This window comes from Cupressus sempervirens, chromosome 1, assembly GCF_028749045.1.
Source record: "Cupressus sempervirens isolate cs-2001-9-10 chromosome 1, ASM2874904v1, whole genome shotgun sequence".
Taxonomy (NCBI): domain Eukaryota; kingdom Viridiplantae; phylum Streptophyta; class Pinopsida; order Cupressales; family Cupressaceae; genus Cupressus; species Cupressus sempervirens.
The window spans coordinates 454,617,636-454,689,724 of record NC_143118.1 but is presented as its reverse complement, the minus strand read 5'-3'; the positions used below and the strand labels follow the sequence as shown (position 1 = coordinate 454,689,724).

At 33.6% G+C, this 72,089-nt stretch overlaps 1 protein-coding gene across 1 annotated transcript; it reads left to right on the top strand.

Moving 5' to 3' along the window:
• Window positions 1-32,180: 32,180 nt before the first annotated feature.
• LOC149578267 (inositol-3-phosphate synthase-like) lies at window positions 32,181-38,443 on the top strand. The gene is made up of 10 exons (XM_089828008.1): window positions 32,181-32,594; window positions 33,414-33,482; window positions 33,584-33,719; window positions 35,781-36,028; window positions 36,365-36,591; window positions 36,965-37,080; window positions 37,171-37,347; window positions 37,433-37,621; window positions 37,716-37,778; window positions 37,984-38,443. The coding sequence occupies exons 1-10, from the start codon at window positions 32,407-32,409 to the stop codon at window positions 38,101-38,103; spliced, it is 1,533 nt and encodes a 510-aa protein (XP_089684134.1). The 5' UTR covers window positions 32,181-32,406; the 3' UTR covers window positions 38,104-38,443.
• Window positions 38,444-72,089: the final 33,646 nt, after the last annotated feature.

Below are 72,089 nucleotides of genomic sequence, written 5' to 3'. Positions count from 1 at the left end.
TAAAACATGATAAAAAATACATAAATGACAAAGAACATGAACACATACCTTTTTTGCAAGGCGCCATGGAGGGGGAAAAAAACTACTTCCTTTATAAACCAAATCGAGTTTTGTCCTACTACTATAGCCAAAATGCCAGTCATTGTCATTTTAAGGTATAAAAATGCTCTCAAATGTGGACAACAATAACTATTTATATTTCTTAAAACCCAATTAGGTTTTATAAAACCCCATTGGGTTATTTTTATATTTATATGGCTGGCTTGGATACTAAGCCTGATCAATATTTGAATATTTGAATAACTCAATCGAGTTATTAGAAACTGATTGGGTTATTAAGGGGTAAAAGCACAGATCTGTGTCACCTTTTAAGACCTCTAAACCTATTTTGGTCAAATCTCGGTTCTTTATCAAAATTCAACTTTTTTCAAATACTAAAAATACCCTTTTATAGATCTTGAAGTCAATATCATCATTACATTAATTTCATAGTGTTTTGATTAGTCATAATATGCTACAACTTCAAAATATTATAAGTAGATATTTTAACATTTAAGAAGATGCTCCTTCAAAAAAAGAAAAAACAATAGTAAATCATATCAAAAAAAAATTAAAATTTATATTTATCCCCAGAGAGAGTCCTCTTCAAAAATATCTTTTTTTAAAGGTGTAGATTTGATAGGGAAGTTTTGACGAGAGGCAAAAAACTATTGGTTTCTAATAAGGTCAACCTTGAGTACTTAACCCCCAAGTTTTCTAGTTTAGGACCAACTATATATCCCTTTACTTCCCAAGCAGAGCATCTAGCACCCTACAATAATCTGAAGAGGGGACAATGGGGGAGTGGGTGGGAGACCCCTACTATTCTATGGGAAAAAGAAAATATACATCAAAAATCAATATTCTTTTTTGCACCTTAGCTATACTTTAGTTTATAACATATTTTTAGATTAGAGCAAAAATGATGATTTTCATAAACTTGTTTGACAAAAACTACACCATATATTATTTGTAGTTAAAAAAATGACTTCAATTTTTATTTTTTTAAATGAATAAATTCTTGCTCAAAAAATTTAAAAAAATTATAGGCATTAAATTCATCCAATTTCACACATTTCATCTATTTAAATCATCTTCCAATTCTAAACACAAATACCATTGTTATGTCATTAAAGTTGAATAATTTGTGTTGTAGGATCCTTTTTATTTACAAAAGGTGACATAGGTTTGTGCTTTTACCCTAAGATTTTTTTTTTTTTTGGGGTGTTTAATTTTTTGTATGCCAACTTGGTACATACACCCTCCTAATAGGTTCGTAGATAAATTCCCTTGACTAGGTGGCTCATTATCTTGAGTTATAAATCTTCCTATGAGGTTAATCCTAAAAGGGTAAAGCTCCTAATAAGGCTATAGGAAAATACCTTAATCGAGTGAGTCCTAACAAAGTATGCTCCTAAGAAGACATTATTGTAAGCTTTTAATAGGGCTAGGCCTTTAACATGACACATTTTGGAAGAGTGATAATATTTGTGGGTAGTAATTTCCATTTTGGTTTTTCCCTTTGACCAAAGGTTTCCATGTGAAAAATATTGGTGCTATTGGGTTACTTGTTTGGATTTTTTATGAGCTATTTTACTTACATTTTCACAAGTTGAATTGGATGAATGTGGTGAATAGTTAAAGTGGTTAGATATGATTTTGGTTGATCATTATTGATAAGTTTATAAAAGTTATGAATTTGATTAATTTTATATACAACCTCTCCTCTTAGTAATCTTGGACCTTAAGTATATTAACATAAAATCCCAATTATTATTATTTCTTATGTTACAACACCAAATCATATAATTATGAATATAATCTACAAAGAAAGAATGACCATAGAAACCATAACATAGAGTATTTTAGCCTTTATCTCCATTTCACCCAAATCACAACTAAAGATCTACCATTTTATCAAAATACAGAGGAAGAGTCAAACACAATTGAGTAAAATATTCACCAAAATAGTCACTTAAGAAATACAAAAGTATACTTCACAAGTTAACACCAAACCATAGGGCAAGGACTAAGAAATATTTGAATACCCCATACCATGTTTAGGTTAAGATATTTAAATTATATTTTTCATGTGTGTTAGCTATAAAGATCTAAACATAAGTTAAGATGGTTCATTTGGTTATGTGATAATTCTGGAGACAAGTGAGATATTTTGAGATATGAAACTATTATAAAAAATGCTCTTGAAGGTATAAACTATAAGTAAGAAAATACTACAATTCTTTTACTATAATTTTCAAGTTTAATATTTTTTTTAATAATAAGATCTATATATAATTTCAAAATACATCTTTATATAATTTCTAAATATTTCTTTTTCTTTTTAGTTTGATGTTATGTTGACACAATCAACTATAACACAATTTTTCAAAATGATCTATATTAGGTACAGTTAATATATTCATATAAAATTGTACAATAAACTTTATTTATTTGCACATCTTTTGTAACTTTAGTGCATATAGACTACATATTGTTAAACGTTTACAATACATTATAATTATATACAAATAAATTATAATAAATAAATAAATTCAAACATATTTTTACTAGATGGTTCAATTCGTCATGAAAGACAAAAAAAAAAAATAAGACATGTTATTCACAAAATATATTCAAACCCTATAACATGTATATATAAATATCAAATATTCAATCAAGCACTTTAACATATAAGAGACATAGATTAGACAATTATTCTCACTCAATTTTTTTATAAAATGACATATGTCCTGTTATGATAAATATTTCATGAACATCCTCACCATCAACATAAATGATTGATTGACGAATCTACAATTCTAGCCATCATTCTTCTTGACCCAAAAAACACACTCCAAAACAATAAAATAATTGATAGATTAAAAAGGTACCACTTTTTTAGCACTATTACTAGTCCACAAAACATAAATAATTTTGGAAACAAATGAGGCATGGCCCCTAAAATATGAAATGATAAAGTGTCACTTATCACATAAAGTGTCATGAGGGGAGGTTGAAACTTTCCATAGACACTAAAAATTAGACATGGTAGTGCAAAAAAAACAAGTTTATAAATATGTATAGTTTTAATTTTTAAATGATTGAAAGTGGAAGAGACTAGAAAGAAATAGACACTTCCTACATTACATCACTAAATATCACCGTAATCCTAACTCTATTACTAAGTACAATCATAATCCTAACTCTAATACCTACATCACATTGTTAAATCTAATTATAACTCTAATATTGATAAGTATGATATTGATCTTGACTCTAAATCTTGCATGCCATATCTCATCATATCCCATTTAAAACCTGAATTCTTGCATTAATACTAACTCTACTTCTAACCCCAACCTTAATCAATATTATAAACTATACCAAACCCCTACTCCAACCAAAACTCCAACCCTACACATCAATGTTACACTACCTATTATATCAATGCTAACTCTAGAATCTACTATAGACACTAAAAAATGGACATACTTGTGACTTAACATGTCCCACAACATGGCATAAAGTCTGGATTAGTAATCTTCTACCTAAAATCAACTTCTTCTAGTGGACTATTCAACATGGTAAGATTCTATCGTTGCACAACCTAAAAAAAGGGGTTTCTTTTATCACAAATAGATGTTATCTTTGTAAGGAAAAAGAGGAGAGTATCTCTCACCTCTTCCTAGAATGCCCATATACCCTAAAGATTTGGTCACTGGTGTGGGAGAAATTTGAACTATGTTGGGTGATGAAGGAAAATATGGGTCAATTTGTGGAAAATTGGGATTGTCCCTTTTATCACCCCAGGCTGGTATTCCTATGGAGAATTGTCCCATCATACATTTGTTGGCACATATGGAAGGAAAGAAACAATAGAATCTTCTGGGAAGAGGAAAGGCTTATGGAAGTAGTTATGGGAATTATGGAGAAACTGTTGAAAGAAAATATAAAGATTACCAAATGTAAGGTACCAAAGGAAGAACTGGGAAGGAAAGAATGTCAAATAGTAGTAGCACTTTAATCATTTTGATAACTCTAAGGTAATAAGGAGGTAGCAGAGAAGATGGACACCACCAACAATAACACAGTTTAAATTAAATTTTGATGGTGCTGCAAGAAAGGTTATTAGGGTTGTAGGTGGAATGCTGAGAAATGGAAATCATGAAGTGATGTTAGTCTATTCCGAGAAAGTTGGTGGAGGAAGTAATAACATCTTAGAAGCAATGGCTCTACCTTGGGGCCTATAATTAGTTAGGGATATGCAAATTAAGGAAATTACTATAGAAGGTGATTCTAAATTAATAATTGATATGGCAAAGGGAATCTCTCAGGTAGGCTGGAATATCCAAAATAATATCATGGATATTAGACATATCTTAAATTGGATGGAAAAAGTCTTGTTATAGCACATATATAGGGAAGGTAATATGGAGGTGGATGCTATTGATACCATGGGGTTTTCTTTAAAGGAAATGACATGCTGGAGAAGCATGGATATCCTAAAGGAGGAAATGAAGACTCTAATTTGCAAGGAAAGGGGGGAGGAGAAAAAATTGAGCATGGCTAGACAAATAAAGAGCAATGCCAAATTTGGCAATATCATATCTAGGAAGGCGAAGCTTGCCAATTTTAATAAGAAATGTAAAGGAAAGATGATGAGACACTATAGTATAGGTTGGATAATAAATAGATATGATTTGAGGCAAGAGTTACTTCACAATTATGGTAACATAATGTAAAATTTTAAATATTTTCTTTTTGATAGTACAAAAAATATCATTACAGATATTGTTAGAGATTTCAGGGATGTTGGAGTTATGATGCAAAGTACGAACAAATCCCATAATGAAAAGGGATGGGATTTTGAAGCATGTCAAAAAATAGCTTATAGGATGTTTAAAGGCCCTAGAGATGTTATTTTCAACATTACAGTGTTGCCATTGATTAAAAATATCTATGTTGTTAGCAAGCTTGAGGGTAAGAAGGTTCATATGCAAATTACTAAGGTTGGGGGGTCAGGAGTTAGTGAGGAAGAAATGGGTGGGGATTTGAATTGATTAGAGCCAACAAAGTTAGAATATTTTAAGGATAGAATGGTGACCTAGTTCCTGTTGAAAGAAGGGGGATTTCTTTTGTATATGTAGGCAATGACAAGTTATGATGAAAATTGTGCTCTTTAGTTTATGAATAGATGGAATGACCATAGAGTTACCATTAATGGTATACATTCCAAGTGAATGAGGAGGTTATTGTGATGGCCACTGGGTTGTCCCTAAAAGGGAAAAATTGGAAAAAGGTTACGAAAATGGTAGACAAAGCCAACATGAATAGCTTTTTTGTTGAGGATGAAGAACTTGTGCACTACAAGGGAGGCTTCTAGAGGAATAAGCTACCAGCTCCTTGCGATGATATTTTCCTGGTGATCATGAAATACAATCACACTCGAAGGCAAGTTTGGAGTTTTTTATTATTATCACTTCCCCATCCTGAACCATTTTAGAAATAGAGATTTTATTTCTATCCTATTCTTTTTGTTACAGTCCCTTGAGGACATGATAAGTGATGTTAGGTAGAAAAGAAGTAAGGGTAATAATTTCACTATCATTCACCAGGGTCAAATTTTTATCTACTTTACCAATTTCATCTTGCCCTCTATCCCTTGAGGGTCATTGTTGTTGATAATCAATGTCAACACTAGAATTCCCATTTGAGTACCAGCACAAGAACCAAAATCCACGTGCCACACCCTTCCCCTGGTAGGGATAATAAGAAAAAGAAAAACCTAGACCCAATATTTGAACAAAAGGGTAGTAAAAAAATAAAAATTGAAACACCAATTGAGGTGGACATTAGGGATTCAGAGGGGAAGGAGGGAGGAAATGGTAGGAGAAGGTTGGCCAAAAAAAAAACAAGGTATAAACAAAAGGCTAATAAATTTAAGGTTAAGGAAGCAGAAGAGGAGAATTCTAAAAATAATGAAAGAGAATTGGATGAGGAGAACATTCTAAATCCAAGAGAGAAAAGGAGAATGAGGAGAAAGAAAAAAGTGAAAATTTTGTTGATAACACCCAAGTGTCTACTAGTAATGTCAATACCACTGAGACAACACATGTGTTAGCTAGCTTTACCTTGCAGAATATTACCTTCTGTGAAGATAGCAATAAAGTGGATACCTCCCCCATTACCATCTCATCCCTGGCTAAGGAAAAAACCAATCTTTTTACTAACCTGGGCAAGTTTTGTAGGGTGAAAACTAATCATTGGCAAAGACTAAGGAGGCGCATAAGAATGTTGAAAAAGGAAATAAGAAGAAAGAGGAGGAGTAGAATGAGAAGAATGCATGGATAGAGAGAAGAGTCAAATCTTTAGAGGATGGATTTTACTCATCTAAATTTTCCTTGAAGGTTACCCATGTTGTTGCTACCACCCTTCAATTATTGGCACAGAAGAAGGAAAAGACAGGATTGGACACGGAGGACAACAAGCTCCTGTATAAGTTCCTTGCTAAGGATTGGGTTAGAGTGTTTCTATCTAGGAAGGGAAAAGATAAAAATGAAAAATAATGTGGTGATTTCTAGGGGCTTTTTTAGCCCTAGTATTTTTTTTTTTTTTTTTGCTACCTAGTTTTTTGGTTTATAGCTTATTCATAGACTTGGGTTGGCTTTTTTATGCCAACAGTTTCAAAAACTAAACTTTAATAGTATGTTTGGTACTATAGTCTTTAGATTTAGTATAGATGATATGTTGATAGATGTAAATGATCATATGTTTTTTTTGGACTGGGTTGGTTTTGTTTATGCCAACAATTCATGTTATGAACTATCATAGTATGCTTCCTACTATAGTTTTTGAATTAGTATAGTTGACTTTTTGTTAGCTATGTTTTTTGGTTATTAGTTGTAGTCCTCTATTGTAAGTGACTACCTTTTTCTTTTTGTTGGTAGTGTGCTAGTTGATGGATTTTTGGACGTAAGGGTTGATCCCCTTGTTTTGGTTGCTTTTTAATTCAAAAACATTAAATTCCTATTTATTTCCTCTATTAATAAATGATTCTTTAATTGTTAATTAATCATCTTCATTGCTCTATATTATAATCTTTAGATCATTTAATTGTTCTCATAATATTATTTAAATAATTAATATTGTTTAACTAATTAGTCTTTACAAGTTAATTAGAATCAATTTCTAAAATCCCATTTTTAAAATAATAATTATTAATTATTTAAATCAGCTAATTCATTTCCCTTAATTAAATTAATTTAAGTTGATTCATCTCAATTTCACTTAATTTTAGTTTCAAATTAATTATAACTAATTCCATCTTTCTAATTTTATTGAGTTTTTAATTCAAGTAAATCTTCTAAAATCAAAAATAATTAATGAGGAATTATCAACTTTGAAAATTAAAAATCTTCACAAATTAGAAAATAACTTTTTTCTGAAAATTAGTTTCAATCAATTGAGTATCAAACATCTATTAGTTTTTATACTATTTCTTGTCATTTGAAATCATGTTTGTTGTCACATTTCTCAAAGCTTAGAGTCTAAATGTTACTTGAATCATAGTTGAGTGCACACTTCATACAAACAAAGAGAAGCAATAGAGGTTTGAAGGGTTTATAAATTTGCATGCATTCATTTGTTTATGATAACTATGTTTTTATTTATGTTTTTTATTAGAAAAATAGGTTTTACAGGGATCCTGAAACCCAAAAGTTAAAACATATCAAAAGGTTGATAATAAGCAACAAAAGCCTAGCCATAGTCCATACATATCAAAAGGCTAATACTAAGCACAAAATCCTAGCCATAGTACTATGACCAACCAAAAGGCCAGAACAACGTACAGGCAAAAAGCCAAAAACCAAAAACTATAGAAAGCAAATAGACCAAAAGACAAGAAATGAAAAACCTTTGTTACTCCTCCATCTTTCTTTCTAGCTCCTGCATCATTTTTGCCACTTCATAGGCCTTCTAGATCTCCTCGGCCATATGCTCTTACTTCTTCTGACCTGCTTGATCTAGGTTGCTGAAGGTAATATCTGTAGTCATCTCCTCATCCACCCTATCTCTGTCTCTATTCTTTTCCTCATTATCCTTCAAGAAGCCCTTGGCTTTCAATTTTCCTACAAGAGAAGAGATATTTTCATTCAGAGAAGTTAGTATTGAAATCATCTAGTTTGCCAAATTATGATTGTAATTTTCTAGATTCTGAATTCTTTTTTCCACCAATCTGAGGCCATCCCCCTAATCTGTCAAATTTCTATGTTCTAACTTCTTCCCTTGGTTTTCCAACTAACCCACTCTTTCTTTGACCTCCTCTAGTTCATGGTAGAGCCATTTTATTGACCTAAAATTGTCTATCATACTATTTCTAGCATTATTTATCAAATCCATGCCAATTTCCCTTGCACTATCAGTAATAGCCACCAAGTTCGGATCAATGAGTTCCTCCATCTGGAGCTTTCCTTCTTTACCTTCAATGATTTGAGGGTTCATGGTTTCTCTCACTATTCCTATTTTTGATGTTCTAACATTAAAAAATTTCCAGGCAATGCACCTATCCTTTATTATTGCCTCTCCACTCTCATCCTCTGTCTTCTCCTTGTCATGTTTCTAAGGGGAAATTGGAGAAAGAGGAATGGATGTGACCTCCAGCCTAGGATTCATTTTCCCCACTGGGGGTACATCCTCCTCCTTATACCTCCTCTATGTTTTAGCTACTGGATCCTCCCTCTTAACATCCTCCTTCTCTTTATTCTCTTCATTAGTATCCATCTCATCCCCTTCCTCATTATACTTCTCATCTCCTTGTCCAACAATTTTAAACCCTATCCCCCTGGGACTTTACCTACATAGTGTTTTAGTTGATGAAGGTGATTTCTTCTCAAAAGCCTTAACCTTCTTTCTAGACAAATGGTTTGTATCTTCATCCTCCAAACTTATACTCTGAACATCATCTGTGTTAGATGAGAAGTTTGAACTCCTCATCTCCTCGGATGCTACAATAGCCTAGGTGGGGCTTTTGCTTCGAGATTGAGCCTTGAAATGATCATAAATCAAAAGCAGCAAACCTTCATGAAGGGCCAGATTTGAAGTCAGCTTTTTCTTGTGCATAGAAATATTCTTATGCATAGAAGTATATAAATAGAAAGGAAAAGAGACCTTAATCCCATAATGCAAATGATTGAGAAAAATAAAATGGTGTGTCCTAACTCTATCAAATCTCATATATAAAGATATATACTCAATAATAGCCCTCAAAACACACCTCCATAGTTTCTTTATCGAATCCATCTCGTAATATGTTTTTTTCTTGACCAGTTCCTTCTTTTCTTCTATATTTTTTGCAAAATATTTCACAGCATTCGCAGACACCTTCTTATCTCTGTAAAACTTCTATCCTTCATCCATAATTTTAGTTATATGAGCATTGATGTCCATAGTCACCTGATACGAGACCCCATTGACTTTAACCTTTCCATCTTTTCACAAATTTACCATAAGGTCAGTAATAGTTGGGTTGTAACCATAGAGCTTGGTTATATAATTGGCAATTCCTCCCTTTTCTAACTTCTCCCACACTTTAGTTCTTTACTTCCATTTTATGTCCCTGCCTACTAGTTCTTTCCTACTTCTTTCCCCCACCATCTTTGTAATCTCAACACTAACTATTCTCGTAAATTCCTTACTCTAAAACCCTTTCTCCACCCTCTAAATACTCTGATGGAAACCACTTTGATTTTCACCTTTTTGTCTTTCAATACCACTAAAATGGTATATACAAAAATTGACCCATAAAATGTGTCGGTTTGGCACTGATAACATCATCGGCCTATTCTATTCATATATACCATTATTACACTTCCTTACACCCATATTCACATTAATATCCATAATTATCTTTGGATTTCCCCATACCTCCCTAGATTTTTTCCAATTCAATTAGGCTTTTCACACCTACTAGAATATTCCCACCAGTATTACAAGTCATCACCATGTCATTCTTTACTACCTCATTGGCTAACCAATCAGCCACTGAGTTTTCCTCCCAATATTCATGACTAACGTGGATGCTGTCAAATTTACCAAATGTTAAACAAATTTCTTCAATTATGTTAGCTATTTTCCATGAAGGTTGGATATCTCATTTAATAAATCTAATGATGTTATTTGAGTCTCCCTCCAACCATAGTTTTTTAACTCCCTTATCCAAAGCTAATTTCATTATGTGTAGAGTTGCACTAGCTTTGGCATAATGGTTTTTCTGATGTCCTAGTGGGTAAGATAAAGCAGCAATCCCTTCACCATAGCAGTTTCTATAATACCTCCACATCCTGAGGAACTAGGATTCCCTTTTGTTGCACCATAAAAGTTTTCTTTATGCCATCCCTCAAGTGGAAGCTTCCATTTCACTTCCTGTCTTTTAGAACACCTGTCCTTTTCCTTCTCCTTTTTTTCACCCCCATCTTCAATGTCTACCCCCTTTCTGATTTGGTAATTTTCCTTCATATGTCTATTGATTTTATCTGCTAGGACATAAGCAAGTTCCTCCCTATCTTTAAATATCCTGTTGTTTATTTCCTTCCACACTCCCCAATAGAAGTAAGGCAAAGACCAAGGCTTAAATCCTACAATTTTGAGCCTTTATACATATTATTCCATTGACAGAAGATCCCAAACTTCCCTGGAAAAAGGACAATGGATAAAAATATGATTAACTGACTCCTCTTGTTGTTTACACAAAATACATCTATTTGGGATATAGTGGCCTCTTTTCTTCAAGTTTTCTAGTTTAATAATTTTATCTTGTAAAGTCATCCAAAAAAACATATTAATCTTAGGAGTAAGGCTAGGAACCCAGGCCCTAGCACAAGGAGGTTTCTCCTTCAAGCTCTAGAGAGAATTATATCTCGAAGCAATCGAATAAAAACCATTAGGATTGTCTTCCCATATTAGTTCATCCCTCTTATTATTAAGAATCATTGAGTTCAACATTAACATTATCAGTTTGAGATCATTAAAGATAGAAGACGGGTCCCTACATTCCTAGTCATTTCAGTAGTCCCTAACTTTTAATCCAAATTGCCTAATACAAACATTTTCCCAATTCCCATAAATAGGATTATTAATTAGAGGGCCCTAAATCAACCAATAATCATGTCAGAAGAGAATGTCATCACCATTACCCACTTTACACTTAGTCTTAGCTTTGGCCAAATCTCTTGCCTTAAGGATACCATTCCAAATGACTGAACCATTTGGTATGTCATCATTATTAAGAAATAATTTTAGAGAAGGCATTCTAATATAATTTTCCACTAAAACATTCTCCATTCCCCCTTACTGTTGAAAATGTGCCATAACTATTTGGCTAGGAGAGCCTTATTGAGAGGTTTTTATTTCCTTATACCAAGACCACCGTAGCACTTAGTGAGGCAAACATTATCCCAAGCCACTAGAGGATATATTTTACATTTCTCTAGATTAGTCCATAGAAAATCTCTCTAGATCTTTTCCATTTTGTCAGCAAATTTGGTCGGTATCACAAAGAGGCTCAAGGCATACATCAGGAGATTCTAGAGAGTGGACTTAACCAAAAGACATTTACCTACTTGGCTCAATGTGGCTTCTTTCCACCTAGCCAACTTCTTGATAAACCTATCAAGAATCCCACTCTAGAAAGAATTAGGAGGCTTAGTTCCCATTGGGAGACCAAGATAGCTTGAGGGAAGCTTACCAATTCCACATACCAAGAATCCTAGCAATCTTCATTTGTCGATGAATAGGAGTATTGATAAAGAAGATTGAACTCTTCTTCCAATTAATTAGCTAGCCTAATCCTTTGATATACACATCCAGAAGATCCTTCATCACTTTTACCTCCTTAATAGAAGATCCTCCCCCCCCCCCCCCCCCCCATAATAGTGGCATCCACAATATGTTGATAAGAAAAAGAAACATTCCCAAAGGAGGGCCTAATCCCTCTTAGTCTCCCTTGCTATCTTTTCTTCCTAATCAACCTACCAATACACTTAGCCATAATAATGAATAGAATAGGAGAGAGAGAGTCACCATGTCTTAAACCTCTCAAAGGTTTGAAGAAATTAGAAGGATCCCCATTAACCATAATGGTAAGCAAAGAAGTAGAAATAAGTTGAGAAATAAGCTTGCGAACATGTTGATCAAAGCCAAAAGCCAGGAGGATAGAATCAAGGAAAGTCTAGTCCACCCAATCAAAGGCCTTTGAAAGGTCCAGTTTGAGTAGCAACCCTTCCCTTTTACCTGCTTCAAGGGAGTGAATAACTTCATGAACCATCATGATAGAGTCTAAAATCTACCTACCAAGGACAAAACTAGTCTATTGCTGAGAAATGATCAAAGGAGGAATCTTTAGAATTCTGATAGTTAACACCTTCAAAATGATCTTGCAAAAAGAATTACAAAGACTAACAGGCCTAAATTGTTCCATAGAATCAGCCCCTGGAACTTTGCAAATTAGAACTAGGAAAGTAGAATTAATTTCTTTAAGAAGACTTCTAGCCCCAAAAAATTCTTCGACAGTCTTAACCAGATCTTCCATAACCACCTCCCAATAAACTTAGAGAAAGAAAGTAGGAAAGTCATCCAGCCCAGGGGCTTTATTAGCTAGTAATGAAAACAAAGCTTGTTTCACCTCCTGAGCTTTAGGAATCACCCTCAACATTTGATTGTGATGAGGTTGGATAATCTAAGGGAGACAAGACATAATTTCATTCTGATCCACTACTGATAACAAGGGATCCCAAGAAAGAAGAGAAGAGAAAAATGAAACAGCTTCAACATAATATCATTCTCCCTAGTCAAAGTATCCTGGCCCTTTTTAATTCCTGATATCCTATTATTAGCTTTGTGCTTAAGAGTGGAAAGGTGAAAAAACCTGGTGTTCTGATCACCCTCTTTAAGCTAGTTAATCCTTGATCTCTACCTCCAAAAAAATTCTTCTTTACTTATAATATTATGCAAATCAGTTAAAATAGACATCTCAATATTCCTATATTGTTCATTATATCCATCCTATTGAATTAAATCCTAAATAGAACAAATCATATTTGAGATCTCCTCTTTCTCCTAAAATATATGGCCAAAATCTATCTTATTCTAGATTTTGATCATCCACTTCGCATTACTTAGCTTCTTAGCATCTCTAAACATAGTAGTTCCTTCCACTTCCATACTCCACCAATTGGATATCCTATTCAATAGATCTAGATGAGAGATCCACATCTTTTCAAATCGACAAGGGTAATTCCTCTTGGGCTCAAGAGAAACAACCGAGAGAGATGGAGAAGTGATCTAATCCCACTCTAGGAAGAAGAGATAGCATACAAGAGAAATAATTCAACGAATCCTGAGAAATGAGAGCTCTATCCAATCTAACTTGAATACACCCACTCCCAATTTTTTATTGGACCAAGTGTAAACTCCACCCTCGAGGTCATTATCCAAAAGAGCCAAGCCATTTATGAAATTAGAAAGGTCCAACTTACTTTCTAGCTCTAGAGCCAAACCTCCTAATTTTTCCTCATCAATGAGAGGAGTGTTGAAGTCCCCCATAATAATACCTAGATTAAGATTACTATTATGGACTAAAACCCCAAGCTTAGTCCAATAATGCTTCCTTTCCCTTTTAGTATTTGAGGCATATACATTCAAAAGAAATGAAGTACCATTAGTATTCATATGAAACACTTTACATAAAAGAGTATTACCTTCATTATAAAAGAGAGTAACTTTAAACTGTTTATTATTAAAAAAGAGTAAGCAAACCTCCTGATGCCCCCTCAAAATCTATGGCCTCACCAACCATATTATCACTAAATGAGATCTTACCCAGAGCCTCCTTCTTCATTTTTGTCTCTTGAATCAACATTAGATTAGGTCTTTGATCTCTTATCATATTACTGAGAACGTCCTGTTTATGGACCCTATTTAGTCCCCTAATATTTCAAGATATTATCTTCATTTCTGACTAGTAGAACACTCCAGGATGGTTTGTTGTCTCCCATCCGCCAAATTCTTTCTGGCCTCCTCTTATAGGACTTGGTTTGCACTCTTCTTATCTAGTACCTTTAGTCTGACTCCCATATTCGATTTATCATGGCTCCCAGTCTATGCAGGTGAAATTGAGGAGGGATCTCTACTATTCATCTTTTTATTCTTGACATGGATTCCTTTGTTTCCCTCCATCCATTCATCTATCCTTACCTTCTTACCAGGAGAAGAAAAATTCACCATAGTCCCAAATCTCTCTTCCAAATTACAAGAAATAGACTAGTCCTTTCAAGTAGATGAAGAAATCTCCATGATTCCTTGCTACTTTTGAATACCCTTCCCAGACTCCATTATTTCTTGATTTACCATCTTGACTTCCTTATTCAAAACCTTTTCCCCCTTTCTCTCCATATGAGGTGGTAACTTGTTGAGATCCTACATCTAAAAATCATTCTAGATCTAATCCTTATGGATTGTAGGTACTAAATTCTCCTTATTATGAACTACATCAACCCCTAGTAAGCCACTTTCCTAAGATCCATCCATCTATGAATTAACTATGGTATCCTTCTCAATTTTCTTGGAACCATCCTACTTTACTGGGATATCCTCCTCTCTGGCCTCAAAAAACCCAGGAGTCTTAACTAGGATTTCCACCTCTGTGATCATAGAGCCAAGCAAAACCAGTCCATCCATTTCTAAATTTGTTGGGATATCCTTCTTGATGATCTAGGAGATAGCCTACTTTGCTAGGATGTCCACCTGTTTATCTTCAGAAGATCTAGGACTCCTACTTAAGACTTCTACCTTTGAGATCCTAGTCCTAGACAGAACTGGATCCTCTTTGTCTTCAAAAGATCTAGGAATCCTAACTGGAACTTCCCCCTTTATTATCTTAGGCCCAGATAAAACTGGAACCCCATCCTTATCAACCTTTGATCCATTTTGATTTGGATTATTCCCTCCTTTAATAGGGGCTTCCTTCTGACCATCCTTAAATTCCTTTTTTTCCAAGTCTTTTTCTCCTTTTCAAATCTAGAATATGTAGTTTTGCTTCCCTTTTTAGTAGTTTCCCTAGGACACTAATTCACCTTATGACCTGATTTCAAACAATGAAAACAAGCAAAAGGAACACTTTCATAGACCAACTTCTAAATATGCATTCCAAGCTTAGAATGAAAGCACGCAACCTCCAACATATCATCCCCTTTACGAACTCCAATACAAATCTGAGCATACATTAGTCTTATTTTGGAAGGTGTTATCGGATCTATTGAAAAAAGTTCACCAAAAGAGTTTTTTATTCCCACAAACACATCCTCATTCAAAAACTCTAGAGGTGACTCTAGAAGTCTTACCCAGACTGGTGCTTGCACAAAAAAATCATCATTCAATTCCAACTTTGAAGTCCACTTCTAAAGAACCAGGGTTGAGCGGCCTAAAATCCACTGTCCTTCACACAAAATGCTTGACAAATCCTTGCCACATGAAAAATCAAAAGATAGGAAACCTTTCACCATCGTCGTTACCATGACCTATCCCTTGAGCTTCTATTTTTTTGAGTGTACAATCTAACAATATCAATATACAGCCTTTGTCTAATGAACTTACCCACCAGAGTAGAAGCCATTGCATTAGTGCTATGATCTACCAGTTCATTCAAAATAGCAATCACACAAGAACCCTTCTCCAAACTAGAGAGTACTTTGATCGGTGGAAAAGAAGACTTACTAGTGGGTTTAACTCCAAAAAGAGAAGACCATTTTGCCAGAGGTACCCCAGACCTATCTTCCTTGAGTGGCAAAAAATGCTTGTCTAGATCTTTGCCCTTGTCATGTGGGTCCCCATCTCCATTCTCTGTCTCATCTCCAATCTTTGTAGTCCCCTAACTCCCTACTTCCCTTCCCTATAATCCATGCTTCAGATCCTATCCTCCAAAAGGATTCCTGCCAAAGATAGGTTTTGAATTTTGAATTACTGAACTTCCCCGTCCTCTACCCTAATGTTTTTTGTAGGGTTAAATAGATTTGTTAGTCTAGAGAATTAATAAATTAGTGCTACTAACTAGTTTGTCTGAGTCTCGCAAATTTTTCCTATGACATGAAAGTCTCAACATGACCATTTTATAAAGTTTTCAAATATTTGGTCATAGCTCTCAAACATATATGGATTTCTCTCTAAGTTTTTTTTTACAAGTTTTCACTAAGATAAGGATACAATAGTAATAATCCATTTTAAAAAAAAAAAAAATTAAAATGATTTCTCATTAAAAAAAGTTATGGCTGTAAATAAGAGATATTTTCTAAAAAGCTCTCATTTCTGGAAAGGTTATAAAATTATAGAAGAGGTTTTTCCTATGTGATTTTATTTTTGATGAAAACTAATAGCCAAAATAAATAGATCTTTGAAAACTGGTCTATTATGAAAAATTGGGTCTCTATGACACAAATGAGCATATAATTCAAAAAATCTTATATTTATGGAAAGATAACTGATTTTCAATAAGGTTTTCTTCTTTCCATTTATCTTCTTTTAGGTCATCAATATATCTAAAACTTGGATCTTTATAGCTATGTTGAAATCACAAAAAGAATCAAGCTAAATATGGAGTAAAAATATCAACCTATGCACTTATCATTTTTTAAAGTTCATTGATTCTTATTCCATATTTCTATCCCTCACTTTTCTAGTTTTTTTTTGGACTAACATTTGTGAAACCTATTGTGAATGCTAAGGAGTTGGAACGTTCACCTAGGCACGTGCAAAAAATAAAACAATCTAAAAGATGTGCTTAGGTTTTCCTAGCTTCAAATCAAGTAGGTCGCAAAATTTTTCTATTTTTAATTTTCTTAACTTTTTTAATTTTTTATTTGATGATCTAGTTAATTAGTTTTCCTTCTAAAAATGAACAAACACTAAAACTAAAGTGTTATTTTTTTTTCCAGTAAATAAGTCTTGGAAAAAATAACCATGTTTATCATGTTTGGAAGCTCAAAGTAGTGTGAATAAGCTATCATCCTTTTGGATGATCAAAATCTTGGACCTACTCTTAGTTTCATTTCATTTTTTCAAATTATGTAGCATAAAAACCTCAGAGGCAATACCTCTTGAGGTTTTCCTTAATGAGGTCAGTGAGAGAGAAAGTCCAAAGTGGGATACACCTACTTTAATTGTGATAGTCTGACCCATTATAAAATAAAATGAATTTATCCTTAATGGGGAGAAGGACAAAGAGAATGTAATAGAATTCCTTAGTAGTCCTCATGGATTGCTCAAAACCTCCCTAACATTGGTGGGAATCTCTCGAAAGAGAGGTAAAAGCAAGCTCTTTGAATATAGATCCTTGCTAGAACCCAACTAATTAGCAAGCTACAAGTTTCTCAAGGGAGCATAAAGTCCACTTGTTATCACTAGGAAAAGTTGGGGTAGGACATAATCTAAAATTCTTTGATACAATGATCATAATCATATTATATTAAAGAGGGGTAAATGTTAACATTGAAAAAATGGACATACTAGCGAATACACATTCAATGCACTAATTATTCTTAAAAAGGTTATTAAATCATTAATTAATCATCTTATTTTCTCTAAAGATTGAATCTTTACATCATGCAAGAGCCTACAACACAATGGTAAATTGTGAGCCTCTTGTCTAGGAGGTCTTGGACCCCATTTAATTTTACTTGAGCCTAATAAATAATAATAATTAATCACAACACATAATAATTAATCTTGGATTCGATCTCTTATTGATCGAAAAAAAGATTGAATCTTTGCATCATTTAATCATTTTCTAATATTAATTAAATTATTTATTTATTTTAATTAATTAACCTTTAATTTATTTATCATTATCAATTGACTGAAATCAATTTTAAAATCCCATAATTTAAATATTTATCATTAATTATTTAAGCTAGCTAATTTATTCCTCTTCATTAAAGTCAACTCCAAATTTATTTAATTTTTAATTATCTTCATTTCAATTTCTAATTAATTTCATTCAATTTCAACTAATTCTATCTTTTTAATAAATTAAAATTTTAATTGAATCAAATTTTCTAAAATTAGAAAAAATTAAAAATGATGAGGCAATAATCATTTTCTAAAAACACAAAGCCTCACAACTCAAAAAATAACTTTTTGTAAAAATTAGTATCTTTCACAAAGAAAAATAAAACAAAATTAATTCATAATATTTCATTTTTCATTTTTTAGAAGTTTTATCTTTTGAAAATGAGAAATATCTTCTCATTCTTATCTTTCCTTTTTTCTCTTTGTTTTTTGAGTTAACAGGAAACTTACCAAAATCTTATTTAGTCTTATCTATTCTTATACTTCAAACTTGGTTTTCTTTGATTAATCTCTATTGTCCATTTTAACCACAAATTCTACAAGAAACCATTATTCTTCCCATCTAACCTCTATTTGTTTGCTATCATTTCTCATCATTTAACATCATATCATTTTATGATTTCTTGGAGTTTAGAGTCAAGGTGTTGCATAAATAATAGTTGAGTGCTACATCTCAACAAAGCAAAGATAAGCAACAAAAGCTTGAAGTATTTGTTAGGTTGCATGCATTCATTTGTGTGTTTTATTTATGATAAAATACTTCTTATTTTGCTATTTGTAGGGTTGGATACATTTTTTAGTTTAGCATTTTGAGTTAATTAGTGCTACTAACAAGGTTTTTTAAGTCTTGTAAATCTCCCCTATGACACCTACGTCTCATCAGTATCCACATCCCTAATCTTATTCTAATAGTCAACCAAATATTAACCTTAACTATAATACTATGTTTAATTTAAACCTTACTACAAACCTTACTTCCTAACACTAACCCTAACTCTACACATAACCAATATACTAATAGTACACCTAACTTTAAATTGTCTTCTCCAACCATAACTGTATAATGCATTTATTATAGCTCTAAATATAACCCTAACACTAATTGTAATTGTACTACTAAGTATGATACAAACCCAACCTATAAAATGTACATCCCCTCACCACCTATGTTTATCATCTTGCTATAATACTCACCCTAAGATTAACCCTAATTGTAACTCTAACCCCTAACCCTAATTTTAAGCCTAACTATAACAGTAACTATTATAAAGCTTGACCATATTACTAGCCCTAGCCCTAGCCCTAACCCCCTACCCTACTTATCCCTTAATGTTACACTAAATATGATACACCATAAAACAATAAACATAACATCACATTCCAAATGAAAACCTTAATCTCATCCCAATCCTAACTCTAATCCCTCACCCTAACCCTAATCCTAACTCTAAATCTAATTATTGTCATCAATGTTATACTACTCATAATTTTAACCTAATTTCTACCTTGACATCAACCTTAACTAAAATAATAGAACTAACCTTAACAATGTTTAAAAGTAGTACTAACACTAACAATAACCTTAAAGGTAACCTGAACCCAAACACTAATATTAATGCTAATCATAGCTATAATTATAATCATTCACATAATAATACTTTTAAGGTAAAACCATAAACCTACCATTTACCTTAGGTAAAATGGTAAATATAATTGCTACACTAACCCTAAATATGATACTAACTCTAACTATAAATAAAACATCATATCCCTTCTGATAACTTTAATCTAATCTTGCCCCTAATACTGACCCCTCACCCCAATCGTAATCCTGACCCTAACTCTAATTTGTTGTTGTTAACATTATACTACTTGTAACCTTAAACCATTCATATTTATTGTTACCATGTCCCTGCATTAAATTTGAAGGTTAAATGTGATACTAATGATACTTCTGATTTTAAACCATAACCCTAATCTAATTCATAACCCTCCATTTATCCTAGGTAATTAAATGGTAAACACAACTATTATACTAATCCTAAATGTAACTATAATTGTAACACTGACCTAAAAAAGATTAAAAACATAATATGTCTTCAAGTTACACCATCTCTGTAAAAATAATTAACAATGCCTAAAATATAAAATAACTTAATAATTTAACACCAACCTTAACAAATTTAAAAATCACAAAATGTCTTGGACTTGTGTCATCTATTAAAAAATTATAAACATGTAAAATAAAAATTAATTTAATAATTTAACACTAATATTAAAAATTTAAAAATAATTCTTGAAGTTAATGTAAGATCAACCACACAACTCCCAAGAATCACTTGCATGCAAACACTTGTCACAGAAAGAGAGAAGAAAAAGAAATAGAGGCTAGAATTCCAAGATCCACATAGGAGACATTCTTGATGAGAAAAAAATGAAATTTCTATTAATCAAAAGTGAATGAATCTATACAAAGAGATTGATCCTTATTAATGAGATCAAAACCCTAAAAGATAAAACCTAGGTTGCATGATAATAATTAACAAAAGAATTAATTTTAGATGCCTAAAGTTTAGCTTAAGTAGAATAGAGTTAGTTAGAAAATATCTAATTTCTCTAACACCCTCCCCCTCCCCCATTAAGAGAAACTTAGGGAGTAGCTAAAAACTTAGAATCTACTACTGAAAGTAGATTTGGGTCTCGACAACAAACCCCAATGAGGTACCCAAGCACAACCAAATCTTTGCAAAGAGGAAAAATAGAGAAAACCACATGGAAAAAATCCTACTCAAAAAGGAGATAGAAACAATGTAGAAAGAACTAGTGAAGGATCGAAGAAGCCTTCGAAGATGATCATGAAGAACACCATTAAAGCATGTAGACGCTACAAAGCTCTGTCAAAAAGTAACTACTGATATGTAGAACCTCCACTGAAATAGAACCTGACCAGGTAGAGAATATTATAATCTATATGAGTTCTCTTAGAAGATACTACTTGAATTAGGAGGCACACAAAGACAAATAATTGAACTCGAAGATACAAATGTCATGAAACACCAAAGCCTGAAGAGCTGATCAATCAAACATGGAAGGCTACAACCAAAGTAGGAACAAAAATAAGAGTATCTAAATGGTAATGATCCATCTCATCGAAATGCATAGGTACCCAGCCACTACATCAATCTAATACATAAGAACAAATATTGAATACATATCTCTTTCCATCGAACCAAAGAAGCATAAGAACCAACAAAAGAACCCCCCCAATGCAAACGAGGGTGAGGTAACAAGCAACTATAAAAGTGGGCCAAAAGAACTACATGTCAAGGAACTATGACCAAGGTGCACAAAAAAAAAAGTGTCTACTAAGGTCCACACGGAAGTCAAAGCCCAAGTTGAAATTGAGGGGTTTCAAAAAAAAGTTGATCGCTACCCAAAAGAATGTCGGTGTGCAATCAGAGGATGCATAGAGATAAAGTCCATAGAAATACCCAATTGGGAGGGCAGACAGGGTGGGGCCAACGCCACATGACACTCCATCCAAAAATCTCAAGTTTTCCCTCCAAAAACACGAGGGATCTTTCAAAAATGCAACCCCAAAAAAAATCATTCAACTATTCACATTGAACAACACTCCTAACAAAAATCATGCAAATTTCGATGCACCCAAACAAGGGCAAAAAAGAAGAAGGTATGCTACAGTGTGAGGTTGGATTGTGAGTAGACAAAGACCTCTTCTTGGACAACTAAAAAGTGCTACATGTGGATAGGTGGTGCTTGGTGATTAGAGCTAGGCGATCAAAGGTACTTGCACATGGTTGACAGTACTTGCATGGGTACTCTCTCTATTTTTTTTAAAATGTGCATCATTTTTCTTTAAATCATACACAATACATGCGTCCCCTAATTATTTGATAAATAAAATCTAAAAAATAATAATTTGGATTTAATAATAATTTTTTGAACAAAATAACAAATTGTCATCTCAAATTTTGAGCCCAAGGCCATACGACCTTGGGCTAGAATTTTTAGCCTCAAATTTCAACAACGTCCAAACTAGATGTATTTTAGATAGAAATAGGTATTTTTGGGTGCTCTGAGTTGAATGGTGATGTATGTTTGGGATCAAAGTGCTCTCCAAAATAGACCCCCCTAGATCCAATACAAAACACTTATGAAAACTGAAACTGTTTGAAAGAGAAAACACATATATGAAAATCGAGCCAAACTCTCAAGAACACAATAGGGGCATGAAGATCTGAAACTCTAATACCATGTTGAAGTTGATGTAAGATCAACCCCACAATACACAATAATCACTTGCATGTAAACACCTGTCACAAAAAGAGAGAACCAAAAGCTATGGAGGCTAGACTTTCGAGATCCACGAAGGAGACATTCTTGATGAGAAAAAAAAGAAATTGCTAGTAATCAAAAGTGAATGAATGTATACAAAGAGATAAATCCTTATAAAGGAGATCAAAACCCTAAAAGGTAAAACCTAGGTCACATGATAATAAATAATAAAATAATTAATTATTAGATTCCTAAAGTTTAGCTTAAGTAGAATAGAGTTAATTTTAAAATATTTAATAAATCTAACAAAAATAGAAAAATATATTTGATGTTACAGTTTAACTGCTACTAGCTAAGTTATATATGATTTGATAAGAACAAATCCATAGATCTAGTAAAACAACTACATGCAAGAACCTGTCATAGAGAAGAAAAAGACAAAAGAAGGCAAGGGTTTGGCTCCAAAATATGCAAAAATATATTACCAGACTAAAAGAATCGATAAATGTATACAATGTATCAATCCTTATAGAAGGGGATCTTAAAACCTAAAAGGGAAACCCTAAGAGATAAATGATATTTAATAATTAATATCTAATTATTAAATGTGAATGTGTGTGCATAAAGTAAAGTCTTAAGTAGGGAGTAAAGATAATTTACTAAATGAAATGAAATTAATCCTTTACTCTAACACCCCCTTTAACATGAACAATAATGCAACTACATACAATGCAAGAAAAAGCAAGGAAAGTACAATGCTAAAAGCATAAATGGGTCCCAACAACATGGCCTAATGAGATACCCAACACAACCAAATCTCTAGAAAATGGAGAAATAGGGTAAAACCCTACTCCAAAAAGAGATAGAAGAAAGTTTGAAAAATAGAAGGAAGGAATCATCACTGAGACCCCCTAAGGACAACTTCCTTCACCCCAAGCATAGAATGCAACTAAAGATACCACAAGGATGCAAAAGGTTTAGTGAAGATGGTTACAACCTGCTCAAAAGTGGGAGTATACTCCAAGCTAAGAGAGCCATTCTAAATCAAATTTTTGATGAAGTGCATATGAAGCTCAATGTGCTTGGTTCATTGATGCTCAACTAGGTTACAGGATTTGTGTATAGCAATCTAATTGTCAAACCAAAGAAAGGTGGAACTATCAGGGGGAAATCCAAACTCTATCATCAACTATTGATGTCATAAAACCTCTTAACTAGCTAGTACAACCACCCTATATTCTTCCTCTATAGATGATAATGTGTGGGCATGTTGCTTCTTACAAAACCATGTGCTAGGAACAAAACCAAGACAGAAAAAAAAATCCAAAAGTAGACCTTCAATCATCAATATCACCAACCCAATCTAAGTCTATATAACCAAAAATGTGAGGATCCCCTAATGTATAGTGAATGTCATAACATGTAGTACCCTGGATGTACCTCAAAATATGTTTGGCAGCTTGCCAATGACACTTAATGGCTCATTTGAGAATCAAGAGACAAGGCCAACCACAAAAGAAAGATCAAGATGTGTGTGCATCAGATACAAAAAATACCCACATGTTGTCTATATAAAGTGGAATCCACTGTAGGAGTAGAGAAAGTGGTAGACAAAACAACACCTAATTGAAAAGGTGTGGGAATAGGCTTGCAATCAAGCATGTTGAATCTTTGAAGCATACTTATGTTGGATTATGGTTATCCCATCCAAAGACTAAACAACCTGTAGGCCCAAAAAATAATGTAGAAGTCCAAGGTCTTCATACTTCTCTCAAAGCTCGCTAAATACTCTGAATCATATAGGGTGAGCTACCTGTAATAATGAGATCATCAACATATAGCACAAGTATTAATAGATCAGCCCCATTATCTTGAATAAATATTATAGGATCAAAATGAGAATGTGTGAAGTTTGATGCAAGAAAGAAGGAATCCATCTTCTCATACCAAGTCTAAGGGGCTTGTTTGAGACCATACAAGGACCTCTGAAATATGCACACCATAGATGAGTGCCCTTCACAACAAGATGTGACTTGTACCTATCAATAGAACCATCTACAACATATTTGATATGGTACACCCATCTACACAAAACCAACTTTCTTCCTTTTGGAAGAGAACAAAGATCCCAAGTTTGGTTCTTCATCAAAGAAGATTACTCCTCATCCATATCACCATCCCAATCTGTGTATCTTGTCACTTGTTAAAAACTATATGGATCATCTAAAATGACATGACTCAGTAGTCCAATACTAGATGTTTGAGCACAAGTGAGATGAGAATATGAAGGATCTCCTACCATAGGTCTAGTTGCATCAACAATATCATGAGCCCACTTGGATACTCATGGAACATCAAGGGAGGGGGAGGGGAAGGTAGACAATTATCAAGATCTTACTCAAAGGATAAAAGAATCTTGTAGAGAAGAAGAGGAAGCATTAGGTAGTGAGGGAGAAGTTGGTGATGGAGGCTCCATCATAGGATAACACTTATAAACTAAACATCTCTCTGAAATAAGACCTCTCTAGATTCAAGATCAAGCAACCTGTAAACCTTCACATCCTCATAGTAGCCAACAAATAAGAGTGGTCAGCTCTTCCTCTCAATGGTTTTCTTCTATGCATCTAGAATAAATGTTGAAGCCTCACTACCAAAAATATAGAATGTAGAAACATCAGGCTTGACATGAGTCCAAGCATCCTCAGGAGTCAAATGTCACAATGCCTTGTGAGACATCCGATTCTGAATATAGTTGGTACAATTAATAGCGTTATCCCTAAAGGAAGTACTCATATCTAAAGACTATATCATATAATTGGCCATCTCTCGTAATGTTATGTTCTTTCTCTCAGTAACCCCATTTTGTTGAGAGGTATGGGGAACTATGAACTAATAATGTAAACCATGATCAGTGTAAAATTCTTTGAAAGATTGATTCACATATTCCTTGCTAGTGTTAGTGTTTCCTAATAGAAAGACTAGACTGCTTCTCCACAAATGTCTTAAATATTTGAAATTAATCAAAGACATTAGACTTGTACTTCAAAAAGTACACCCACATGCATCTAGAGAAGTCATCTATGAAGGTAAGAACATATCGGGCACTTGAAAAATATGGAGTGGGAAATGACATAAGATCACTATGCATCAAATCCAATGGTGCCTTAGCAAGTGTGGATCTACATGTTGAAAAAGGATCTCTATGATGTTTTCCAAGTGCACAACCTTAGAAAACATTATCAGTATAAGAGATTTGAGGTAGCCCAGTCACTAGCTCATATGTACTCATCTATTGTAGATATCTATAGTTGACATGGCCAAAATGCTCATGCGAAAGTTTTCTCATCTTGTCTCCATGAGAAGCAAGAGAAACACCTATAGAATCAAAGCTCTTGAAGTCATCATACTAAGATAAGTGGGACTATAAATCAACAATCCTAGTAGCAATAACCAAATCAGGATCATGGAGGTCTCGAATAATGACATCATGCAGTGAGAACTCAACTATCTTACTAAATTTAGAATGACAAATCTAATAGATAGACAAGAGGTTCATAAAAATGTCTAAACCAATAGAACATCATGTAGGGAACCAACCTCCAAAGAGATAGTGCCTAAACCTGAAACTAAAAGATGTGTGAAACCACCAACTGCAATAAATGTAGTAACACTCTGAGGAAGTGAGGTAACTAAATCAAGTGAATGAATAATATGTTTTGGAGCACTTGGATCGATGATCCAAGTAGCAGAAGAAGACAAAAATTATTTAGAAAGAGCATGTCCTTTCCCTGAAATAGGAGGTGGCATGACCTTCTTTAAAGCCTCAAGACATTTCCAACACCTGCAAACTGGATGTCCTTCCTTGTCATAAAAATTGCAAGGCTCACCTATAAACCTCTTAGTCTTGGAGAAAGACTCACCAAACTTAGAAGGTTTACCCTTCAGAGTAGATTTTTGAGTATCCAATCTAGAAGATGTCTTGGAGGATCTCTCACTGCTAGTTGAATCTTCTTTGGGCTTTAGTTTCAAATTTGGCTTCCTTATAGATGTCTAAGCAACCAATGTCTGGTTCTTTGATCTTGGTAGAAAGTCAAACTATGTAAGATTGTCCTTCTCTCTAGTCAATCAATCACATAATACCTCATATGGGAATGATAAATCTAGAACCCAATGCATCCATAGTGGAATGGAAGGTGGAAGAGAAAATCTAAAAGTTTCTTCAAAGCTTTGACATAATCATATAGATGCACTTTGTATCAATCTTGTTCTTTCCATAGCCCTATAATAATGATCTTTGTTATTTAAATCTCATTAGAAAGTCCTTAATGGAGATAAAAGAATCACGTACAAGTGATGTAATATTTTCCTCAATAAGAAGTGCCCTAAACTTGTTGATGGTACCAAACAAGTTCTTAAACTCGGCTCACATCTCTCAAGGAGTATCACACCCATCAAGATGAAACTATAAGTTGTCTAAAACACTTAAATAAATCAAACCCATGACCTCATCCATCTTATTCCTATGCTACAAGGTCCAATGGGTACTCCGAAAAACTAGTTGTGTTACATCTAAACAAGACCATAAGCCCTTTTAACGAAGAATTCATGCCATGGTATTTGTCCATGTGTGATAGTTATTTGGGTATAGAGGAACTAGACAAGAAGGGGTCTCAACCATTTTTTAGAAGGTGTTTGTTTTGATATAATTCTGGTTTACTGATGTAAATTACAAAAACAAGAATAAAAAACACCCCCTACAATGCAAAAAAAAAAACCCGAGATACTAGAAGAAATGTGTATACAAGAGCAAAAAAAAAAAAGCTTCAATTGAGTATCATGTGTACCTTTGAAAATTTTTGATGAAAATAATAGAAAATAAAGAAAGATCTTGAAGAGAGATTTTTGGCTCTTCTTTTGGATAGAAAAATAGAGTGAAATTGAGCAAGTTATGCCTCTTGAAATGCAAAAAAGATCATTAAATTTTAATAGTAAAAATAGGTACTATTCTAGAAAAAATCACCAATAAAACCTACACCAATGCATATGTCTCAGAATTATCTTTCTGACAATATCTCCTTTGCCCAATTTCGATAGTGTATGCTCAAGATATCGCAAAAAAAGACAGGTACCTCCAGAAAGTAAAATAAAAATCATAAACCCCCTTGAGAAAAAAATATTAAGCTCCCTAGTCACAATAGGACCACCTACTGAGTAGGGAGGGGGTTGGTGGTCCATGAGTGGCATGGCACTGGCTATTTTAGGTGGAGGTGGCCACGAAGTGATGCTCTAGTGAAGGTCAAGTGACGGTGATTATTGAGCAGTACTGCCATTAATGGAGGAGTTGCGGTGGTCATTGGGTGGTGAAATGGTGGTTGCTCAACAAAGCGGCAATTACAAAGCAAGCCAAGATTTTTTTTTTTTTTTAAATGCAAAAAGAATTTTTTTTTAGTGTTTTTCAAAAATATTTTTGCCTCGTAGTGTGTGTCAAGGGTCGTACAACCCTCGTATGTAATATTTTTTTGCCACAGAATGCAATGTTGACCAAAATATGAGAATTTTATATGAAAATAAGGATTTTGACGTGCTTTGAATCCAACCATGAGGTGTGTTTGGACTCAAAGTTCTCTAAATTTCAAAGGGCCCCTATTTCCATTAAAGATGCCCAAAAAATACTAGATCTGATCCATCAAACCCTTGTTCCTGCTTTCCTCAATAAACCTAAACAAGTTGCAACAAATCTAACTCTAATACCATGAAGGATTTGATAAGAAAAAATTTATTGATCTAGTAGAACACTTGCATGCAAGAACCTGTCACAGAGAAGAAAAGGACAAGAGAAGGTAAGGGTTTGGCTTTGAAATATGCAAGAATGTATTATCAGACTAAAAGAATCAGTAAAAATATAAAATGGATCAATCCTTATAGAAGGAGATCTTAAAACCTATAAAAGAAACCCTAAGAGATAAATGCCATTAAATAATTAACTTTTAATTATTAAATGGGAATGCATGTGCAAAAGTGAAATTTTAAGTGGGTAGCAAAGGTAATTTAATAAATTAAATTAAATTAATCCTTTACTCTAACTATATATATATTATATATTACATTGAGAGTAATACTTCTCGAGGCTCCTATTTTCATCAACACTAACCCACATATAAAATCTTGCAATTTGATGATAATAGGCGCCTCTAAAAAAAGGATTACTCTTGACATATTATATATACAATGTATATGTACATATATATACATATATATGTATGCACGTGCATATGAAATATGCGTGCGTGCACACACACACACACACACACTTATATATATAATTAGGTAAATTGATACCTAATGAACAATATGGGAAGATAGATTAAAGGTGGCAATATGCATTGAAGATCAAGAGAAAAATAGAGAAGGCACACTTGCCATACTATGCCAAAACTAAGTAAGAAACACATTTTTAAAGCTATGAGTGAGTACAATAATGAATTTGTTCATAAAAAAAGAGCATTCCTGATTTTGAAAGAAAATTTGAAAATGTAGTGGAAGAAAGGAAAGTAATATGGAAGAAAAATTATAGACTAATGCTAGATGATGAGCAGAAATATGAGGATGAGAAAGGTGAATATGAAAAGGTAGAGTTGGATAATATAGAAGACATCTATGATGATCCTACAGACACAATTCACAATATAGTTCAACAAAGTGAAGGACAAACTAACACAATTGTAATTGAAGATGAACTAGAGGTTATCCTAGCTAAGGATGCATCACAAGATGAAAATTTCATTTCTAAACCTGAAAAAAAGAATGATATGGTGACCAAGCCAAAGAAGAAGGAGGAAGCTCCACCATCCAAGTCAACACATGAAATATTGTGTTAAAAAAAATCAAAGACTATTGAAATAGTGATACACATGTGAGGTCACAACAGGTAGATTCAATACCTATCATCCCTACTATGGTAGGAAAATAATTTTGAACATAGAAGAAAATACAAAAAAGTAGAGAACCAAACTTACATATATGTTCTTCGCCTTCATGCTCTCTAGGTTCTTAGCTAATTGCTTCAATTGTAGGTTAGCAAGATCATAGCTATGATCATTCTTCATAATCTTCCATGCCACATCCATGACCACGTAGGAATGGTGTCCAATTGGCTAAACTAATTAAACTTATGTGCAATAACCCTAACATAAAACTCAATATTTGCATCTTTAATGGTTGAAATTGTCATTCCACACTTATTCCATTTTGCTAATGTGTTAGTCTAAATAGCCTCCTTTCCCTGGCATCAAATGGTTTTCACCTCATCCATAATGTGATAGCTAGTAACTCGGTGAATAATTTGGCTCGTGATCTCAATTGGTTCTCCTTCCAACCACAACTTCATATAATGAACTTGGCTCAGTATAATCTTAATCCACTCAATCTTAAAAACTTTATGGAATTTTAGGGCATGTGTGAGCACTTTCTCGATAATATGCTTATGTTCATTTTTCAATTTGCCATTTACACACAGCTTATCCTACGCACTTCTCAACTCAAAATCTCCAACCTCACCAAGCTTGACATATAACATGATCACACATCATGAATCAAAATAACTCTTGGTGGGATTGAGGATAGGATGCCAGAAGAATCTCCCTTTGTCAGATATGCCTTGAATTTTGGTGGTTTAGACACTTCATTCCTGGCCAATTCAACACTACTAACCTTTCTTCCTTTGATTCCATCTTCCTCATTACAACTGATGAATTGTATGCCATAATCTTGCTTAGGGTTTGATCTTATGAAACTCTTCTTCACTTAGTCAATGTTCAACTACTTACAAATCTGCTTCCAATGTCAACGACATATACTAAGATGTTCTTAGAATTGATCAACCATGTAGAGAAATCGCTTGGACTCAATTTTCCCTTTAAAGTTCGGTTGCAAAGTGATCAAAATGAATGATAAGATTCATTATATAGCTGAATCTTTCAACGTAAACCTTCTGAAACATTTTATGGAAATAGAGGGATTATTAGAAACTTAAAGAGAAGAAAGAAAAAATAAAACTTTCTAGTAGGATTGACAATGGTACAAGGAAACTTAAATTTTTAGATTTTTTTTTTTTAACATCATCTTACAATATTTTCGTCCAAAAGATTCCCAAAGCAAAGCTCCCACAATAAGCTTATTGACTTAAAAAATAAGAGTGGGTTCAGATAAAACTTGATCCCATATTTAAGGGTGTTTTTACACAAACTTTTAGTTAGTTATGAAATAATCTTGAATTTTCTCTTTTTCATATTTTTGTCTACATATTTTTAAAATACGTTTTTTTCTTTTCTTTTTTATATGATGGTATGTTAAAGATCTATACAAGGTACGATTAATATTTTCATATTATTTATAGTACACTTTTGTTATTTATTTGTGTATCTTATATAACTTTCATGTATTTAGACTTCACATTGTTTGTAGCACATTTTAATTTAAAAAAATCAAATAAACAAGAACATGGAATATTCTAATATATTTATTAGATGGCACAATCCTTTTAACATACATATAAGATAAAGAATAGACACGTGTTCTCCAACATACACATTCAATTCTTTTAACATGTATATATAAATATAAATTGTAACACTAAGTAAACACCCAATATTCAATCAATCACTTTAACAGATAGAAGACAAAGATTAGACAAAGGATTTTACTCAAATACTAATAAACAATATCGAGCTCAATCCTTTTAACATAGATATAAGATAAAGAATAGGCATGTGTTCTCCAACACACACATTCACTTTATTTAACATGTATGTATAAAAAATAGATTGTAATAGTAAGTAAACACCCAATATTCAATCAATCACTTTAACAGATAGAAGACAAAGATTCTTACTCAAAAGTTTTTTTTTAAATGACATATGTCCTATGTTAAATATTTCTTAAACATCTGTCACCATCAACATCCATAAATTAAAATATCTTACCCCTTAAAATTAATAAAGCCAACCAAAAGTGCACATCTTTTTGACTAAAAAATGACTTATAATCTTGAATTATAATATTTAGTTAGTTATGAATTATAAACTTTTAGTTGGTTATGAATTATAATCTTGATTTATTTTTCTTCATATTTAAAAAAAAAATCTTCTTTTTTATATAATGGTACATTCACACAACCAACCATAATACATTTTTTAATGATATGTACAATATACTATTATTATATTCATATATTTTTAGAGTACATGTTTTGTTATTTATTCACATATCTTATGTAACTTTCATGTATGTAGACTTCATATTGTTTACAACACATTATAATTATATTAAAAACACATTATAATAAACAACAATAAACATCATAGTATTTTCAAACATATTTACTAGAAGATTCAATCCATTGAACAAATACATAAGATTAAAAATAGAAATGTGTTCATCACTACATTCAATCTCTTAAATATGTATAAAAATAGATTGTAAATAGGTTGTAACAATAAACAAACATTGAATATTCAATCAATCACTTTTTCATATAAAAGCAAAAGATTAGACAAATATCCTCACCGAAAAATTAAAAATATATTGACACATGTCTTTCTATGATAATATTTCTCAACAATCTATGACCATCAACATTAATAAACGACCTTTAAAATTAATAAAGCCAACCAAAAGTGCACATCTCTTTGACTTAAAAATGACTTGTAAACAAGAAAATAATTGATTGATGAAACTAGAATGTAGCCACCGTTCTTTTTGACGCCAAAATGACCCCTAATCGATAAAACTACCACTTTTGAGTATGAAAAGATGAATAATTTTGGAAACAAATGGGGCATGGTCCCCCAAAATATGAAAAGATTTAAGTGCCGTATATCACATGAGGGGACTTGCCGCGAAAGTGACATGTTTGAAGCATAAATAATTGAATTTTGGAAAAGGCAGGCATAATTGAATTAGAAAAAAAACAAAAATAAAAAATATATAGAGAGAGAGTTTAGGAAAGAATCAATACAATATTAGAAACATATGGGTGGCCCAGACACTTCTGACATCTTGCCCTGAGATTGTCCTTAACAATCAAATTCAAGAATCTGTGAGAGTTTTGGTAAGTTGGTCGGCGACAGGAGGAGGAGCAGAGGCAGAAGCAGTGAGGAAAATCAGTTGGGGAAGATGTTTATCGACAAGTTTCGAGTGCAGAGCCCTAATGTGAAGTACAGCGAGGAGAGCATTGAGTCTGTGTATGATTATCAGACCACCGAGCTTGTTCATGAGAACAGGGATGGGAATTATGAGTGGGTCGTCAAGCCCAAGAGTGTGAAGTATGAGTTCAAGACTGATACCAGGCTTCCCAAGCTCGGGTGGGTTTATGTTCAATTTGTGTACATTTTTGTTGTGCTTGTAGATTTGAATGGTTTTTAGATCTTCCTGGTTCTCTGTCATCTGTGGAGGCTTGATGGGTGAAGTTCAATTGTTGTATTTGTTCCGTGATTGTAGATTTGGATGTTTTTTGCTTCTTGATTTTTAGTAATCTGGCGAGGAAGGTTATTTTCTCGTTTCTTTAGTCCAATTGCCCAAATATGTTAAATATGAGTTCAAGATTGACACCAGGCTTCCCAAATTCCGGGGACGAAGTTTGATTGATGTCTTTTTGGCTGTGTTCGATGATTTGGAAGGTTTCCTTCTTCTCGGTTTTCTGTAATCTATCAAGAAACGCTAAAGCAGTTTCTCGTTTCTTTTGCCCAATTTGATATGTGGTGGACCGGCTAGAACATCTGCTGTTAATTTTGAAATATTTTTCGGAAATTGCTGGTTTATATGTGAAAACTATGAGACCTGGGTCTAGTTTTATATTTACGGCTTGTACGATTTCACCTACAAAGTTTATTTTAGTGATTCAGAGAATCTTTTCATTTAGATGCTAAATAGCAGTTCTTTTGTTGTCGCCGTTTCTGGATTCGAGTTGTATTTGAAATATTTTATCTGACATTTCGACTTCTATGGATTATGGAAATCTTCGTCCAAATTGGTCATCCGTGGTCATGCTGACGCAGATAATCTTTTGATTTAGATGCTGAGCAGTAGTTTTTTGAATTATTTAACATTTAGAATGTACGGATTGTAGAAATTTTAATATAATTTGTAGTTTTTGTTTAAATTTGTCTTTGTAATTTGTGCAGGGTCATGCTGGTGGGTTGGGGTGGAAACAATGGCTCGACCCTGACAGCGGGTGTTATTGCCAACCGCGAGTAAGGATTTGTGCAGATGTGAATCTTGCTTTTGTTGTGTTCTATTGACGATTGATTTCGACATATTAACTGAAATTTCAGCGGTTGGTGGATTTTTTTAGGGGAATTTCTTGTGTGACGAAGGATAAGGTACATCAGGCAAATTACTTTGGGTCTCTTACCCAAGCCTCCACTGTGAGAATCGGCTCGTATAATGGTGAAGAGATCCATGCTCCCTTCAAGAGCCTCCTTCCCATGGTAATAATTGAATTCTCTTTCTGTTTCTAACCTGCCTTTTTTGTGACTCTGTTTTGCTGATTTTTTCTGGTGCGAGGATTTTTTCTGTCGTCTAAATGGAAGCCCCAAGCACTATCCACTATCATCTTCAGTTGCATGAAAATGATTTTCGTTTTTCAACAAAACTATCTATCTTCGTAGAATTAAAGAATTCTTCAGAAAAGCAGCTTATCAAGGAATAGCTGGAATTACTCGTTGTAGAATCTACAAGGTTATTTTGAAGTGTCTTAGATTGTTTAAAATTTAAATTCTGTTCATATTCAAAATTTGGTTGGAGATTGGAGAAATGAGCCACCTCCAAACATTATGTTCAAAAGGAAGTGTATTCCTAAAGTTCGATCATTGTCTTCTTGGTTTTTTTGGGTCAGTTTTGATTTTGGCTTGGACTGCTGATGATTCAGTTTTGATTTCCTTAGCTACTTTTCATAATCGATCAACCTTAACAGATCCATGAATTGATTGAGTTTGATCCTCGGAATGAATCACCTCCAAACAGTATGCACAAGTTCTCGAAGTTTGATCTTGCTGATCCGTGAAAAGTAGCTCTGTAATCTTCCTAAAGTTTGATCCTGACTGATCCATTTTGTAGCTCCATAGTATAAGGTTAGTAGCTCAGTAGTTGCACAGTAGCTCTGTATTAAAGCTATAGGAGCTCATAATTTGATATTTTTGATCCATGAAGAGAGCATGGTAGATCCACGCAAGGAGCTCAAAAGTAGCTCTCTTAGATCCATGCAAAAAGCTCAGAAGGCGCTCTATAGTAGACCGGTGCCAAGAGCTCAGTGCTCTCTGTATACATAGGAGGGTAGACGAGTATGCACATGGGAGTTTTCCTGAAATCAGGTAAATTGGTCCATGAAAAGCTTTGTCACCCTCCTTGGTAGAGGGTTATTTGCTCAGCAGTAGAGTACCAAAGTATGCAGACAGAGAGTAGAAGGTTAGCACGAGAGTATTTAACTTTGGTCAGGGTTAGTTGCACAGTGCAGATTAGGAGTATGCATATGATAGTTGCTAAGTTTAGTTCAGGATCAAACTGATCAAGGCACATCGTATGATCTAGTGACATTCTAGTTTCTCTGTCTAGAATTAAAAACTGATCTAGTTTAATAGTCCAATATCAGAGAGGGTTACTAGTTCTAGTACTCTTAAAATTAGAGGGTTAGTGGTTCAATATTTGAGGGTGTTCCCTCAAAACTAGAGGGGATTAGTGGTCACTGGTTCAATATTAGAAGATTACTACCACTGTAGTGGTTAGAAGATCAATACCCTTCTAGTGGTTACTGGTTCAATATTAGAGGGTTAATAGTTCTATACTTCCGAAACTAACTAAAGGGAAAGGTTTCTAGTTCAATATTAGAGAGTTCTATACTCTGTCTCACTGGTAGAGGAGTATGCACAAGATCAAAAGGTTAGTAGTTCTATAGTCTCAAAACAAAGGGGTTATTAGTTCACTAACAGAATATGCACAAGATCAGATTGGTCCAGCTTAGTAGTACTTGTTTTTAGCTCACCAGTAAACTATGGTCAAGATCAAACCGATCCAGGTTAGTAAGTACCTTAGTATACACATGGGAGTTCCTAAGCCTAAGTTCAGTGCCTAACTGATCCCACTGATCCACTGATTAAGCGACATAATAGGTTGAGTGCCTAACTGATCCGTTGAAGATGACGCAGCTGACTAAGAGGCTAAGTGCTTTGAGCACCCAAACCCTGATAAAGATCCTACCAGAACCTTGCACTCGAACACGTAGATTCTGAGCCTAACTCGTCCAACACAACAGGTTCAGTGCATAACAGGCTCATTGAAGATAACACAGCTGGTTGCAATAAGCTCAGTGGATATCACTGTTTAGAGTTAGATAAAGTAATTTATAAACTATACAATGTAAATGCATGAATAAAATCTCTGAAGATTTTGAGAAGAAGAATATCATAAAACAAGGTATGGTCATTTTGTTTCTCTCTATAGTTTTCTTCGGAGTATATCAAGCTTCCCATTTTAAACATAATTGGTATGTGCAGGTGGACCCTAACGATATTGTGTTTGGGGGATGGGACATTAGCAACCTGAATTTGGCAGATGCAATGGCCCGAGCTAAGGTACTCGACGTTGACCTCCAGAAGCAGCTGCGACCCTACATGCAAGATATGTTACCCCTTCCTGGCATCTATGATCCTGATTTTATAGCTGCAAACCAAGGTGAAAGAGCAAACAATATCATCAAGGGTACAAAGAAGGAACAGGTGCAGCAAATTGTTCAAGACATTAGGTAAGGCTACTGAATCCAGTTTTGCTTTATCTGTTTTGCAGCAGTGTTGTATCCCTTTTTTTCTTCTACACTTTTTGATAGCTTTCTAGAAGGAAATCATTGTTTTTTCTTTATATAGCTGAGAAATGCATGTTATGTTACTTAAAGAAGAGTAAAGTTCTATCCATCTCTTAACAGGGTCAGACAGGGGTCTATTCCTTAAAAGGTCTGCACAATTAACATATGTGCCTTCGCCTTTAAAGGCATTGATGAAACATCTCCTTTGATGCTCCTAGGTTTTCCTTCGACAAGCAATGCTAATTGTTTTTTGAATGTCTTCAACTCCTGTTTATGCAGGGAATTCAAGGCAAAAACAAAGGTGGACAGAGTAGTTGTTCTCTGGACTGCCAACACAGAACGATACAGTGATGTTATGGTAGGACTGAATGACACAAAGGAGACTTTCCTTGCATCTCTGGAAAGGGACGAGCCTGAAATCGCGCCTTCATCTCTTTATGCTCTGGCCTGTATTCAAGAAAGTGTTCCCTTCATCAATGGCAGTCCTCAGAACACCTTCGTTCCAGGTTTGTAGATCCATTACTACCATTCTTGGGGTTTGGGCTTTTTAACTTTTTTAATATAATACAAAGAGGTAGTATTTGCAATGACTAGGCATCCTATTATCATTGGAGCGCTCAATTCTCTTCCATTAAAATTTCCTCCATAAGAAGGAAGCTCAAATATTATGTTGACATATGTCAACACTTTGGTGCACGGGTTTTCCCATGCCCTTTAGTTCTAATACAGATCCAAGCCACAAACCAATATTTTGTAATCAGGTGTGGTTTATTTGGTAGTTTAATATTTTCTACCAAGAGGGGTAGGTAGTGTTTGTAATGAAGAACAATTATGATTTGTGTAGCATATATAACATGATCAGAGTATGATGTGTTTCAGGTCTGATAGATATGGCGATTGAGAAGAACAGCCTTATTGGAGGAGACGACTTCAAGAGTGGTCAGACAAAGATGAAATCTGTGCTTGTGGATTTCTTTGTTGGTGCCGGTATCAAGGTCTGCAACTGCAAGAGCTATTTATATTTTATACAATGGTATCCATGTTTAATCCAAACTACTCGAACTGATCAATGGTTTCTGTTGCAGCCAACCGCCATCGTAAGCTACAATCACTTAGGAAACAATGACGGGATGAATCTGTCAGCGCCAGAGACTTTCCGCTCTAAGGAAATTTCAAAGAGCAATGTTGTTGATGACATGGTTTCCAGCAATCCCATTTTGTATGGGCCTGGTGAACACCCTGACCATGTGGTCGTCATCAAGGTAGAAATTTAACAATTGCTCTTGATTTCTTCTTAACCACTTTTCTTGATTAGTCCTGAAATATATCAATTGTTACTTCTTGCAGTATGTGCCATATGTTGGAGATAGCAAGAGAGCCATGGACGAATACACTTCTGAGATCTTCATGGGAGGGAAGAGCACCATTGTACTCCACAATACTTGTGAAGACTCTCTCCTTGCAGCTCCCATTATCTTGGATTTGGTCTTACTTGCTGAACTTAGCACCAGGATTGAGCTTAAGAAAGAGGGCGAGGTATTGTACTCTTTAAAGTGATCACCATAAGTTTACATTGTAGTGTTGTACATTCTGGGTTTCAACTAAAATTTGGAAATCACAATTATTTCAGGCCAAATTCCACTCTTTCCACCCCGTGGCAACTATTCTGAGCTACCTCACCAAAGCCCCATTGGTAAGCAATTCATCATAATTCTGGCTGGATTCATTATCTTTTCAAACTTAGCGGCAACTTATAATTGTGTGTCAATATATGATCTGAGTCATTTTCTTTTCAATCGTGGCACCAACCTATAACTGAGTTTCAATATCTGGGTCGAGTCATTTTCTTTGCAAACATAGCAGAATACTTATAATTGAGAATCAATATGTGGATGTAGGTTCCTCCTGGTACTCCTGTGGTGAATGCACTGGCAAAACAGAGGGCAATGCTTGAGAACATAATGAGGGCATGCGTGGGATTGGCACCAGAGAATAACATGATGTTAGAGTACAAGTGAAAAGGCATTTGAACAAATGAAGAACAGCCCGGGCCCCGGGGACATGCATTCAAAGGGTTTTACTTCTCCGGATTTCGGTCACCCTATTTTGTGGCGCTGTGGTTGCTAAGAATTTTTAAAGTAACATTGGTATCAGTGTTTCCATTGCAGTGGGTTTACTTGTCTGGTTTTCAATGCTGCCAATCCTCATTTTATATGGCTCCCCTCTTGTTACTAAGAACTATAGAACTAAATTTGGTATCTGTTGTGTTCCCATTGTAGTTGGTGATTATACACTGCAAAAGATTTGGTGACGATGTATGAGTTATATAAATATATATAAATATTTACATTTTAAAAAGTTGTGCACCTTTCCTGCGACTGCTTTCTCTTATCATATTTTGTTCTTGTATGATTAGTTTGAACTATCTTGCAGCAATATTTTGTACATTGATTTTATTTAGTCTAGGAAGTTATTCAATATTTGATATAGCTTTTAAATATTTGCACAAACTAAACTTTAAACTGTATTTATTTAAATGATTTAATATTTTTATTTTAAATTTTTTTCTGAAGGTCAACTTGTATGGTTGTTTTCAATTCAAAATATTTAATTACCTTATAAAATCATCTTAAAATAGTTATCTTAATAAATGTTTTTCTCAAGTCTATAAATAACTTATCTTTTTTTTGGCTCACCAGTCTATGTACCCAAATTTCATAATAGCAAATGTAAAGAAACATTCCATATTGAAGTGAGATATAGGAGAAGATGATTTGCATAGAATATGCTATATAACTTTCTTAGATAATTTTATTATACAATGTACAAATCTTGAAAGATTTTCAGAATAAGATAAAAAAAGATATAAGCATATCTTAAATATCTACAAGAATTTAATTTCTTCCCCGTTTAAACGACGTCAAGATCTTCATCACTAAAACAATTATTTCCCTCACGAGTTTTCAACAAATATGCCCCTTTAAAAAAAGAAAAATGTGACATAGTGAACTTTCTTTATATAGATACATGCCTTTCTCTATCTCATTGTAGTTGCAATTTACAGACTCAAACCCAATAGAAAATGCTTAACTCACTAAGCATTGTGCACTTTGTCTTACATACCTGCAAATAAAATGCTCAAGAGGCAACATTTGGCAAGATAAAATTGTAAATTTGTAATTAGACGTTTTTCTTTTGAAAATTCGGATATAACTTGTAAATTTCAATAATTTTCAAAAGGGAAATTTCGTTGGACTTAAGTTTTGGAATTATGGTGAAATTTTTTCTCCTATAGCAAAAATTACATCCATTTGATTTTTACTTTCTATTGTAGCAGCTTATGATCTAGAAGTTGAGCAGATAGATGTGAAGACAACTTTCCTTCATAAAGATTTAGAGGGATTTGCACACAAAAGACTTGATTTGATTGCCCAAAAAATCTTGATTTTCATACTAAAAATCTCAAATCTCATGCCAAAAATCTTGATTTATGTGCTAAACTTCAACTAACGCAAGGCATGATACAATTGATTAGATTATATTAGTAGTAGTGAGAACATTATTAGTAAGGGTTAAAGCGCACAAGCTGCCTTGTCTTTAATGCAAATGACACCTGTAAAAACAAAGACGTTTATCCCTTTGTTAGTGTGTGAGCTCTCATCCACCAGGGTATATTGAATTATTTTCTATTCACTATGTAAAGAAGTGAAATTGTATTTATTGAGGTAAGTTATTCATTAACTCAATTATTTCTTATATTTTTTGAGTTAAATAACAAAAATGGAATTTTGTTTCAATCTTGAATGACAACACATTTTATGATTTCGTTAATAGATGCAATAAAATAAATACTTCATTTTAACATTATGTGTAGTTTCAAAAAAAGCGCACATATTTGCTAATTTTTTTAAACCAATTATGTTATAGAAAACTAATTTTATATAAAAAAATTATTAAAAAAATTGCAACTATACTTTAGTTAAAATATGAAAAAAAGCAGAAATATAAAAATATCTTGCACTTGATTTGCTAAGAACTTGATTATTAATAACTACTTAATTGAGGACTATAGTTCTATGCCTATGGTAGGAACTAATAAAATTTATAAGTTTACAATCTTTATGGAGTGAAGAATCTATCAATGTGATTACATGGTGTATATTTATTTATATTATTAAGATTATTAATGTGAAGTCAAGAATTAATGGTCTATATATATCATAGAATTTGTGAATTTATTTTATTATTTTATGAAGTCAAGAATTTATGGTCAATAAACATTCATGTATGGTAACTTCCTAAATTTATGTAATTTTTTATTTAATAAAATAGTTAAATTTATTTTTTAAGAATGTATAATATAACTTCAAATTTATATTATCTTGCTACCGTCAATTATAAAATTTGTACAATAATGTAATTTTCGTTTGATAGAATAGTTCAATATATTCTTATATCAACAATTGTGCATGTGTGATTGAATATCTATAGTCAATAAATGCCCATTTACTATGGAGTCTTAGATATGTGTATGGTTACTTTATTATCTAGAAAACGCTTCAAATATTTTGTAACACAATGGTTTTTCAATAAGAAAAAGATAGGTAGAGCAACTGTACCTAGTATATTATATATTAAATAGAAAATAGTTTTACATATTAGAAGAGAATATTATCAATTTGAAACCCCCCACATAACATATTGCTATGCTACTATCTTCAACATATTTTGTTCCTAACTACCAATGTTACAATCACCAATAATTAGTACTATTATTTAACTTCTATGTAGGATGGGCATAACTTTACTCCTTCTAACCTTTATATTAAAATCATAAAAATGCTACCACGAAGACAAAATAGTGTTGATCCTAAAGGCAATCTTGATATTGTTTATTAGTGCAAAACACTTAGTCATTTAAAAGGCAAAGCTAGTTGGTCAACACTTCGACCGAGCCACAATAAAGGCTGAGCTACAAAGAGAAGATGTGCACAAGTTCCATGTGCTGAGCAGCATTCAAACCTTGAGCATTTGGTGGTTGTCGAGCTATCCAAAAAGTAACACATCGTACAAGCCGAGTACTACATGAGCTGAGAAATTTAGAGAGAGAACAGTTTAAGCTGAGCATAGTATATGTCGAGGATCAACAGGAAGAACCAAGCACGATCGAGTGTCAGAGGTTATATGTGACGAGTTATTTAATTTGTGTATATGAGTTTGGAATGGCACAAAATCTTATGTAAACCATTTTTGCCGAGCATGAAACATGTTTCTTCGATTGAGGTGAAGATTAAGGAGGTAATTACACCTATAATTTTGTATCACTAATCCCTATGCAATATGAAGAACCAGTCAAAAAATTAGAAAGGTTAAGTGACAAAAATGATGAATGAGGATATTTGATTACTATCTAGAAACTTCTTAAGATGACTATTTAAGAAGGTTTTCAAGACATAATAATGTTGTTGTGAATTGAAGGAATGCATGTATGTGAAGTTGAAGGAGAATCAATGAGTATCTATTGTCGAAGGACTAAAGGCAATCGAGTAGTGTAGTGAGGAGTTATTGTAGATTGGTCACAATGAGGTGATAGATATTAGAAAGAGAATATTTTTTATCAACAACTAATGCTGAAGTTGATGAAAGATCAACCCCACAGCTCCCAAGAATCACTTGCATGCAAACACCTATCATAGAAAGAGAGAAGCAAAAATCTATGGAGGCTAGAATTCCCAGATCCACATATGAGACATTGTTGATGAGCAAAAAAGAGTTTTCTATTATCAAAACTGAATTAATAAATTACAAAGAGATCAATCCTTATAAAAGGATATCAAAACTCTAACAAGGTAAAAGCTAGGTTGCATGATAATAATTAATAAAAAAATTAATTATTATATGCCCAAAGTTTAGCCTAAGTAAACTAGAGATAATAAGTGACTTAATAATTAAATAAATATGATTTAATTAATAAGTAAATACTTTAGTACTCTAACAATTCTAGTCAAGGTATTAAGTGAATCTCTTAACAGAGTGATCCTAACAGGCCTATTATAAATCTCTTAACAGAGTACTCAATTAATTGTAAGTTTAAATCCTTTTATAAAGGTAGACTTAACAGTTCTATATGCTTTTAACAGAGTAGACCCCTCATAGGGTAGATCATCAGAAGTGATCAAAATTGTAGCCCTAACATGCACTTTGTTATTGCAGTAGTGAAGATTTTGTGGGTGCCATCCCCACCTCAGTTTTAGCTTCACATTGGAGGGTTTCTGTGTTACCAAATCTTGTGTCCAGTATTGTTTACTTGCTTATGTGTTTTGTTCATGCTACTAGATGTTAGATCTATTATTACATGTTATCACATGATATTGCATGAGTGAGGTATATGGTGAATTACATTTAGTATGTTTTATGTTTGAGGTGGTAAAATTTTTTGGAGATCCTGATTCACCTCCCCTCCCCTCCCCCTCCCCTCAACATCTCACTTTCTCATTAGATTTCCAACAATTGGTATCATAGCCAGTTGTTTAAGCAAGAAGTCTAACCACTTGAGAGTCAAAGGTCTTAGAGATGGAAGCCTACAAACTGGGGAAGGTGATTGAAAATTAGAAGCTTGATTCACAGATTGCATTGGAACAAGTTAAGGCTGCAAAAGAGGAATTGATGAAATCCTTGAAAAGAAGGAAGGAAATGGTAATGATCTTTTCTTTATTAATTGTAATGATCTTTTCTTTATTAATTATTCACCAATATGTTACAAATATTTTTAATTTTTTTGCATATTTTACCTCATTTCATGTCTTATACATGTGAATGCAATAAACCTCCTTAGCTATGTCAATGGAGTAGTCGATGCAAATATTAGAAGAGAATGAAGATTATATGAAAAGACTCATGTGTTTGAGGTAGATAAAAATGATGGTAAAAAAATGGAGTCATAATTATTGCTAGTGCAATTATTGCCACATACAGGTTTCTATTACAAATATGTTAATGTATAACCTCCAAATCTTAGCCTATCATAGAGTCTTTTTAAAAAGGGAACATTGATGGAATTGTTTTTTGTAAGAGAGTTTTGATGTGAACCAGTCCATTAGATAGAAACAATCTTTGATCAACTCCAAGGCGAATTCCACCACTAGTGTGATGCACATACAACACAAGCATACACAACTCAATAGAATCCTACAAAATGACAAAACCATAGAAAAAATCTACCATAAAAAGATAGGGAAAAATAAATGAAAAGGTCTTCCTCTTATATATTCTTCTCTTCTATAAAGGTTTATATCACTAATTGTGCGACTTCTAGGAATTGTTGAATTGGGTTAGAAGGAGAAATGTCAGTTCTAGTATTCTAGTCAAATGCATTACGTTAACCATATTCCAAAGCATCAAAAATTTTCTGGAGTTTCTCTTTAATCTCTTGATGTAGATACCCACCACCAAGTTTTTGAGCACTAACCTCCAATAATCTTCATTTTGACCATGAACATGCCTTCCCAATACTTGTGGAGACAAAGGTAAGCCTCCACAGATGCCAAGGAAGCCATCAACAAGAAGCTCATATCAACTTTGTGGATAAGGGCAGGAGAAAGCATGCAAACTAGAAAGTTGTTTAGTATCTTCTTTAACTATTTATTTTAAATGATAGCATACCTCCACTCTCTCACCAACAAGTATTCCTTCATCCCGTGTTGTAATTATCACCAAACTATTGCCAAGCATATGCATGATCGGTAAAGCATCTAATTGTTGCAAGTGATCAATATCATCTAGAAAAATTAGGAAGCTCCAATAATTGTTTCTTTCTATACAATTACAAATATAGCTTGATCCTTCTTCTGCACTATAAAAATTGATGTCTTTTATATTGAAGAGATCATTTACAAGTTTCTCTTCTGAAGAAGTTAAATTGATGTTGGACCTTCTTTTACACCTAGGATTTTCCTTTTCACTAGGATATTGATTTTCTATTTAATCTCTAGATTAATTATCATAAACCCAAACTACGTTATGCTTATATTTTGAAATAGACTAAAATCAAACTCTTGAAATAAGAAGACAAATCTGGTAACCTTGATTTTTGTCGTTATAGGGTTTGGACATTATGATCCTTATTGCTTTAGTGTGGATGTAAACAAAGAGTGGCCATGCCTCACTTTGAGACCATTTATCCTACAGAGAGTGATAAATGATTACTCATTAGCCAAAATTATAAAATATGTGTATTAAACAAAAAAAAATATCTACAAGACCACGACCATTAATTTTTTAATGATGCAAGAGCATCGAGCTCATGTTTTGTGAGCCTATGGTTTGCATGGTTGGGGATGTATTAAAGGCCCATTTTAATAATTAAAAAATATATTAAATATAAAATAAATAATTTTATAATTGAATTTGAATCACGTTCATAAAATCAAATGGTCTAAAAACAAAGAGAATAGGAATTTCTCTATTTTTCAGATTGCTTTCATATCAACTCCTCAATTTTACATTTTAATTAAAGAACTTGTCATATTGTAGAACTTTTACGTCCTAGATAATTTTATTCAAGTCATCCTTCCAAAAATGATGATGAACAAGGTTTTATGCAGCCCTAGAATGTGTTGATAGTCCTAGACATTAACACCATGAGAGCTAAAACTTTAGCCCTTGGTCAACATTTTAGGTACTTTATTTCATATAGTAATTATGAATGATTATAATTTTCCCACAATAATAAGGTTTTAATGGGGGTTTTGGAACACTAAATTTAATAATTTCACTTCACTTATGCCATATGCCAAACAAAAAACCTCTTATCATATCAGACATGTACATACAAGGCAATGCTTGATTGAAAATCATCTTCTTAGCTTTTTGATCTGTGCCCATGCAAACATTTACTTTTCTTTTCCTCTCATATACAAACAAACCTTGTGTTTTAGAGCATAACTTTGGCTAGTGAGAACAAAGTGAAAGAAAACAACCAGAGGACATGAAAGAGAGGAAGGATGTGGAATCCTACAGATTGGAAAAGCCTTTGCTAAATGGTCATGGAGGAGAAGAAAGAGGGATAAGAGAGAAAAGACCCTAGCCCCCTTATGGAGGAGACTTCGCTAAGAGCATTTTTTTATGTTGGTCTTGACACCATTGTCACTTCTTTCTCCATCATTGCTACCATTTGTGTCCTCCATATGTCTGCCAGTACTATGCATTTTCATATATGTTTTTCATAGGTGACATGATTTTAGATTCAATTTTAACTTGTTTTGGATTTGATATTAGCTTTGGTTTTCGAGTATTTGTTTAGTTTAGAGAGGATTTTGTATAGTTGCCATTATCATTTCTTTGCCCTTCATTGTTGCCATTTCCAAATTCTTACCAAGTCTTTCTTCACTTATTGTATAATATAGTGGAAGTCTTGGTGTTGGGGGTTTCAAATCTGGTCGCAGATGGAATATCCATGGGATTTGGGGATTTGTTTTGTCAAGTATTATAAAGATGGATTTGGCTGCTAGTGAAAGAGAGGTCACAAAGTGGGATGTTCACACAACTCCTTGCCACCTATCAGTCCCTGCTTGGGACGAACCATCAAGATACAACCACTATAGATATTAATTTACAGAGAGTTTATCTAAAGTTTAGAGGGGCATGTCTTCTTTTTGTATTAACTCTTATTCTTCTTGGCCTTGCCAAAGCCAACATCTCAGGGCATAACTATGTCACATTTGTGTTCATGACTTTCTTGAATGGAGGACTTGTTGCAACTGCAACTTGTTTGATTAAATGGACTCTCAAAATTATTCTTGGCATTCAAGACTAGTAATTAACTCCATTCTTATAGAAATGGATTAGGAAAGTGATTGGCAAGGAACAATGACTAGAAAATATGTTGGAGAAGAAAAGGAGTTGAGACTAAATTGATTTCTAACAATATTTTGGAGTTTTGTGATTTCAAAGGAGTCAAGTCTTAACCAACTGATCATTCATCTCTTCTATGTATAACAACTATGATTGTAATGCTTATTTTGTTTGTCATTTGTACAGCGCTTGATCCACAAACTCTTTGTGTTTTCTCATGGGGGAAGACCTAGGTAGAAGCACCCATGCATAATAGCCCCTTACCGCCCATATAAGTTTGGTGTCATATCCCTGTATTAAATGTAGGTGCTGGTTATGAAGAGGTTCATAAAGATCAAGGGCTTGGTGATCAAATTTTGAATCCTATGTATGGATAATTAAGGGCAATCACTTTTAAACTAGCAATCGCACCTTAAGGGTGCAACAAATACATCGAATAAATTTGGTATTAATATTGACTCAATTGAAATTAGGTGTTGGTATCAAGCACATTTGATGGGATGTTAATTATTTTTGCTTTTATATTAAATGTATGTCTATATTGTGTTTATAATAAAGAAATGGTAAAATTTATATTGCGAAACTTTTTAGTTTTTTTGCCCCAGCATAATTTAGTATTGTTTTCTCTCAGTTCCTCCACAGATGTTGAGCATTAATGCCACTCCCCACAGTCCACATCTTATCATTTTCAATTAGGTTAATAATATAAATTTATTTATTAACAACTAATATATCAATGATACATACAAGATTAAATTGTATACTTAGCTATCATAGGTTCTACATAGGTTTGAATTAACAAATCACTACAAAATATGGAGGGTACACTTACCAAAATAGTTCTTTACCTAGATAGAATTGAAGATGCACTTACAATATCTAGATCATCCACCATAGCTAGATATGCAAGATCAACCTAGTGCAAAGTTGATTGATTGCTTTGAGACAAGATATAGACAAATGATAGCCCAAGATAAGAAGAACTTTAATACAACATTAACTTATTCATTATTGTTATTCTTAGGCCCAAATCCCTCGACCTCACATTTAATTTTATAGTTAATAATTGATTATACAATAATTGCTTCCACAAATCTAGATTCAATCTACACACTCACACACTCCCTTACATATACACACAAATCTTCCATAATTCATTTTAATCAAACTAAGACACATATGCTTATTCACTCCTTGAATGAATGGGAAAAATTAACCCAATTTTCAACTCATTTTTCAATATACATAAAATACAATCACTTTTATTTTGTTTTTGAAATCCAGAATGGATTATGTTTGAGAAGCGAGAGGATTTTTTCTGCTCGCTGGCTGAATTGGGAGAAGAATCAAGCAAAAAATGACCATGGATGAAGGCCGTGTTAGGGATGATTAGTACGCTGATTGTTCTGTCCACCTCTGTAGTATTGGTTGGCATTCATCCGGCCAATGTTCAGAGCGCAGAGTTTGTGTTAGAGGCGAGTAGGTGGATGCAGATCATCTCTTCCTCGTCATTTTGCCCTTGCTTGTACATCATTCTATAAATTTTATAATCTTGTATCTATATTGTATTTTGCTGTTGAAGAAATTAGGTTGTGCATTTCATATAATTTTTTTGTAAATTTTACAATTTCATATCAATATTGTATATTTTACATAAGTACAGATGAGACAACGGAGGGGCATGTTAAGAATAAATCTGAAGAAATGCATAGTTCTGCGAAGGATAAGATTTCTGAAGCGTTGAATTCCGTTAGAGATGCAGCAACCAGCACGAAAGAGCATTTCAAGGACAGGTACCATGAAGCCTCGTTGCATCTCCCTAAAGTTGGGCAAGGTCTAATGATTGAGGAAAATACAGAGTTATATGGCCTTTATGGAGATTCTAACCCTGAATCTACCAGGGAGGATGATAATGCAAGAACTCACATCTGGAGGAAAGAACAACAAGGAATTTGATGATGTCGAGAATCATGAAGGAAACCTTTGAATCCAGCGGGCTTTGAGAGATGCTGGAGAAGTCACCATTGAAAAGTTCAGGCAGGCCATGGACGAAGCCGATCTCATCGCATTATTACCCTTGCCAATTCTCTCAACTTTATCACAAACCAGAGCTTTTACAGCTAAATAATAAATGTAATGAAAGAGATTCAATTTAGGGGAACATAGCACCCAAAAACATACATAGGATAAGAGACTGATAAAATATGATCTACAGAGCAGATATAAGGATGCAAAACCAAACTCACTATCGAATGAGCCGAGCATATATAAATATAAGTATATTAAAAACAAATTTCAACTTAACTAAAATCCGAAACCAAAAAAATCAGTCATATTTCAAAGCGCAAACAATTTTCAAAGTACACAACTTCTCAAATACCTTTATAGACTATAGAAGATACAGGTCAAACACGTCCCATACAAATTAATTATTTTGGAAAGGACTTCACTTGTCATGCAGTGAGAAAATAATTTCAAATTGGACTTTTCTATTGGGAAAATATTTGACGATAAATGTAATAAAATATTCCAAAAGATTGCACTTGGTAGGAATTGCATATTTGACATGCTTATTTTCATGTTTTGAAATTAACGATTGAGATTACTTCAATCATCTTACACCCTATATTAATGAATATTGATATTAATTTTAAAATGATGTTTTGAGACCTCAGAAAAGAGACGCCTTCAGCATAAATATAAATTAAATCAAATTAATCTTTACAGTAGACCACATCTCGATTTCAGATGCTCCTCTAAAAAAAGTCTAAATACAAATTTTTTAAAAATGTAAGACCTCCTCTTCTTAATAAAAATACAGAGGAAACAAACCCAAAAAAAAAATTTGAAATCTTGTGTAGCATCTCGCTTGTAACTTTATAAGTGGTGGAACCTCAAACAAATCGTCCCTTGTGGATTCGAAATTTTGATGTAAAAACAAATACATGTTATTTAGAGGAAAAAAATTAAAATAACATTTGACCCATTGTCCCAGCATACTTTTTGTTGACAAAGATCACAATAGAAAATATTTACCTAAGAAAATGGTTTACCTTTTAGGCGTGAGTCAATTTCTTGTTGGAGGCAACTCCAAAAGGAAAGCCTATTAGCTAATAATCTCTATACACATTTCTAAAAAGTTTCATCACATTCACTTGAAAAACAAAAATTCAGATGAATATTTTCCATTCATTATATTCACATAAAACTGTATAGGTACATACATAATTGTGTGCCAAATGCATAAAGCTATAGGAAAGGAAACAATTGTAGGAAAGTTACAGGAAAAGAAAGAATAGTTTAGGAAACAACTGTAGGAAAGCTACAGGAAAAGAAAGAATAGTTTAGGAAAGAAAGCTCTTTCAATATTAGAAACAATCTAATATTGCAACACTCCCCCTCAAGTTGGTGCATAGATATCCCACATGCCCAACTTGCCCAAAAACTTCGAGAACACTTGACTTGAAACCACTTTGGTAAAGAATATCGGCCAGCTAATCTTCTAATTGAATCTTAGGCAACTCCACAATCTTCTCATCCAACTTCTCCTTAATAAAGAATCTATGTACCTCCACATGGTTTGTACGATCATGTTGAACTAGATTATGAGCAATATCACATATTGCTTTATTGTGGCCGCTTAGGTGGACAACCCAAATCTCTCAAGAGAAGTCTTAGCCACAATGCTTCACATACTCAAGTGCCATACCTTGAAATTATGCCTCTACACTTGATCATGCATCAACATTCTGTTTTTTGCTTCTCTATGTAACAAGATTACCTCCTACAAAGGTGAAATAGCCTAAAGTAGAATGCCTATCATCTATTGCTCCAGCCCAGTCAACATCAGTATATGCATCCACACTTTGATAATCCTCATTTTTAGTGAATAAAATTTCTTTTCCAGGAGCAGACTTCAGATACCTCAAAATGTGCATAACTGCATTCATATGTTGCTCTCCAGGATTATGCATAAACTAGCTAACAATACTTAATGCATAGGCAAGGTCTGGCCTTGTGTGTGAGAAGTACATCAATCTTCCTATGAGTCTCTGGTATCTTCCTTTATCAACTAGTACCTGATTAGACTCAATACATAACTTCAATTCTTCTTCCACAGGTGTATCAGTGGGTTGACATGTTGACATACTGGTTTCTTGTAACAAGTCTAAGGCATACTTTCTTTGAGACAAAAAGATCCCTTTATCAAATTGAGACACTTCGATCCCAAGGAAATATTTCAAGAGATCGAGATCTTTCATTTCAAATTCTCTGAACAAATAATCTTTGAGAGCCCTCCTTTGTTCAGGATCATTTCCTATAACTATAATGTCATCCACATACACAATAAGTGCAGTGATCTTACCTTGCTAATTCTTTATGAATAAAGTATGGTTTGAATTGCTCTGATGGTAACCAAAGGCTTTCATTGACTTTGTGAATCTTTCGAACCATGCCCTTGGAGATTGTTTTAACCCATATAGTGACTTCTTTAATTTGCACACCTTCAGACTATGTATTTCTGGTATCATGCAGCCCGGTGGGAGTTCCACATAGACTTCTTCGAACAACTCTCCATGTAGAAAGGTGTTCTTCACATCAAATTGTTGTAATGGCCAACCCAAGTTCGTAGCTAGAGACAACAAGACCCGTATTGTATTAATTTTAGCTACAGGTGCAAATGTCTCTATATAATAGATCCCATAGGTTTGGGTGTACCATTTTGCCACCAGTCTCGCCTTAAAGCGTTCAATTGTACCATCTACTTTGTACTTAATAGTATAAACCCACAGACATCCAACTGGTTTCTTTCCTAGTGGACAGTCAACAAGTTCCCAGGTATTATTTTCCTGTAATGATTTCATCTCCTCATTCATAGCAACTTTCCACCTTGGATCAACTAAGGCTTCCTGCACATTGTTAGGAATAGATATAGTAGATAATTGATTTACAAATGACCGATTTGATTCTGACAAACAATGGTTAGACACATAATGACTCATAGGATATTTAACTTTACTAGAAAGTTTGGGTTCATATGTGGATTTAGGAATACCTCTAGAGAGATGTTGAGGTAGTAGTTTTCTAGATGGTTCAGGAACATCCTTGGTAAGTGATTGGTGTGGTGTTAGGGACTCGGATGAAGGTGGACTCATAGCTTCAGTTTCTGGGTGTTCATCACTGCTTTGATCCACAGTTTCACCTACTTCTTGATTAACAATATCAATTTTTAGATTTTCATCACTGCTTTGATCCAAAGTTTCACCTACTTCTTGATTGACAATATCATAGAGTTCCCCTTCTTTAGAGATGTCCAAGCTACCCACATCTTCAAGAATGTGAACATCCACATTTTTAGAGGTGTTATCCACATCTTCAAAGATGTTCAAGCTACCTACATCTTAAGAGATGTGATCATTATAGTCTAAAGTCTGAATTTCCTTCTGGTACTCCCCCTAAAGTTCAGGCTTAAAGGAAAAATACACCGAGTCTTCATGAAAAACTACATCCAATGTAATAAACATTCGTTGAGTTGGAGGATGATAGCATCAGTACCCCTTTTGATAAGAAAGATATCCTAGAAAGACACATCATAGTGCTTAAGGAGATAACTTGTTGCACTGATGCTTATGGAGGTGTACAAAAGCTACACAACCAAATATGTGAGGAGGTAAATTTGGGAAAACAGGAGCAACAACCGCCTCAATGAGAGCCTAGGATGGTGTCTGGAAATCAATAGTGCTGGTGGGTACCCGATTGATCAAATATGTTGTAGAGCTAAGTGCTTCACCCCAATAGGATAATGGCATATGGGCTTCTATCAGAGAAGCACATACAACCTACAACAAGTGACGATTTTTCCTCTCAGCTACTCCATTTTGTTGAGGTGTATTGGAATAAGTAGTTTGATGAATAGTTTTGTGTGCTTCCAGATACTACTGAAGTTCAGAACTCAAATATTCGCCTCCATTGTCACTACCAAGAACTTGAATTTGTGCATCGTACTGAGTACGAATCATGTTATAATTTTTTTGAAATAACAAGTTCACATCACTTTTAGACTTCATTAAGCATACCCAAGTCATCCTAGTACAATCATCAATAAAAGTAACAAACCAACATGATCCACCCAAGGTAGTGACTTTGGATGGACCCCAAACATCAGAATGTATGATCATAAATGGAACTAGACTTTTATTCAAAGTTAATGGAAAAGAAGCACAATGGCTTTTTGCAAGTTCACAAACTTCACACTAGAAGCTAGAAACATCAAATTTTGCAAATAAACTAGGAAATAATTTCTTCAAATAACCAAAGGGAGCATGTCCCAGACGTCGATGCCATAACCAAATTTTAGATTTCTACTTGTCCCCCTTAGAGCCATCCATTGCTAGAGCTTGACGTAGCTTGTCTAAACTCTTTGACTCCAAGTCCAAGTAATATAGCTTCCCTCACCTAACACCACAACCAATCATTTTCCTTGTTTGGATGTCCTTAAACACACAGAAATCAGACCAAAATACAACACAAAGTAAAGTAGTGGTGATTTGGGAAATTGACAACAAATTGTAATCCAAAGACAAAACCAATAAAACATAATCTAGATTCAAAGTATTAGTGAGAGGTAAGCATCCTTCTCCAATAACTAGGGCTAGAGAGCCATTGGTAGTGGAAACAAATTTTTGTGAGGATGGTTTAAGGGATGAGACCTGTCTAGAATCAAACATCATATGATTCATAGCACTGGAATCAATTATCCATGCACTATTAGGAACAAGTGTAGACATATTTAAAGACTTACCACCATTACCTTCCACTACTGCTAATGCCGAGATCTGTCCAACAATAGTTTGATTGCAATGGGTGCATTTGTAGGTGGATTTTTCAGCACCATTAGTGATCCCTACCTTGAACAATGAACCTTTGGATTGAATAATAATGGAAGCAGATTTTCTCTCAAATACTTTCGAATCTAAATTGGCCATAGTTCAATGGAGGGATACAAATAATTCAAGCTTCAAAGCTCTGATACCAACTTGAAAAATAGAAATTCAAAGGGATATTTTCTATTCATTATATTCACATAAAATTGTACAAGTACATATATAATTGTGTGTGAAATGCATAAAGCTATAGGAAAGAAAAAAGTTGTAGGAAAGCTACACGAAAAGAAAGAATAGTTTAGGAAAGAAAGCTCTTTCAATATTAGAAACAATCTAATATTGCAACACATTCTAGAAACATGCTCTCTAGATCTGTTGCATCCCTTGTATGGGATCAAAGTTCTTGAAAATACTTCTCTCTATAGGCTTTGCCTTCTTCAATGGAGGACAATCTATTGACTAAAAACCCCACATCCAGATCCATATAGTTCACATTCGCAGCGCGTAGTGTAGGGGAAACAAAGGGGAAAAAATTGACATAGCCTTGCATCCTGAATGCAAGGTGGTAATAAGTGGAAATGCTTGTGATTTTATAGTTGAGCTTGGGGAATCAAAACACAATCTTGTGGATCTGGCCATTTAGTTCACCAAACAATTTAGTATTGACTTAATCAATGTCAAGGTGTTGTACAGAGATCTTGTGTTGAGGCAAACCCTACAAACGGAAAGGCAAGCAACTTCTATATCGACACCTGTTCGCATCATTTTGGAGAAGAATGTCGAGATGGAGAGGGAAAAGAAATATGGTTGAATTTTATTCAGAAAGATTCTCAACATATTCACAGGCTTCCGTTTTGGCTGAAGAATCTTTTTCCAAATTTGGTTTTGTTAAAAACTGGTTTAGATCTGATTTTGTTTAGTTTCTTTGCTATGTTTTGCTACACCTTTCATATTTGTACTTTCATTTGCCTACAAACACAAGCAAATTAAGTCCATAATTTAATATAAAGAATTCTTTATAAAAACTTAAAAGAACTCTTTCAAGAGTGTGTTCACTATTTAATTTCATATTATAAAAGTATATTTATATTTAGATAATATTTTAATTTAGTATATTCATACCTTTTTACATATTATTCATAAAATATTAAATAATTTTCAATGAGTTATCTTTCTATGATATATCTATAGATTCATTTTGAATGATAATAATATTGTAATGAAAAAGAGAATTTGTAAATTTTTTTAATGCAATGATCTTTATCCAAGTAATACATTCTTTGTTAAATTGGATATGTAATTTTAAAAATATTTTATCATTTTATTTGGAACTTTTTAAATTTTAGATATTAATCAATAGTCCATATTTATCTGCAAATACATTAGTTGCATGATTTGTTATTAATTATATATGTTTATGTGTTTTGTTTACAATCAAAATGTGATTTTTCATTTTACATCTTGAACATAACCTAGCAAGCTCGATAAAAATATATTTGTTAAATTGAAAATAATTTATTACAAATATTTGAAAAAGTATAATATGTTTATAAAAGTATTAAAATTTCATTATTAATTTCAATATGGTTAACAAAGAAAAAAAATAGAAAAAAAAGTTAATTATAATGACAATATTTTCATTAAGTCTTATTTTAAATTTTTTTTTTAATATAATTATTTATTATTTATTTATTTTCAAATTTATTACTAATATAAAAAGTAAGGGACTCAAGCTCTTAACATATAAAAAGTCAAAATATAAATTAAAAATATTAGAAACATGTAATAGTTTTTAATGTGAAAATATTATTTAAACCATTTATGCAATATGTATATGGTATAAAATATGTATTTGTAAATTTGTAAAAGAGTTTAAAGTCATATATTATGTTTAATTATTTTTTTAACATATTAATGTATAATAATTGATCAAAGATGTTGAGCATGGTGCAGGTGCAACTTGTGTGTGAGATTCCAATTGTGGGGGGCAAAGTGTTCTCTTTGTCTTGAAAGAAGAAGTAGGCCCCGTAAACACTCTCCTTACTTCACCAGTCATGGTAGCCGAATGGGGGGAGTTGCTGAATGGATGAAAGTTTAAGTTGAGATCATCTTTAAGGAGGCACTGCACCTTCCCTAACATTCATCATTTCATAAGTTTTATTGTCTAGGAAGTGTCTTGCTATTGAGTGATGTTTAAAGTGGAAGATCTATGGCCAATGCCCTATTGCCTGAAATATTTGGTCATTTTCTTATTTTTTGACATTGGAATGTTCTTATCCTTTGGAATTGAGATTGTCATTTGGACTTCATAGTCTATTCTTCTTTCTCTTTCACTTTGGACTTCTTATTGCATTTCTTTCTTTTTTTTTGAAAGGGGAAAAAATTTCTTATACATTGTTTTACAATATATAAAAGTGTTTTTTTAATTGTACATATATACCTCATTTTGCAAGAGTTTATATCTACTATCTTATTCATATTGCAAGAGTTTATATCTACTATCTTATTCATAGTTAAAAAATTTAAGACCTCCCTTATAATTCTGAATTGAATACTTGTTACCGCTCATATGTTTTTGTGCATCCATCAATGAGTAATAGGAGATTTGATTTTTCACTTATAAAAGTCTATGCCAGATTTTAATGGGAAAGAATCAAAATGAACATGATTACAACATGACATTTTGTATATTGCTGCAACAATTATAATCTATTAAAAATATGAGCATGAAGAATACACAATGAAACCTATAATGAGCATGAGTCTTACCCTTAAGCACTTGATGAAGTCACTTAAAAAAAGGGAAGTCTAGATGAATAAAAGGGAAATGATTTGAATGAAAGAAAATCTAAAAGTTAAAATTTAGTAGATATCTTTACAATTGTCTAGGAAATGCTTCATGGATGAGACTTGAGATCTATTTTTATGGAGCAAAGTACTCCATTAGATAAACAAAAATCTACTATAGAATAAATTGGTTATCAGCTTTCTTATAATTGCATTTAAAGTGGATGTTTTGGCCACCTATATGAATTTTTTCTTGGCAAGTCATGCATCTAAAAAATGAAGATTAATAGTTTAAAAATATATTTTATGCATGTACAATTTATCTAATTTTGAATGTAAGAGTGTAAGGACAATTCAATTGTTAAAACTTATAATAGAAACATTCATTTTAAATGTATATGTTGGTTTAATATTTTCACATCCCTTATATAAGTTAGTGGCAACAAGAAAAGTATTTTTAAATTTTTCTATTTTTGATAAGTTTTTAATCAAATTATTAATTTATTTTTAAATATAGTTGTATAACGTTAGTATAAAATTATTATTGTATAAAGGTACCTTAAATTATTAAATATTATTTAATTATAGTTGTATAAAGTTATTATAAATTATTCTTCAACATTTAATTTTTTAGTTCTATATATGGTGTTTAATTTGCATAACATTAATTTATTTTTATTTTAAGGATATTATTATGTAAAATGTTACAGTCAGGAGTAGAATTATGGTTAGGGTTAGGGTTAGAGTTAGGGTTGAAATTAGGGTTAGGATTAGTGTTAGGGTTAGGATTAGTTTTAGGGTTAGGATCAGGGTTAGGGTTACAAATAGAGTTAGAGTTCAGGTTAGGGTTAAAGTTAGGGTTAGGTTTAGAGTTAGAATTAGAGCTAGAGTTAGAGTTGGGGTTAGGCTTAGAGTTAGAGTTAAAGGTTAGAATTATGGTTAGGATTAAGATGCATTTAAATCAAGATATATTTTATTGGTTTAATATTTCCAAATCCCTTATTTGCAAGAAAATATATCAATTTTATATGCTTGTGATATAATATGAAAACTTCACCAAGGATTAGTACATTTTTTTAATATAAAAGTTTAAACTTATATAAATTTATTTTACTAGAACCTTGATTGTTTGATGCAATGCTCATTAAATAAGAAGATAATAATTAGACTACATGTTCCAAATCATTATAAAATATTTGATAAATGCATCATGAATTCATGAAAAATCTATGTTGACCTGAATCTAAATATCAACAAGCTTTGTTATTTAAGAATAAAATATTAAATGAAGTAAAAATTAAATAAATGATATCATGATCTCAAATTTTTGAGATTTATTTATTCCTTTCTCTTTCCTTTATAAATAATATTTTTAAATAGCTTTGAACAAGGAACAAATGAGACACAATAAGTCATAGCAGCAAGATGGAAAACCAAACTAATATTTTATATTTATATAAAATATTGAGAAATATTTAACCACGAAAATTGCTTGACAATGTTTACATTATTAAATCACAAGGATTGAGCTAATGTTAAGGATGATTCTACCTATGTAAGTTTTGATCTTTATTTTAACTTAGATCAAATTTCAAATGAGACTTTTGTATAAAAGAGGAGCAATATTAAGTTAAAAGATAAACATTCTTACTAAAGATGGTCTTATCTATCTTACCTATTTCAACTAAGAGTTTGCACTCTAAAAAAAAAAAAATATTGAAAGGATCATACTACCACTAAAGATGGCATATCCAACTTAGTTCCTAGTCTTTATTCTACTTTAAAAAGGTTCATTGCCTCTTAACTTGTTCATTAAATTGTATTAGTAGGTGAGAATGAAAATTAAGCCCTCCTATATGGAAGTCAACCCAAATCATTGCTAGACTGCAAGTGGGCTCTCATATTAGTTTTAAATGTTATTAAAAACTAGCACTTGCACCATAGAAGGTGCAAGGGAATAGTTGATAGGCAAGTTTGGATGTGATGATTTTGATAATTGTTAACTTATTAAAACTTTTAATCCCTTTAGAAATCTCTTAAAGATTGAATTGATTAACATTAATTTTTAAATATAAAATATTTGTCATGTGTGATCAATATTTTATCATGTGTGATCAATATGTAAACATTGATTCATTAGTCAAAGTATGTGTTGGAGTATTTTTTAATCTTTGAATAGAATAGATGTTGTCATTTTACATTGTACAAATTTGAAAGGAATGTTATTATATAATTAGAATGAGTTTTGTTTTACAATTTTAATATTTAGCAAAATTTTGGAAAAGTAAGTATCATTTGGGTTTGTGACATTTGTTTTGTTTACATGTCCAATTAGTAAATATTAAGTTAATATCAATGCATTTGTCGTAGTAATTGGAATGCAATTTTTAAATTATTATATTTGAACATGAGATTATATGTTATCATCAAATATAAATCCAAATATATATAAATTTAGCTACTAGATTATGCAATAACTCTAAATATTAAAGTAATAATTTAAATATATTTTAATTTTATATGCATAATACTTTTATTATGCAATAAGAAGTTTGTGAACAACTGTATTACAATGGGTTGTTGTACGGGCCAATATTTGTAAAATGTATCAATGAAGATTGCCTTTTTAGATTTGAACACAATCTCTTTTTTCTTACATATTTATGAAGATCCAAGGCTTTGATGGAGAAATATGGGGTGTGAAAGGGAAATTCAAGGATGGGAAGAAAGAAGTGCCTACATTGATGGAAAATCAAGAAAGTTCAAGAAATATAACATAGAATGAAAAGCTAAATGGTTGTACAAGTAAGTTGAAGAGTGTGGTGGTAGCTACAATTCATAATATTTGAAAAACCCAGTGGGTAAGATTAGTAATTAAATTGTCAAGCTACAAATTTATAGATCAAGAGCTAGATTGCATATGTCATTTCATTAGAGGAGATGAATGGAGCATTCATTCTAGTTTGTGCATGTGAATTAAGCATTCCTCTTTGGAGAGAGCATGGTCTGAAATCTATTAGCATAGTAAGCTACATAGTTTGGTCATTCATAAAATCAAATCAAATAGTATCTTATTATTATAAAGGCATCTCTACAGGCCCAAGGAGAGTTACATGCATTACCTAATTTTCTTAACCTTTCATTTTTAGTTAGTTGTCTTGTAGAAATGTAGATAGTGAATTCATTTCCAGGTTGGAAACCATATTTTTGTCAAAGAATGACCTTTAGTTTTTTTCACTTAGTATGATTATGTAGATTAGTGACACACTAACTCATAAAAGGATTTATTGTGTATTTCTCTGAAAGTGTAATGAATGATGCCCATTCAATTTTATGTAGTTCACATAATAAGTCTACTCAAATGATGCAAGAGTTTATAGGCTAACAATATCAAACAAAATCCTGTCATAAACAATCTAAGAAAGGGAGATTCTTTGGTGTACATCACTTGGAGGAAGGACTAATTGTGCTTATTGTAAAGGTAATCCAATGTACAATTTGGTTATGAAGTAAGATATTTGTGTCCTTGGGTAAATTTTCCCCTAGTGCATGAGGATTATTCCATCAATTGATTTGTAATAATACAAGAATTTTGGCATGTTAGATGACATGGAAAACTATAGTTGTAGGAAATATTATAGTAGTCACTATTTAGTTTTGTAGCCTTGTTTGTGAATATCATTGATGGTTTGTTTGTGATAGAGTCAACTTTTCCAACTAATATCCATTTTTTCCACCACTACGAAGCAAGATTTTTCCTCATGTTTGGCAATGCCTTCCTTTTGTTAGTCTTGTTCAAATTGTCTTATTTTTGAAAATGAATGTAAAATATAGAACTTATGGATATGTAAATATTAAGCATTTATTCATGCGGTTGTGAAATACAATAATTTTGTTCAAGAAGCAAACTATACCTTGTATGTTTTTCATTTTGGGAGGTTTATGAGGTTTTATGACTATGGCAATTGATGTTGAATTGTGGGAGAGATAACTTCTTTCAATTTTAATTGTTTCCTTTTTTGTAAGTTGTGTCAAATTGTACAGGTACATTGAAAACAAATAAATTCCATTATAATTTTTATTTTTTCAAATTTGTAGTACACATTCAAGTCTAAAGGATATAGACCTCTCTTTCTGAAGGTACAAAGTAGATCTCCAATGTTTCCCTTTATTTTTATTTGATCTATAGGAGATTCAAATTAGTACCTAATTAATAGTAGTAACTATCATATAATAAAGAATCCAAAAATTTGCAATTCTGTTAGTATGAATACTATGACAATATTTTTCCATACTTGGGAAACCTTTTATATATTGCATTTGTCTGCCTTGATATATTTTATTTGGAACAAGTATACTATTGTAAACATGGGATCATTTTTTTTGGTATCTTGCCATTCTCAAGCATGCCTTTTTGTACAATTGGTTAAGCCTTACTTTTGTCCCTCACCTTGAACATGTTTCTTTTGAAAATCATTCTAACAATTTTGAAAAATTGTATTTATAAATTTTGAGGAGACAATAGTGTAGTGTGGTAATATAACTTTAATTTATTTGAATTCCTAGTAAACCTTGTACTTCTTTTTTCTTTCTTTATATAGTGTGAAATGAGTAATTTAGCTAAATGAGAGTGTGTAGTGTGACCTGATCTGGAAGAGCTTATACTTAGTATTTTATTCATAGTAGTCACTATTAGATGGGTAAGTGCACAAAGTTGTGGTGCCAAAAGGGGGGTATAAGTGGACACCTTTTTCCTGAAATCTACAAATTTTGAACTTCAACAAGAATTTGAAGATAGTTACGCTCAAAATTTTAAGATATGAAAAAAAACAAAAGTCGTAGTCCTTTAAATCTAGTTTCTAAACTACTATTTTTTTTCCAAAATGGTTTAGTTTTAGGTCCTCAAAAAAAGGGGCCACAAAAAGTGGTACTGTTTATTCCAAAAAAACATAACACAGTACAAAGTGTGGCCCCCCTAAAATTTTAACTTTTTTTTTGAAATTCTTTAATCGCTCTAGTCAAAAGTTACTTAACACTATGTAGTTTATCCCATATTTTTCGGATAATTTTATAATGTGTATTTTTTTTAAAATAAATTTTTTAACTAGACACATCCCAAAAATGTGAAATATTTGTGTGCTCCCCCTAGAAATAATTGAAAACTAATCTAAAATCAAAACTTTTTTTTTTTCAAAGTGTGTAGAATGGAGTCTAGTTTCTAAAAAACTAAGTTGTTACAAAATTCGATGAACATGCTAAAATCTATAGCCTAATTAGTACATGGTGGTTTTTGACAAAAAATGAACATACATTCAAAAGAAATTATAGATGAAAGGTTTGAAATAGTTCAAATTAAAAATAAATTATATGGTTAGATAGCTAACACATAGACCTATAATGCTATGTAACCTGATCTTATCGATACCCAACCACGAGAAATATTGAAGGGGAGCACACAAGAAAAACCAATCATTTTTGGTATGTTTGCTAGAAAATACATCTCAGACCTGCTCATAAACTCCAAACCTTTGGGTTGGATCTCCAAGGAAAAACCAAGCCTTAGGCTTGGGTTTGAATAAGCTTTCAATAGCACATGCGCCCTATAGCATGCACACGCTATAGTGTGCATGTGCTATCTAAAACATAATTTCTCAATAGTGCATGTGTGCTATAGTGTGCACGCACTATTAAGACCTAAATTGCATAAGAGAACTAGGTGGGGGGGATAAGGGAATGACCATGTGTGTGTGAGAGAGAGATAGAGACAAAGTAGGGGATGGGAGAGGGGAGAGGGGAGAGAGAAAGTGAGAAAGAGTAGGGGTGGCAAAGAGAGTATGGGATGGGACAGAGAGTAGGGGAAAAGAGAGAGTGCGGGATGGGGGAACGAGATTGAAAGTAGGAGATGGGAGAGAGAGGAAGTGTGTGAGAGAGTACAGGTCGGGAGAGAGAGATTAAGAGTAGGGGATGGGGGAGAGAGAGAGTAGGCGATGGGAGATGGAGTGGGAGAGGAAGAGTGAGAGAGAGGAGGATGGGAGTGCATGTGTGTGAAAGAGAGAGAGTATGGAATAGGAGAGGCGAAAGACAAAGTAGCTCGAGAGAGAGAGTAGGGGATGGAAGAGAGAGTAGGTGATGGGAGAGGGAGTGGGAGAGGGAGAGAAAGGGGGATAGAAATGTGTGTAAGAGAGAAAGAGAGAGAGTAGGGGATAGGAGAGAGAGTGAAAATGTAAGAGAGAGTAGAGAGGGAGAGAGAGAGAGAGAGAGAGAGAGAGAGAGAGAGAGAGAGAGAGAGAGAGAGAGAGAGAGAGAGAGAGAGAGAGAGTAGGCAGTGGGAGAGGGAGTGGGAGAGGGAGAGCGAGTGAGAGAAAAAGTAGGGGATGGAAGAGGAGAGAGGGGGGATGGGTGTGTGTTTTTGTGAAAGAGAGAGAGTAGAGAATGAGAGAAGGGAGAGAGAGACAGAGAGAGTAGGCAATGGCAGAGGGATGGGAGAGGGAGGGAGAGAGTGAGAGAGACAGAGATAGTAGGTGGTGGGAGAAGGAGTGGGAGGGAGAGAGAGGTGGAATGGAAGCGTGTAAGAGAGATAGAGTAGGGGACGTGAGAGAGTAGGTAGTGGGACAGGGACTACGAGAGAGAGAGAGGGGGGAATGGGAATGTGTACTTATTTATAAGAGAGATAGAGTAAGGGATGGGAGAGAGTGTGAGAGTTTGAGAGAAAGTAGGAGGTGGTAGAGAGAGCTCGTACGAGATGGGGGAGAGAGAGAGAGAGAGAGTAGGGGATTGGAAAGATAAAGTAGAGAGGGAGAGAGAGTACTTGAGAGAGAGAGAGAGAGATAGTAGGTGGTGCAAGAGGGAGTGGGAGAGGGAGAGAGAGGGGGGATGGGAGTGTGTGAAAAATCTAGAGAATAGGGAATGGGAGAGGAGAGAGGGAGGGAGGATGGGAGTGTGCATGTAAGAGAGACAGAGTAGGGGATGGGAGAGAGTGTGAGAGTGAGAGAGAGAGTAGGTGGTGGCAAAGAGAGCTTGTATAGGATGGAAAAGAGAGAGAGAGTGAGATTACAGGATGGGAGAGCATGAGAGAGAGTAGGGGATGGGAGAGAGAGAGTGATAGTAAGGGATGGGAGAGAGAGAGAGAGTAGAGAGTAAGAAAGAGAACTTGAGAGAGAGAGAGATAGTAAGCGATAGGAGAGGGAGTGGGAGAGGGAGAGGGAGAGAGATAGGGGGGATGGGAGTGTGTGTGAAAAATGTAGAGAGTAGGGGATGGGAGAGAAGAAGAGTGGGGGGATAAGAGTGTGTGTATCTCTAAAAGAGAGAGAGTAGGGGATGGGAGAGAGTGTGAGAGTAGGGGGTGGCAGAGAGAGAGTATGACGATGGGGGAGAGAAAGTAGGTGGTGGGAGAGGGAAATAGAGAGGGGGGCTGGGAGTGTGTGTGTGTGAGAGAGAAAAAGTAGGGGATGGGAGAGAGTGTGAGTGTGAGAGAGTAGGGGATGGGGGAAAGAAAGTAGGCGGTGGGAGAGGGAGAGAGAGAGGGAGGATGGGAGTGTGTGTGTGAGAGAGACAGAGTAGGGGATGGAAGAGAGTGTGAGTGTGAGAGAGTAGGGGATGGGAGAGGAGAGAGAGAGAGTAGGGGATGGGGGAGAGAAAGTAGGCGGTGGGAGAGGGAGAGAGAGAGGGGGAATGGGAGTGTGTGTAAGAGAGATAGAGAAGGGAATGGGAGAGAGTGTGAGAGTGAGTAGGTGGTGGTAGAGAGAGATAGTACAAGATGGGAGAGAGAGAGAGTAGAGAGGGAGAGAGAGATAGTAGGCAATAGGAGAGGGAGAGGGAGAGGGAGAGAGATAGGGGGAATGGGAATGTGTGTAAGAGAGACAAAGTAGGGGATGGGAGAGGAGAGAGAGAGTAGGTGGTAGGAGAGGGAGATGGAGAGAGATAGGGGATAAGAGTGTGTGAGAGAGATCTAAAGAATCGGGGATGGGAGAGGAGAGAGGGTGAGAGAGTAAAGGATGGGAGAGGGGAGAGAGAGTAGGGAGGATGGGGAGTGATGTGATTTCACATAGCGCGTACACACTATAGTGCGTATGCGCTTTATAGTGTGTACATGCTATAGTGCATACACACTATCTCAAATCACCTAAAAATGGTAAAAAACCAACCTTGGGTCCCATTTCATCCATTTCTTGCTTTTGGTCTGTTATGCACTCTATTATTCTAACAAAAATCACAGGTTTCAACATAGCAAACACCATTTCAACACTTTTGAAAGTTAGCAAACACCAAATTCAATCATTGGATACGTGATTTGAAATTTTTTTGAATATTCCTTGTATAGAAAAGGTTAGTGCAATCCATTTTAAATATTGTTTGTCAATATATAGATACAAATTTGATTATAATTTGACATGTTATTTAATATATAATGAATTCATTGAAAATTGTATGTTTGAATGAAATGTTATTTCGGAATGGTTAGGAATTTGACAAGTCATTTGATATATATTGTGTATTCATTCAAATCATTATAATTTTTATATGTAATTGAATAATTTTTAATTTACACATTTTAAGTAATTTAGATGTTTGAATAACTTAACATGTAGAAATCATCATCATACCAAGGAAGAAACCAAAGATTAAAACAAATGAAGATAGGGAGAGAGATTTGGCAATTAAAAGAGATAAAATGAAATTACTACGTGAACAAAGAAAATTACAAATAAATAATGAAGAATTGACTTTCGAAGAGGATCAAGAACCACTAGTACAAAGAAACAAAGAGAAAGAATTAGAAAGACAAAGAGAATGAATGATATTGTTACGCTCAAGAAGACAATTGAATTGTGAAGCTACACCATCCTCGAATGTTGGAGTCATATCGTCTGCTACACCATCTTCCAATGTTGAAGGCATATCATCCTCTCATGTAGAAGAGACACTGATTTTTAGATCCGATGATACACACACTCCATCATGCCATGTTGAAAGCACAACATCAACACATCAAGTAGGTGATATTCTATCTTTTACATCTTATTGCAAAGGCACATCATCTTCGGTTCAAGGTACACAATACACTCAACCTTATATTGATGTTCAAAATGTTGAGAGAATTGAAGAGATTAGAACACCTTCTAGAATTCGTTCTAGAAGACTAAAATATTTGATTGATATTGATACTAACATTTTGAAATCAATGTCTAACAAGATTAGCAAGCGTACTTGTCAAAGAAAAGTTAATAGTATGTGGAGATTATTTTTTGAAGAATTAAATATTACAGGTCAATGCCAATTATTTGTTGAAATGATGAGAAATTTGAAATTTAGGCCTATCATGAAGATTCTTGGGCTAAGAACGATGGACGATTAAAATGAAAAAAATATTGTAAAGAATTTAATGAGTGCTTATGACAAAGTGGGTTCTAAATCACACACCAAAGACAGTAATATCACAAGACGAGTACTCACATCAACAATAGTAAGTAGCCAAATGAAGAAAGCTCAACTCATGAGAAAGACAAGAAAAACATTAAAAATTGGTAGAGGTACCCTAAGGAGAGCCATGCTAAGGTGTGAGAGATTAGAAGATCCAACAAAAAATGAGTTATGGACATTTAGCAGTAGACTACCACGAAAGGATAAAGAAATTAGTGAATCCTTGAAATCATTGATCGAAGATTTTTGGAAAAATAATACACGTGTTTCTCCTAATCAAAGAGATGTTGTAAGAAGGAGGATTGGTAGCCGAAATCACAAGCCACATGCGAAACATTTTTTGGACTCAACTCAGACACAATTTTTTGCAAAATTTATTGGTATGTATCCTCAAATTCGAATAAGTAAAAGATTTTTTGAGATGGGTAAACCTTTTTATGTGAAGATAAATCACACATGCACAACTTGTTGTTGTAGGATACATGTTGAATTTTCTAACCATTTTGATGTTTTAAGGCATATATGCATCATTTGGCATTCTCAGTTTTTTTTGCAGGATTGTGACATAAAAGAGCCACCAAGATCTTCAAGAGAATTCATATCCAACATTTTATGTGAAATAAGGGACAACCAATAATTTTACAAGACATCATGTTTCGATGGTACGTGTTTATTTTGTGGTTCTTTACAACTTTTATCAACTTGTCAACATATGGATAGTATGCATGCAATTGGAAATGAAATAGTAGATTATGGAAAAATTCAAGATAGTGACATATGCTCTAAAAGATGGGAAACATGGTAAAAGATGTGATCTAGTCATTGAAAAGATTCCAGTGTATGAGTTCATGAAGATTTTTTGTGAAAAGATTATTTACGAGTATGCAAGGCATACCCATAGAGCTCAATGGTTGAATTTGCAGTTCAAGTTATGCAAGGATACATTTCCATTGGATACCATTGTTTCGGTTGTAGATTTTGTAGAGAAATACATACTACAACCACAAAATGAGGTGCAAGCAAAGTGTTATACATCTCAACAAGTTTCAATATTTGTTCACATAACATTCATGCATTCACCTACAAGTATTGAGGATGATAGGAAGATTTTGAGGGAGTACCATTTTATGGAGATTTGGCTAACAGGAGCATATCATATCGTCATCACATTATTTGGTTAGACAATTGTGCATCTCAATTCAAGAATGCACGAATGTTCTATTGGTTGAGCAGGATGCATAGGTTGTGTAGAATTCAATATATGTGGAATTTCATAGAGGCTAGTCATGGTAAGGGAGAGCACGATGCTGTAGGCGCATGCATTAAAAGAGCCTTGGCTCATGAAGAACTAAAGTAAAAAGATGGAGCAAAATTGATAGATGCAAAATCCATCATCCAATGGTGTAATGCTACAATGGGTCCGAGTAAGGAAGGTGAGTCTAAAGTTCATAGATTTTTTTTGTTGATAGATAATACTAACATTTCACTATATCAAGATTGTTGCACACTAACATGATCTAGTGAGTTACACTCTTTTAGAAGCTTTGATGCAGGTTCATGGAGTATCCACACATTAAAAATGGCATGCTATTGTCCATCATGTGCAGAGGAAAATTGGGATGACTGTGAGTCAACTGAATGGGTGGACAAATGGGATATATGGGTGTTGGATCCAATTGACACCTATTGTCCCCCACAAGCACTAGAAATGGTAGAGATGGATTCGTCTATTGACTTTGACCACTTGTCAGATCTAGTGCAACCTGGTAATATATATATATATATATATCTTTGTAATTTCAATATGTAACTTTATAACTTTTACCCAAGTATTTTTTGAATTAATGACTGCATTTTGTACATTTGTCACTGCAGGCCATATTTTTGCTATTATTGCACCTGAAGACAATGAAGAAGGGATAGATTATTATTTGTGTCATTGTGTTGAAACCAAACAAAAATTTGATCACTTGGTTATAGATGGTGAAGGTTTAGATTACCATGTCGGTGCGGTGGTTGTAACAGGCACATGGCTTAGACGATATCCTATGAAGAATCCTAACTTTTGGTTATTCGAGGATTGGCAAATAGAGAGAAAGATTCTTCATTTTTCAAACCTTGTTGTCACATCAAATGTCCACTTGATAAAATATGGTGGAAAACCACATAATAAGATTCTTTGGAAAGTTTGTGAGTTAGACCATGAGGCAATACTTGAGACATTAAAATGTCGAGTAGATCCAGTTGGCTCATTAGATTGAATAGGGAGAGAGGGAGAGAGATAAAAAGTGATCAATTGGATCCAAATACAATGTTACAACCTCTTCCCCAAGACTATCACATGACTAAGGTGGACCGTATTGTTATGATGTGTAAGTGATGAGATTTAGTTTTTATTTGTTTAAAATCTAGATACATTATTTGAATTTATATTAGATTCTTTAATAGGACCCATTTTTTTAATCTTATCTTAGATTTTTTACTATGCTAATTCTTCATTTGTAGGTCACCAAAGAAGAGGGCTAATAAAGTTGATGCACAAGTGATAAACGATGAGATGCCAAAATCATCTGCGAAATGGTATTATCAATTAACATCCTCAATATTTATTAGTGTTCTTTGTTCAAGTACCATTGTATGCTAATCATCTTATGCCTAGAATTGTAGAGGATCACTATCATCAAAAAGTAAGAGGGAAAATAGGTCTCGATCTGATGATAATGGGGCAGTGACAAATATAGTTCTCTCTAAGGATTCCAATTTGTTGGACTTTGACTCATTATTATCATAAAGTTGGAATGTTGGAAAGGGTTAATAGTTGATTATGAATATTCATCTCATGTGTGTTAATCTTAGTGGATTAATCTTATCTTAGATTTTTTACTGTGCTAATTCTTCATTTGCAGGTCACCAAAGAAGAGGGCTAATAAAGTTGACACACAAGTGATAAAGGGTGAGATGCCAAAATCATCTGCGAAATGGTATTATCAATTCACATCCTCAATATTTATTAGTGTGCTTTGTTCACGTACCATTGTATGCTAATCATCTTATGCCTGGAATTGCAGAGGATCACAATCATCAAAAAGTAAGAAGGAAAAAAGGTTGTTCAAGTGACATATTCAATGAGGTTGTTTGTACAACGTAATGACTGAGTTGAAGTGATTTAAGAAGTAATGGTTGTTTGTACGCTATAGTTTTTAGCATAGACTTCCTAGAATAAATTTTTTACTATGCTTTGAATGACAAATAGAAATTTCAATCTGCATATAATATGATCCTCTAGTTTTGTTATAGCATGTGCATACATTATCCCTCAATATCAAACATGGAAGGCTATTATCTACTATATTTAGAATTTCTCTGGCAATTCATACACATGTTAATAATAACTTATTTCCAAAACCAATTGAATTCAACCCACAATATGGTTAAGTTATGTCAATACTAAGGTTTGTAGCATTAATTGGTCACATTCCTAATATTGACACACAACTGAATTGGGACCAACAATTCCTCACAGGTTTAGACCAACAAATATATTTTAATGGAGATGTATATTAGAATATTCAACACAATGGTGATGCATTTGGGTCATAGCTTTCATGAAGAGTTTGACATAGTTTAAAATAGTTATAAGTACATACTTCTGGGAAGTCACATTCTAATGACTTGAAATAGATTTACAATGCTCAGAACTTCCATTTGTTTAAAGTAGAGCACAATCATATAGAATTGGATTCCAATCAATTCCTACATATGTCATTCAATTTAGGATAGTCACCTCATAGTCATCTATCTTTTAAGAAAATCATCACTACTTACATGTGATGCTCTATACAGCCTATTGTGTGGTGACCATTCCAAATATAAAATTTTCACCATTTCATATGAAACTAAACTATCATTGGAACCTAGATGAATTCTTGTCATTCACAACTTATCTTGAATCTTATATTGTGCTCTAAAAATTAATAGCTTTGGTTTCAGATTTTTTTTTCCCCTTATAAAAATCAACATTTATCCTTTAGTCTCTAAAATTAGTTAAACATAAGGATTTGAACCGAGCTATGTGCTCTAACTTCTTGAACCTCTTCTTAATCTTCCTTTCACCTTGATCATTTAATTGACACTTAATTGATGTGTTCTCTACCCTTCCTGTAAACATCCATGTTCCTCTACCTAAACAAAATCTTCCTCCAACTCTATAGCTTCCTCTTTGATAAGAAAAAAAGGTTCATTACCCTTATCATTTCTTGCTTGTCCTATTCCTATATTATTGGTTTTTCTTCCCCTTCCTTTGTTTGCATTTCCTCTACCACCTTCTTGTCTCTCTTTCTTCCTATTGACCATATCTTATGCACTTATAGCCAATTGGAAACAATCTCTAAGCATCTTAGGAAAAATCAAGGTAGTCCCATTTTGCAAGTTTTATATGAGCCCATTAATCTATACCTTGCAACATTTTCATCTTTATGCTCTAATCCACCTCTTATGCTCAACTTGTGAAATTCCTCTATGTAGGTCATCAAACCCATCTCCTTTCCTTTCAAGTTATTCCTTATCCTCTATTTTTGGATTGTATTATTTAATGGAAGAGGCACATCCTTCACTATTTGGTCATGTTTGTTCCACCCTTACAAAACCTCTTTTCCATTACACTACTCCACCATGTCAATGTTGTCCCTCTTAGCTATGTTTTGTATAGCTTTACCTTATTTTACTTCACTTATATCTCCATAATTATAATAGTTCTCTTGGGAATCTATCAACCCCAAAACCTCTTCACTATCTATCTTGCCATGATAAATATGGAAATCAATTATTGTCTTTCTTCTACCACATTGAAATATCTTCAACAACCTTATCATCCATCTTTCTTCAAGATCTAAGTCCTGTCCATCCTCTCCATGAGGATTCTCAAGTGCTTAAGCATCACTTTCTTGTTCTTCATGCACATCCCTCGTAGGAATCCTTTCCAAAGCTTCCAAGATTTCCAAGATGGTTGTATTTTACTTGCTTACTTGTCTCAGTTCTCTTTACCTTATTGCATCTTAGTCTCTTTATTTCCTCAACTCTCTATCCATTATTTTAGTAGCTTATATCAGCTCTTGTATCTCCTTCTATATTTTTTTTTTTGGAGGCATCTTCTCAATATAACAATCTACAAAACAAGTAACTAATTTTTCACCCCTCAATAGATCTACTAGATTTGATACCAATGATTTGAGGAGTCAAACTAGATCCCCAAGAAGTAATAAACATTCAGCAAATGACTTGTTTCAAGAATAGATTCAAACCATTAAACTAAATACCTACCCTTCTCCACAAGGGTCCCTCCAAATGTTCAAATTGGGTTACCAAATTTATTGGCTTGTCCCAAGTCTTTCTAAGGTATTCAAATATCTCAATTAGGTTGTTCCAATAGTCTAAATGCATATCTTTAATAGGTTTATTCAAAACCCCTTACTTGGACATTATCTAGGCTTGATCTTAGTATCGCTATGAATCAGGTAATTCCTTATTTTCACCAATTTCTCCCAAACCCCATACAAGTAAATTATGGTTACAAATACTACTATTGGAGTATGACAACATATAGCAATCTCATTTGTAGTTCCTTTGGAGCAACTATTTGATCCAACACTATGGATTCAACAAAATAGGCCTAATTACCCTTCACTTACAAAGAAACTCTCAATATTTCTAACCCAAGGCCCTATATGGGCTATGGTAATATTCTATCATGATCTAAAATAACATATTTTCACACCCATCTACCTAGCCATGGGCATTCAATAGGCTAACTACCAAACCCTCAGTCTTATGCCCTCAAAACTAGGGCTTTCTCAAAGTGCCTTCTCCAACCACTTCCAAATTCAAACAAAGGTTACTTCACCTTACATGACATATTATAAAGGAAAATATCACCTACAAATCAACAATTTCCATTTTGAAGAAAGAAAGCATTTCCCCTTTATCTCTAGTCATCTTAGTTTCTTGCACCAAAATCACATCCTATTTATGCTACCAAACCACATTTTGCAAAATATCCTTCTTATGAGGATAATTCAATCCTCTAATATTCTATGATATGATATTCCTTTATAAAATTTTTTACAATTCTCCTAGATGGTGAATTGTCTCCCATTTACTATATCAACTTTACTTGCCAATTCTCTTATTTCTTTATTATTCTTCCTACCCAAACAATAATTCTTACCTTCCACATTAGGTTTTTACTTTCTCTTAGTAACCATGTTAAAAAGGGGCTAGTAGTCAAGAACTTCTTCTTCCTACTATTGACTTCTACCCATTGGCTTTGAGCTTTGTTGGTGCAGGAGCACCTAGGAAATATGCCAAGTTTCCTAAATCATTTTTGGCTTGTAGTGGTCTTGGTCAGACCACATGAATAAGGGCTATGTGATAAAGCTCCAAGTGTGTGATTTATTTTTGTAAATAGGTTTTTGTTGTGTTTGAATTCCCAAGTTTCTTCTATGTTGGCAAAATTGCTTAAATTGCTTGTTAGAGCCTAGAATGGTCAAACATTGACCAAGACCCTAGGAGGATGGGAAAGATGGAAAAAATGTTAAAAGTTGTAATTACATGGAAATAGGTTCATTTAACCATGTTTGAGGTCATGGAGCCATTAAATGCACAATAGTGCAAAAGTTGCACTTGACAACTTTGCAAGTTTGCAAAGTTGCTTGACAACATTAACAAAAAGTGCTAAATCTTTATAAGGGCTTCAAGAATCAGTTGGAAACCTATGAGATCTATTGATTCACATGGGTAAGAGGTATTTAAGACCAATCCAAGTCAGTTTGAGGGTTGGCACATGCTTTTGTACGAATTTTGGCATTGGAATGAAGAGCAAACTAAGCATTTTGAAGATAGTTTATGATTTCATCCTTCATCCACACCTTTAATGGATTGATAGGGTTTCTATTTTCACATGGTTTGATAGTTTATGGAATGTAGATGCTTTGGTAAAGATTAGGAGTTCTTTTGATCAGTTTCTTTACTAGTTTGAAAAATCTTTTAAAAGTTGCCAGCTCGCT

Bases quoted from the DNA above. Each gene is read 5' to 3' on its own strand.
- LOC149578267 (XM_089828008.1), top strand. From the start codon at position 32,407: ATGTTTATCGACAAGTTTCGAGTGCAGAGCCCTAATGTGAAGTACAGC. The intron at 33,483-33,583 runs GTAAGGATTTGT...GGATTTTTTTAG, and splicing joins GGTGTTATTGCCAACCGCGA to GGGAATTTCTTGTGTGACGA. The intron at 37,081-37,170 runs GTCTGCAACTGC...TTTCTGTTGCAG, and splicing joins TTGTTGGTGCCGGTATCAAG to CCAACCGCCATCGTAAGCTA.